General features: G+C 37.6%; 4 protein-coding genes across 4 annotated transcripts in view; all 4 read right to left on the minus strand.

Annotated features, from left to right (window-relative positions):
* Window positions 1-1,361: 1,361 nt before the first annotated feature.
* Window positions 1,362-8,611, minus strand: LOC585888 (calmodulin-alpha). Its single transcript, XM_030998574.1, has 6 exons — window positions 8,472-8,611; window positions 4,380-4,410; window positions 3,838-4,008; window positions 3,395-3,521; window positions 2,654-2,769; window positions 1,362-1,821 (listed from the first exon to the last, which is right to left on the minus strand). Exons 1-6 carry the CDS (start codon window positions 8,472-8,474, stop codon window positions 1,793-1,795), a joined length of 477 nt encoding a protein of 158 aa, XP_030854434.1. The 5' UTR covers window positions 8,475-8,611; the 3' UTR covers window positions 1,362-1,792.
* Window positions 8,612-11,467: 2,856 nt separating this feature from the next.
* On the minus strand, window positions 11,468-23,683 carry LOC585870 (calcium-binding protein SPEC 1A). Its single transcript, XM_785675.5, has 5 exons — window positions 23,536-23,683; window positions 15,728-15,764; window positions 14,708-15,011; window positions 13,866-13,981; window positions 11,468-12,736 (listed from the first exon to the last, which is right to left on the minus strand). The coding sequence occupies exons 1-5, from the start codon at window positions 23,536-23,538 to the stop codon at window positions 12,693-12,695; spliced, it is 504 nt and encodes a 167-aa protein (XP_790768.1). The 5' UTR covers window positions 23,539-23,683; the 3' UTR covers window positions 11,468-12,692.
* Window positions 23,684-35,990: 12,307 nt separating this feature from the next.
* LOC591437 (calmodulin-beta) lies at window positions 35,991-53,233 on the minus strand. The gene is made up of 6 exons (XM_790998.5): window positions 53,024-53,233; window positions 41,617-41,650; window positions 40,807-40,950; window positions 39,445-39,595; window positions 38,672-38,787; window positions 35,991-37,663 (listed from the first exon to the last, which is right to left on the minus strand). Exons 1-6 carry the CDS (start codon window positions 53,024-53,026, stop codon window positions 37,623-37,625), a joined length of 489 nt encoding a protein of 162 aa, XP_796091.1. The 5' UTR covers window positions 53,027-53,233; the 3' UTR covers window positions 35,991-37,622.
* A 15,704-nt stretch (window positions 53,234-68,937) lies between these two features.
* Window positions 68,938-72,089, minus strand: part of LOC115929580 (calcium-binding protein SPEC 1A-like) — a 14,057-nt gene continuing 10,905 nt past the window's right edge. Inside the window, exons 4-6 of the mRNA XM_030999048.1 lie at window positions 72,069-72,089; window positions 71,204-71,319; window positions 68,938-69,935 (exon numbers count right to left, since the gene is read on the minus strand). The exon at window positions 72,069-72,089 is cut by the window's right edge and continues 100 nt beyond it. Of these exons, the coding sequence (XP_030854908.1) occupies window positions 69,886-69,935; window positions 71,204-71,319; window positions 72,069-72,089 (187 nt within the window). The 3' untranslated portion in view covers window positions 68,938-69,885. The remainder of the gene's footprint in view (window positions 69,936-71,203; window positions 71,320-72,068) is intronic.

Raw genomic sequence — 72,089 nt, forward strand, 5'->3', positions numbered from 1 at the left:
TAACCCTCCCCCTTTGGTATTTTTTGTGTGTAAACCCCCCCCCCCCCCCTGAGTCGTTGCGATTTTTTTGGACCAAAAAAAAAAAGTGACCTCTTACCCCCCCCCCCCCCCCCGCTTATTCAGCGGTCGGCTGAGTCGTTGCGATTTTTTTGGGATAAAAAAAAAAGTGTCCTTTTACCCCCCCCCCCCCCCCCTTGAAAAAATCCTGCGTACGCGCCTGATCATCACCATCACCACCAGCATCATCGCCTTTGCCATCACCTTCTTTGTATCATCTATCATCATCGCAAGCATCATCTTTAGAACCATAATCATCATTGTCTTTTCATCACCGTAATAATTAACACTATCTCCAATTTCATCACACTGTCATTGTCATCGTCATCATCATCACCATCATCATCATCATCATCATCGTCGTCGTCGTCATCACTACAAGTATAATCTTGAATCATCTTACAATTATTTTGATACATAATTTATTTAACGCTAATGTGAAGTATGCGAACTAACTATACGTTAACATTGGACAATCAAAATTTTATCTCAAAGACAAAGTTGAGTTCTGGTTTTAAAAAAAAAAATTAAAAATTCTCACAGAATCAAACGAAACTTACACTGAATGTTAAAGATTATAAATAAATGTCATTTGCCAAATAATTCTGGTCGAAAATGTATACTGGCTGAGAAATGAGCATAGAAAGATTAGGAAATCAAGGTTAGTAGCCCCAACATCATTTGTGTAGTCCCATGTACATCTGTCTGTGTACAAGGCTTGTTACTTTACCAAGACTGGGCCAGATTTATTATGATTTTGATGACTCCAGAACTTTGCAGTACACACCAATACTTACATGATACATGATCAACTTTTTCTGATCCATTCCACACCTTTTCTTTCACGATGCAATCGGATGACCAGAACTCAACTTTATCTTTAAGTAGAATATTGCTTCCAATGAGCTTTCAATTATATATTCCAGGAACATCGCAGTATTATTGACATACGAACATTATTATGAATAAGCACTGATTTACCACTTGTACTCCGTAACGTTATTTTTAACCTTTAAGAAGTGTGACACATTCACTTGATAATACAATCTTAGGTTGAATATCTACTGTGTTATCAACATTTTAACGATGTCAACTTATGCGATGGTAATTAATTACTGTTTATAGTCTTATTAGTTAGGCCTTTGAGCGGAATACACTGTATGTTGTATTTGTTTTTTGCAATTCGATTTTTATTTGTATGATTAATAAACATTTTAAAAGATATCATGTTACATAAATGTAGTCCGAAGACTAATGATATCATGTTTACGTAAATATTCATAATTGAATGACACACGCCTTTAAGACTAAAACAACAACAACAACACATTAATGGGTAGCCTAATATAAAACACAATAAACGTAAACATTAAACATCAAAGTCATGAATGTTGTACAAATTGCACAAAAAAATATTCTGGTTTACGAAGCTCTAAAGAGAAACAGAACGGATAAAAATCAAAAGCGTCCTCTTGACAAAAAGCCAATTGAATCGACGAGGTTTTAAGTTGCTATTAACAATTCTTCAATAATTATGACTGTAGACATTATTTGAATATACATGTACATTGATATACCAAGGTGATTGTTTTAATAGTAGTAATATAAAATGGTAGCCACAACATCCTATTCCAATGGAGTCCAGCAGGAAGAAGAAAATTGTGAACTTTTAAGTTGAAATTAGAATCCGTAACGTTCATCATCATCTTTATCACCCTCATCATCACCAAGACTTTCACTTGAAGGTCATCATAGTGACGAATTCTGGATGGAATACAAGGAGAAAAGGTAAAATAATGCGATTAAAGTTGGAAACTCACAGGTAAAATCAAATATGTCCGATTTTGTGCAATATCTTGACATATTGGAAAATCTATCTACACTGTCGTTCATATAGTTGGAATATTTTTTTTTTACCCCAATTCATGGAATTATTTCGACAACGATTTTTTCCTAATAGATCTAGATAATAGTAAACATTCTTAGATTTTGTTGAATAATAATTTGCCAGTGTTTGTTTTGCGTGACTGCTAAAGCATGTGTATGCTACTATGCTTATAAACCAGGGGACTTTCGCCCTTAAGTCATAAATGACGGTAATGAGGATTAATGCCCCACAAAAGGGCACTAATATGGCACATTGACACGGTTTCGATCCTGGGGCCTCACAGTTATGAGGCCATTGCTTTGCCACTGAACCATGACTGTACACAGCGGGGGCTAGGGTAGGGGGCAGTTCCCCAAAATAAAAAAACAAAGAAAATGCAATAAATTTTCAATAATTCATTGAATTTTACCTCGGTCCCCAACATAAAAAATATCCTCTGTACGACCATGCATTATGGCTCGAGGCATGGACACACAAAAGATTTTTTTTCTTATTTTTGAAAATATCAAGCATAGAGATCACAGGTATTTTTATCATTAGTGATTCTGCATCCAATCTACAGTAAATTTATTTATTATTCAGTTACAGAAAGGGAAGAATAGGTATGGTATAGAACAGTTTGAATGTTTAAATTAAATTAGCAACTTGTTCATTTAACGGATACAAGTAATATGTTCCGCTTCTGTTTGTCATCAATTGTATGATTACCTTCATAATCGACCTGGCCGTCACCATCAACGTCGGCTTCCCTGATCATTTCATCGACCTCTTCGATCGTCAAATTTTCACCAATGTTTGTCATCACGTGACGTAGCTCGGCAGCACTGGGATGGCAAGGGAAAAAAGCAAACCAATGACTATCAGTAAACCTTTATATAGTTTTTCTTAATGAATTAATCTATTCCCTAGACTATTTCGCTGTACAAAATATAGGAAAAGGGGTCTTCAATTTGTTTTCCCCGAACTTGAACAGGTGAAAGTTGTGAAATTGAAAAATAAAGATCGCTGTTATTCTCCCAGATCATTGATAGACCCTTGCCGACTTGATGAATACGTTAGCGTCTCTAGATTATTCAAAGATTCTGGACCGGAAGCGCATGACTGTGAACACTTGTTGTACCTCTAGACTACCTGACCATATTGCCAAGCTTAAGTGATAAATCTCTTCACATCATTGTCGAAGGCCCTGGAATCTGGAAAGTTTCTTTATTTTCCTCCAGAATACCCGAATCACACGCGTAACTCACCTCATGAACTTGTTATCACCCTTCCCAAAAGCTTCGGGAGTTTCCCTTCTCACATCTTCACTCCTTTAATATTAGCAGCCCTGCTTTCAAAACTCCCCACATAATAGTGTGATGAATATGTTGGCATCCTTGTCAACGACACAAAAGGCTCCCCCTCTGGCTCTTCAGCTCGGCGAGACTACCCTTTCTCTATCCAACTTGCCTGATATAACCGTTGCCATCCTTGTCGAAGACTCTGAAAGCTTCTCTGATATCTTCTTCGCTGTCTGTATCCTTCATCTTCTTTGCCATCATCGCCAGGAATTCAGGAGAGTCGATTGTTCCGTTACCTAGTCGAGGCCAGACAAACGTAGCGATATTTTACTACTCTTACATAGATAAAGGACAATGGTGTGCTCTTTTCACAAGACAAAGTCACCGAAAATCAACAACTGTGATATCGAGGTTTATGTTTATATTAATGCTGCTCCCGAATCTTCAAGCAAGATCGTTTTTTTTTTTTTAAATGCATTCACCAACAGTTAGTAACAGCAGGACAAAACGATATTGACTAATACTTTTTATTGAATAAGATGATAACAGAAAGGTTGGCGAACCAGGGAAGGGAAGGGCTGAGGAACCCTAAATATCCAAACGATAGGCGACATCTTCCAGATTGACTAAGCAGCTTACCATCAGCATCCACTTCATTGATCATGTCTTGAAGCTCAGCCTCAGTAGGGTTCTGACCAAGTGATCTCATCACAGTACCCAACTCCTTGGTTGTTATGGTGCCATCACCATCCTTGTCAAAAAGGGAGAAAGCCTCTTTGAATTCTATACAAAGAAAAAGACCAGAAACGTGAGAGAAATAGAATCCTAGATTAGTCCTAGTTTAGTCCTAGTTTGCTGACTAAATGTATTGGTTAAAAGAAAAGTGCGTAGGGACAACAAGCACCACTGCGCTCTTGCCTTATTCACCATTTGTCTTTGCCCTTTTTTTTTAATGAAAGATGTATATTATTTCGCCTATTAGTATTGAGATGGCCGATACCAATCGTTACTGTTGTTAGTGCGATTATTCCGGTAGATCACGGCAGAGTGTAAATATGTTATGAAACGTTATGGCTTTTCTTGCCCCACTCTGCCAAACGATGTAATCAAGTCTTTAAATAACAAGCATGTCATATCAGTGTAGTAAACCTTACCTGCTATTTGCTCTTCAGTGAGTTGATCAGCCTGTAAAAATAGAAGGATATACGTTGAAGGTAGACCATCAAGATTCGAGGGGCTAAGACGAAATATCGGTCCACAATTTTGGACCATCAGAAACGCCAATAAAAAAAAAATCATCCGGTGCAATGTTATTTTCATGAATTACACTTGATAGTGATTATGGTACATTTTCATAAAGCCTCGGTACGAAACACACTGAGAGAACGAATAAATTACATCGCAGCAAAATTTGTCTTTAAGGACACTAGACGGTAATCTATATACCAGAAAAAGTATTTCATGCTTTCCAAGCAATTGGAATATATAGCTGGATATGAATTCTAATAAGAGAAGTCCAGCTTGATTATCTTTTTTTTAAATCAACAGCAGAGAGAAGACGGGGAAAGATATTTAACTCGTAATGACAATATTTTTCATATCTTGAATGAATATCAGAATGGGCACTTCTCAGGCTATAGTACATTTTTACATATTCCTACATCTGGCACTCCACAAATTTGCCCAACTTTAACCCCTTGCCGACGGGAACTGGGTGACTCCTGTATTAAAACATATGGGAATACATGAAATCAGTAGTCAGTGGGTTAAGATAAAGTTGAGTTCTGGCCATCCGATTGCATTGTGAAAGAAATCGATCAGAAATAGTTGATCATGTAGCATGTATTGGTGTGTACTGCAAAGTTTTGGAGTCATCAAAATCATAATAAATTTGGCCCAGTCTTGGTAAAGTAACAAGCACTGTACACAGACAGATGTATATGGGACTACACAAAGGGTGTCGGGGTTACTAACCTTGATTTCCTAATCTTTCTATGCTCATTACTCAGCCAGTATACATTTTATACCAAAATTGTTTGGCAATGACATTTATCTGTAGTCTTGAACATTCAGTGTAAGTTTCGTTTGATTCTGTGAGAATTTTTTTTTTTAACCAGAACTCACCTTTATCTTTTAACAGGATTTATAATCCTTGGTCGAGTTGATGAAGTCTATGCATACAACATGCTTGCTCCTTCATGTACCTGATCTGAACTTTAACCCCTCTACATCAATCAATTAGACCAGTGAGACATATTTTGGTAAAGACATGGGCGAATGGGCACAATATTTATTTTTGCCAAACTAGGTTTTCGTATCTCTCGTCCCAACACTACTCTTGGCAATGTCTTCATTAAAAAACTGTCAAACTGTTAACCAATTCGAAACTTGTCTTAAGACACATTTATTCAAAATTGCTTTTAATGATTAACTTACTCTGTTCATATTAATGTGTATTTCATATGTATTGTAATTTGTAGGTTTATTTGCACTTTTTGTTTTTGTTTAATAAGTAATTGTTTATCAGTCTATTTTGTTTGTTATAGCGCTTAGAGACTTAGGTGGTACAAGCGCTTGTAACGTTTTTATATTATTATTATTATTATTCATAAACAGAAGCAGCAAGAGGCTCGATAGTTCACAACTGGAATTTTACATGCACAATCATCCTGCAAAATAAAAACATGGTTTCCATTATTTAAAATCAAAATAAATAAATGAACCATAAAACTCTCAATTCATAGTGTTCAATTTTTATTTTGTTTTACCTTGTAATGTGCGTTCTTGTAGCTGATAGGTTTGTAATGATTTCAAGGCTGACAAACCAAGCCGAATTTTAGAACGATCAATATAAGTGTATGCAAGCAGCAAAAGGAATAAAGTTGATTGTTCATAATTATAACAACCGCAGATGTTAGTTCCACGTCAAATTACTACATTCCTTTACCAAATTCTCATACAGAAGAAAATTGCTGTGCCCCTCACATCCTGATCAACTAATCATAACTAATCATGCAAAACGATTAGGTATGGCTGTATTGCAATCTAAATTATGTCTACCTCATAAGCTTGTGATGATTCCATACCAAACGAATTTAGTGAGCGAGAATATTGGACATAATATTGGCGTGCTTCCAGTGTATTGTGCACCCGTTGAAAGTTAGTTAATTGTGTTAATCAGCTTTCTAATCATGGAAATGTTAAGAACAAATGTGTTTAATCATGTTAAATGTAAATGATGTCATTAATAGACAATACGCAGCAAAAATTGCAAGAAACCAAGAACAACATAAGGAAAGGTTATAGAAGGAAGAAACAAAGAATAACAAAAGGAAAGGTTATAGAAGAAAGAAACAATGAATAAAATAAGGAAAGGTTATAGAAGGAAGACAACAACATAACATAAGAGAAGGTAATGGAAGGAAGAAACAAAGGATAACATAAGAAAAGGTTATAGAAGGAAGAAACAATGAATAACATAAGGCAAGGTTATATAAGGAAGAAACAAAGAATAACAAACGGAAAGGTTTAGAACTTAGAAGGAAAAATCGAAGGATGAAATAAGAAAAGACGGAAAGAGAAAATGATAGAATGATAAAAACAATGAATAACATAAGAAAAGGTTATAGAAGGAAGAAACAAAGGATAGCGTATATATAAAAACAGATAGGTATAGAGAATAATAGAATCATACAAACAAAGATTAACATAAAAGAAGGTGATAGAAGGAACAAACAAAGAAAACCATAAGGTAAGAAAGAAAGAAAAAATGATAGAATGGTAATAACAAACAATAAAATAGGGGAAAAAAGAATAACATATAAGGAAAGACAGAAAGATTATATGAAAGAAAAACAAAGAATAACATGAGGAAAGATAGAAAGGAAAAATGATAGAATAATAAAACAAAGAATAACATAAGATGTGAAGGAAGGAAAAACAAAGACTAACAAAAGAAAATGACAGAAGGCAAAAAAAATGAACATGAAATAGACAGAGAGAAAATATGATAGAATTTAAAAAAAAAAAAAGAATATAATAAGAGATGACAGAAGGAAACGAAGAATAACATTTTAAAAAGATAGACAGAGAAGGTACCATGAAATATATTTTAATTACGCGCGAAAATAACCCGTGCCATCATAGCAACAGGATCCCTTCCTATTGCTATGAAATAATGTGTCTTATGAGGGTAAAGATTATGATGAGTGTGAACATAAACGAACCGTACCCCTGGAGCGGACCATTGGATCGGTCCAGCAAAGTGAGAATGGATTTGGATGCCGTTGCCACAGGCACGAACTTCTTAGAATAGAGACATGTTCACACTGTAGTTTAGTGTAGTTGAATCAATATTAAAGTTAATACCGATTTAACTGTAGCTTAAATTAAGATTAAGTTCATTTGCGTCATATTATTACATGTTTATATATATATATATATATATATATATATATATATATATATAAACATAATATAAACATGTAATAATATCACATATTATGTCATGTTAAGTCTCATGTATACTAACTAGATTGGCTGTATTTACGGGAAAAGACAATACAGGAGATTAATATCAATGATTAATATTAGTTATATTAATCACAGTGTTCAAGTGTTACACGTTATGAAATGTAGATCATACATTCATTATAATTCTATTTCTATTGCTTTACAGCAATACACTCACTGGTATCACTCACTCATTTACGTTCACTCAACGTTCGTTTCACTCATCGCTACATGATATTCATTGTTCTACGTTATACTCTACGTTATCGCTCTTTAATCTTCCTATTCGTTTATATACGACGTGTTTTACGAAGAGTTGATTTCTTGAGAATCTTTACGATCGTATCTACGATATACAGTTTACGGATGTGTAATAAACGAAATCTTTGAACATTTATACCCAAGTATGATTGGACAGTTATTACGGAGTGCGTTCCGATGTTTGCCTAAGTTAACCCTTAGCTGAAGCTTAACTGTGCAAGAAGCTACAAATAGCATGTACTGATACCTCTTGAATCAATTTAGTTCCCTTTTCAGGAACTGTACTGCATAGAGCTGTATATAACAACTCTATGCTTTACCCTGATCTAGGTGCTGAACAGGCGTTGATGAGTATTACCATAGAAGTAGAAATAGAAGTGATGTACGCACCAGGACACAATGACGGCAAACATTTAAATAAATATTGTGATACAAATGCATTTCACTATTGTAATGTCTTATATTTGACTTACCATAATCTCTTTGATTGTGAAGTCAGTTGCGATATGAAAGGTGGAAACTGGTCTGGCTACAAACCCCCCGCTGTATGATTACAGTTGAGCAATGGCGGATAGAATATGTACCGAACACTAATTAGAAGGGACCATGTATGCGACAGTATACTAATTTGATATGCGTTGAAGCATTCCACCGGCCCCCCTTACTCATCCATACTATATTATAATTCATCAATACTAATAATCAATTATGACTATTACGCTCCGACGTCACAACGAGCGGTGAAAAATAACGGATTAAAATCGTTACTAAAACTCTTCCGTGAAAAGCGACCAGTACATCATATTCATTTCATATTTGAAGAATTTGTTTTGTAATAACAAAAATAAAATGAATTAAACGTTTTTGTATAGAGCATAACACATAGGCATAATTGCATATCTCTATGTACTTTACAGAACAGCATACAGAAGGAGTGAAAATGGTGCACCTGGGTTCATAATTGTGAGATCGTACAAAGTGCTGAATAGATATATTTTCAAATAACTTCTAAACTTGCCATATGTTTCAATTATCCTAAGACATTCCGGCAAATTATTCCAAAAAACAGTAGCTGCATATGAAAATGACCTTTCCCCAAAAAGATTTTGTCACATTTTGTGGGACATAAAATAAACAAGTTTTTACTGGAACGCGGCATTCTTTGTGGTTTATAATGTATTAGCAATTCAATGAGATATGTCATGGAGCAAACTGATGGAAACACTGATAAGTTAATAAATGTTCTTTAACAGGACTGGGTAGGTATTTTTATATAGCCAATGTAATTTTCTGAAGTCTGGGGATGTTGATTCATGTTTCTTTGTTCGTGTTACAAGTCGGCTGCTGAGTTTGAATAACTTGTAATCTTTGAATATAATGAGAAGGAAGACCCAAAAGCCAAATATTACATAAATCAAAATGGCACAAAACAAAAGCATGAATTAGGCGTTCAGTGGTAGTCCTGTCCAATTTTTTTTCTTCGAATTTTACCTATTCTGTTCAACCCAAATGATGCTGAACGACATTTTCTTGTGGAAATTTTTTTTCTTCCCCAAACGTGAAGGTATCATCAAGAGTGACCCCTAGATTTATACATATCTTGGTTGCATGAACAAGAGTGCCATCTAAACCAATCAAAATCGATGAAAACACATTAAACAGTTCAATATGTATAGTCAGTAGACAACAAATTATGTCCAAATGTGCCTTTAGACAGAAAAAGAACCGTCCACATGCTTTTATTTTTTACTTCTCTTTTCAACAAATGATTCAACAATACGACAGTGGGATTCTCACCACAGATTTGTGTCAATCAGTTATGATTAAAAGTGAATTGATTATATAATTATGTTCTTCAATAAGAACGCCATGTAGATTCATTTCTCACAATATGTATTCATTTCCACGAGAGTCAAGTTGTCTCATTTGTCCCATAACATATTATGTGTAACTATATATCACTCCACTGAAAGTCTAATGCAAACGAGTATAATCATGATAATGGATAACTTTATCTGCCATTGGACCCATCATTTTCGCATTAAAAAACGCACTATTAGAAATATTAATCATGTAGGATACCCTTTTCACACCAACAACCTGTTCCATGAAAACACAATCCTAAAATTATCAGACTTATTCTATTACAATGTTGGTATAATCATGAATAATTTATCTGCTAATAACCTACCTGAAATATTTTTACAAATAATTCAGAAAAATATATCCCTACATGCTTATCCCACACGTCAGAGCAACGCATATCACCTTCCACATACCCGAACTGTTTTGGCCCAAAAAACGATCATGTTTACAGGACGCAGTTACTGGAATGCCCCCCCCCCACCCCCTTTTATTTGTTTGATTCATTTAGACTGGTCACTATTTATATCCGTCCTCCATTCATTACCACAAACTATTTCACTGGGGCCTACAGCTTTACAAGCTTGCTTTCATGTAGGTCCCATCATATTTCTCTCAGTTAAATCAGTACTCTAATTATCTTTATGTTTAATTATTATGTATCATTGAAAAAACAACTTGTACTTTATTTGAAATGTATATGTAACATGAGAAATATGAAAATAAATGTAATGAAATGAAATATCGTCAAGGGACTCTGACTACCGTTCATCCTGATTCATACACATCGAAATTGTGACTCGTGTACGATTTGTTTCCATATGATACTACTCAAAAAGGATTCCTCCATGGCCACCCTCTCTCTCTCCCTCTCTCTGTCTATCTGTCTGTCTCTCTCTCTCTCTCTCTCTCTCTCTTTCCCTCCCTACTTTTTTCTCTCTCTCTTGCTCTTTCTCTCTCTCTCTCTCTCTCTCTCTCTCACTCTTTCTACCTCTGTCTCTCTCTCTCTGCCGTTTTCCCTCTTTTCCTGTTCGTTACTCTCTCACTCCTATTTTCTTCATCTATATACCATCCTCATCTTGTCATCCTGCCACTGTTCTTATTTGTTTTTGTTTCGTTTTATTTATCCGTCATATTTCTTTGACTCCGTAATCTGTCAAAAATCAGTTATGAATGTATAAAGTTTAAATTATTATTGTGCGAACTTACACCTTAAATAAGCATTACTTCAAAGAAAATTCGTTTTTCATTTCCTGTAACTAAATAATTTTGCATAACAAGACTAAAAAAAGAATTGTCAAAGATATTTCAATGCTAATTTCCTGTTATATCATGTTTATTATTGTGATTATCTTGTCATTGTTCATATTATGTATAAAATGAAATAAATTCGCTCTGCATAGAGTGACTACTACTAATGGATATTAGATAATTTATTTGTGTGAATTTCATATCATAGTTATAATAATATTATATCACAATGCTTGAATCGCAAACCATGAGGTGGACAGTCATAATCATCATCGTCATCATCATCATCATCATCATCATCATCATCATCTCTGTCATTAACATTTTGCCAACGAAGCGAGTAACGTTTGTGATATATTTGTTTAAATACATGATTTATTCTTTACAGCAAAAAAACTACATGAATTAAGGATGTACATTTCCCAACACTACTATGAAAATCCATTTTCAAGACAACAAACAAAATGGAGAGTAGTAATATCAGAGTATTATTTAGTCGATTTATATTTAGTGAACATTGCATGATTATAAATTGCACCATATATAATTGTTTACATACACCCATTTACTCCACTTTACTGTAAGTGATATTGCCGTATAATAATAATAACAATAATAATAATAATAGAAATATCAATTTTGTTAACTCAGGGTAGCAACATCAGTATTAATACTAATCTTCCTACGGGCCCTGCAACATACCCTAGCGATTACCGGGTACCCATTTACACCTGGGTGGAGAGTGGCGAATGTATATTAATGCCTTGCCAAAATAATGACGTAACTTAGTGCCGGGCTCTTAAGCCTTGGATTGGTTTGGTTTGGTTTCATTTTCCGTATAAACAAACACAAAACATAACTATATATACTTATACATCTAATTAATTTAATCTTTGACTGTATTCTCGCAAGTGTTATGTAGTAATTATTGTAACATTGCTTTTTGTTTCACGTGCATTACTGTTAAACAAATATAATTCAGCCTTCGTGCTGCCAATATCAGTATGCTCAATAAACCATTCAATTTAATTCAATGAGTCAAGTGAATGACCCACGACACATCCACATGAAAGACCATTAAAGTAATGTAAGATAAGTGCTTTTACCGCCTATCAAGAATTAAACAAGTTAAATTCCTCTTCTCCCTTGTGTACCATGTCACTTTTCGGACTTTTGGTGTTAGTCGACCTCCATCCTAACCACAATCACGATGACTAATGATACAATTAAAAAACGAATAAACAAAATCATGATGTCAAAGGTATCATAATAATGCGATACCAATAGTTGGCTTTCAGATGAAGAAAAAACGCAACATTTATTCCCGGAAGGAGTACACAAACATTTTTAAGAGCACCCACGGTATTATGAAAAATGTAAAGAAATAAAGTGAAGTGGAATTCGAGCCACTCTTTGAAAAAAAGAGAAATGAAACAAATCAAAAAGTGACGGCTCAAAAAAAAATCACCGGAACATAATGAAATGAAGAGAAGAAAAATGATGCGAGACGATTATATCGCCCTCTCCCACATATTCCTCAAGAAGAATAAAAAGGACAAGTTGTCGATGTTGAAGTAGAATCATTTATCATCTTCAAAAGAAGCCTTTATCGCAAGAATGAATTCTGAAAATTTGAAAAGGAGAAAAAAATATGCAGTGAGTGAAAAGAAATAAGGCAATCTTCAAACGTTGTCTCGCCTGCATCTCACCGTGCGAATAATAACTCAATACACATATGAAAAGTATATAATTTCGAGCTTTCAGAGGTTCAGATTGTAAATTTTGATTCTAGCATGTTAATGTTGCATGGACTTTTTCCCTGGAAAATGAGAGAACACCACTTAAGAATGCTGCTAATACTATCTTAAAACCTAGTGTATTAAAAAAAGACACAGACTAGAAAATATTCAACTGCGCATGATTGAGAATTCTGCCTCTGCCTCTGATTGAATATCCCTCAAGTGCGATGTTTCTCACATGACATAAATGTTGACCTGGCAATCCGAAATCATCTTGAGATTGTGCGTTGTTCATTAGGTCTACTAAAGTACATATCAAGTTTGATAAAATTGTAGTGGATCATCGTTGAGGTATTGCCGTAAGATGGTATTGAACCTCCGACCTCATCATCAAAGTTTTATTCAATTATTGCGTGTACAGTGCTTTTCACGAAAAATTAATTGACCTTTTACATTTGACCTCATTCAGATTTGACCCATTTTCGAACTTGATCTGCCCCTTCAAGAGATGTACCTGGGGTTTGAATTTGGTGATCCTATACGTCGTAGCTATACAAATTTATTGCGAATACAGCATGATTGTAGACGACAACAACTACAACGGCGCCGGATATAGTGACGCCTATAAAAATGTCTCGCTCCGCTACACAGGCGAGACAAAATGACGTCGAATGAGAAATGCTTTTAATATTTTGATGATTATAGGTAAAGTCGAGTACTGGCCATACGATTTAACGGTGAAAAAAAATGTTTGGGACCAATTATGGAAGGTACATTTAGTAGTACATAAGAATCGGTGTATACTCTCAGCTGAACGTGAGGTTTTGAAATTGATGAAAAGGACGAGAAAAGAAGACGCCTCGACCCCTCCCATACCCTTCCTCTGAGCAGCAGCCTTTTTATTTCGTATTTCATTTTACGAGTAATATCGGTGCCCATCCCCATATCATTCCAGTTCCCCTTCAATGGGTTGATTACACTATGCCACTGACATCATCCATTCAATGCACTCACCGTACATGTTGATTTTACCGTCCTTATTAAGGTCGGCTTTGTTGAACAATGCATCGATATCCTCCTTCGTCATCGGTGGATCAGCGGTTGAAAGCGCTTTATGCAACTCGTCAGCACTGCAAGCAAATAATTAGCATAGTTAATAACAACTATTTTGAGTTCACTTTCTCCAAATTTGGATCATTCCATTGAAGTCATTGACTAAATTATCATCGAATATTCTTTCAAATGTAATGAATATTGATCCAGCATAGAGGTGCTAAATCTGATCTCAACCATACCATATAGAAAATAAAATGATGATAGTTGATCTACTTTTGTAAAGGAAAAACAAACACAATAATAGTCCCCATCCGTCCGGACAATCACGACCCGGCAAAGACTACAAAACCATCCGGACAACTAACCCGTTATACAAATTTACTGATACCCGGATATTATTGTCATCCTTAAAAAACTCTTCTATTTGCATGAGGAATATAAAGGGTATATTCACCCAGGTGGTAGATCGTAGTTTTCATTGGAGCTATATTGTCTGGTTGAGAGTTTTAGAGAGAGAAGGAGAGGGGGCGGGGCGGGGGAAGGGAAGGAGAGAGCGGGAGGGGCAAATTCTGGGATTGGCTTTCCTAACACGCTGTTTAACATTCGTCTCAGTTTAGCAAGAATTGATTCCATGATTGTCCACATTTCTCCAACAGCGGAAACTTGGACGGACAATCCATTATATTTTTTTCTTCTTCAAATCTACCTGATAAATCTATTGCCATCCTCATAAAAGATGCGGAAAGCACCCCTTTTTACCCCTTCACTCCTTAAGACTACCCTATCACTGTTCAACTCACCTGAGGACTCTGTCGCCATTCTTGTCAGCGGCGGCGAAAGCTGCATAGTATTGACTCAGTCTAGTAGTATTCGTTGTCTGTTCTGCTACCATCGTCAAAAACTCAGAAAATTCAATAGTCTCCTCCCCTTCGAACTTACGATCAGATTGAAACTTATTGATTATTTCGTCAAGCCCAGAATCCCAATCCCTATCCCTGGTCTGTTTAAGGTAACCACCCACTGTCATTAACGCCTCAATCAAGAACCTACAAGAGATGGTGCCATTTTTATCCGTGTCAAATGTGGAGAATTTTTCCCGGATTCCTACAAAGAGGTAACAAAAAAATAAACAAATAAAGTGCAGATAAATCATGGTGTCAGTAAGACAAAGAAGGTAAGGAACAGGAGAGGTAAGAAGGAAACATCGAGTAATATACATATTACATTGATATAAACTATCAAAAGACTGGCAATTGCTAATAAAAGCAAAGTCGTTCTTCTTGAGAAAGCAAATTACTTCTAATTGACTAGAAATTATTGGATTGAATAAGAATTTGTTTTTTTTCCTTAGGCGTTATTTTTCTTGATTTCTTCAATATTACAATCTTCAAATTGCAAGCAGGCGTGAGGGCTCAGTGGTAGAGCAGGTGTCTCGTAACCGGGAGGTCCCGTGTTCAAAACCGAGTCGATACGCTAGTGCCTTTTGGTAAGGCATTAATCCTTATTACCGAGTCACTCGGAGGGGAGTGAAAGCCGTCGGTCCCCTGGTTGCTTACAGGCACACACATGCTTTCTTAGCAACAAACAATCCAACCAAACTTACCAATATATCTCATGTTAACGAGAATTTTGTTTATCCGAGAAGAACAGCTATTATTTTCACATCTTTAGTGATCTTATTTTTTTTTTATGCTATTCGAGAGCTTATACTTTAATTTCAATACTAGTATCATGTTTAAAATTGTTTTATAATACCTTCTTGTTATAGATTTTGTCTCCCACTTTAAAAATTGAAACATTCGAGCTTTTGTTTTTCGTACCTTTTATTTGATCTTCGGAAAACAATAAGTTAGCTGCCTGTAATGAAAAAGAAATAAACAAAATTTAAAGAACACTATTAGCGATGAGCGATCTACAATGTGAAATGTCGTATTCTTCTTCATTGACTTATTATACATCAACAAAAAAGGGCACTTCCTAGAGAAAAAGAGGTTCACCTACAAAGGGAAACCTCAAAGTGAAAATATACAAATTTTAAACATTGGTAGGCCTTTATACCCCTATGTGATAAGATTAATGAGGATGATTTCTTTTTTGTTTCTCTCTTTACATGGTCCAAGATACTGCTTAAGCATCATACTGTGCAGTTGGGTGTGATGGTCGGAATATTCATTTGCGAGCGAGCAAAATATTGAAGATTTGTTGGGGCGCAGTGCGAAAAATAACATCTTATAAAGAGGCAAAACAATCCTAATCATGAAAAACTGAAAAGATCTTTAATAAGAAACAAACTTCATTAACATTAAATACGAGCGAGCGTAGCAAACGAGCTCCGGGTGAAATTGAAGAAAAAGTTGCTCTAGTGGCTTTAAATTTGGAGCACATTTTATGATGAAAGGAAAAGGGGGCACACATCCAAATTTAAAAGGACGCTTAAGGAAAAGGGGCAATTATCAGAAGGAAAATAGCACGAATTAGAAAGGATAGGGGCAAGCGTCAAAAAAGGGGTGTACTTAAAAGAGATGAAAGGGGTACTTACATTGTATTACAAAGTTAAAGGAGCACCTCTCAAATATTAAAAAGGGCACTTACCGGAAATGAAAAGAGGCACTTTAAATTGTCAAAATAAATCTCAGATTTGAAAAGAGGGAAATATAAGAGGTGAAGGGGTACTTATCAGAGTCGGTAAGGGGTATTTCTGTACCTAAAAAGGGGCACTGACCTACCTGCGATGAATAGAGGCACTTGTGAAAATGGAACGGGGCACTTATTACAAAGGAAAATGGGCACTTGTCGAAAGGAAAGGGGCACCTGTGAGATTTTAATAAAGGCAATTATCAGACGTGTGAGAAGGGGCATTGATGAGAAGGGAAGTGGCTCTTATTAAAAAAGAAAAGGGGCATTTATCAGAAGTAAAAATGGCATTTATCACAAATGAAAAGGGCACTTAGTTAAGTAAAATGGACACCTGTCAGATTTGAATATGGGCAATTACGAGGGGGCACTTATCAGGGGTGGTAAAATGTGGTACGGGCACCTTTTAGAAATAAAAAGGGGCATTTATCTTAAGTAAAAGGGGGCACCTTCCAATGACTTGTTATACCGTATAGAATATAAATTAGTTTAAGTTTCTCAGTGATAAGAAGGCTTAGGCGTAAAAGGATTTACTGCAAGGACGAAATGTGAACAAATTTAGACATGATTGGCATTACATTTTATGGGTTTGTTGGTCTAACATTGAGAGGTTGTTTGTGGTACGTATATTAATTGTTAAATACTAAATAATAAGAAATTATACACTTTTATTGCAAGAATATGGCTAAAAACACTCCATTCAGTTATACACGTGCGCAGAAGACGAACTGTCAGTCAAAATTTTGACCAAACAAAATCAATCTCATGCACATCGTTTATTATATAGTGTCACAGATGGTCGTTACTGTTACATTATATGGACAGATTGGATAGATGTGTAAATCATTGAAATTATAACCAGTATACGCTGCGAAAATGATTCTTCTCCAGCTTCCGGATAACAAGCTGGGAATTTTTGTTGCGTCCTGCTGGACGCAATTACGTCCAGGACGTTCCGCGACATTTTCTTAAATATATTGCTCTACAAAGCAAATCTGCCACAAACTTTAGAAATATGTGAGAGGAAAAGATGTAGAGATCTAATCTTTAGCAAGTCTCATTTGAATGAAATATTGCTTTGGTATTAGTATTGGTATTGGTATTTATTTTCCATATCACAATATTAAAAACAATACAAAGAAAATGCATGTACACAGTAAAATCAATGGTGTGAATGGCTGGATAACCCATTTAGCTTTGTTAGTGTAACAAAACTGTTCTTCCCTGGGGTCTAGGAATTAAGATATCAACAGTAATTATACAACATACAATACAACATAGAATAATATAATTTGAATACATATAAAGCCTGAAACATATTAGAGAAACATAAACACCCCCCCTCCCCCCCCCCCTAATCCCAAGCATGTTCCATTACAGATCACCAGGCACGTAGCCACGGGGGGGGGGGGGGGCACGGGGGGCACGTGCCCCCCAAGAATTTCCAAGATCGGTTGAACTTTTTTAGACCCCTCCCCAGGACGTCGATCGCTTACATGTATGTGCCCCCCCCCCCCCCACCCCAAACATCAAACTATGGCTACGGCCCTGCAGATCAGAGCAAAACTGATTTCTTAAATTTAGATTTTTGCAAAAGGTTTTTAAGCTGTTTGATAGCTTAATAGTTAACGTTAAGTTTTTGACAAGTATTTGAACGTCCACAGTTTCAAACGATAAACACAGCACCAGTATAAAGGCTTCCATCCAATGCTTGCAACCAATCATCGGTGACTTTCAATAAAGATGGTTACAGTCGAATGCTTTTGCCTGAAACCCAATTGCTCGACGCAGAGTATATTGTTTTCCTTTATATACGATTTCAATTGATTGCATACTAGTCTTTCCAGAATTTTTGAGACGGATGGCAAAGTGGATATGGGTCTAAAATTAGAAGGATCATCTTCGTTTCCTGATTTAAATAATGGTATCACTTTAGCAGTTTTAAATTGGTTAGGATAAACACAGTCTAGTAGTGATTTATTAAACAAATATGTTAGAGATGGAATGTAACAGGAGCCGACAACTTCAATAGCTGTGCAGAGATTCCTTCAATTCCACATGAAGATTTATTTTTCAATAGTTTAATATCTTTCAAAAAAAATTCTTCTGATATTACTCCAAAATTAAAAGCAAATACACTATGATACTCTTGATCAAGAACAGATCTATGTGTGATTTGAATTGTAGATGCTAAAAGTTTTCCAAAGTATTCATTAAAATTTTCACTTTTTTCAAACAATTTTTCTTTATCGGTTTGAAAAAATATTTGTGTTACTATTATTACAAGGTAATAATGATTTTAACACCTTCCAGGTGCTACCAGCATTTACTTTGAATTTTAATAATTGTTCAGAGTGATATTTCTTCTTTCTTTTCCTAATTTCAAAAGTAACTTTGTTTCTTAATTTTCTGTATTCTTTCATCTTTTTCTCATCTTTATTTTTCCAAGCTTTTTGTTTTGATTTATCCCTTTCTCTGATCAATTTGAACATATCTGAATTCATCCATGGGGACTTCTTATTCCTAATTGTCTTGCTTCTGATAGGCATATGAAGATTAACAACATTCATAAGAAAACTTTCCCATTTATTGACTGCTTCACTGACACAGGTACAATCAAGGATTTCATGCCATGGCTGAGTACCTAAATCTTCTAAATATGATTCTATATTTATATCAGATAATTTTCGATAATTAATTACTCGGGAGGAGTTTTCATTTTTCGACTTCCATATTAAGTACCTCAAAAAATGATCACTCATTTCAACATGTATAACACCGTGTGTTTTTATTTTCTCTGTTGAGTTTGTTAACATATGATCAATCATCAATGAGTGTCATTGAGTTGGCTGTACTCCTAGTATAGTATGTTTTGTTAATCTGTTGCAGTGAATATAAGTTATGTGTTTCATCCAGACGTTTTAAATCAGAGGACCCTGTTATTTTTAATAAATCACAATTTGTGTCCTCCTTAACAATAGAGTAATTAAAATTATCAATGAATGATAATAAATGGTCATACTGTTGAAATAATTGAACATTGCTATTTGGCGGTGTATACCACGTAAGAAATATTATTGGATTTGGAAATTTTGGTCGAATCAGAAGTGGTATAATTTCTAAGGAATTTGATACGTCACATTTGATAACTTCAAAAGACAACGAACTTTGTATATACACTGCCCCTCCACCACCGTGTCTGTTTCTATCTTTACGAATAAGGTTCAAATGATCGATATTAAGTTCACTGTCGAAAACAGGTTCATCCAAAAGAGTTTCATTTAATGCTAGAATATGAATTTCATTACTCTGTAAAAATGATTTGATTTCATCCATATTACGGAGAAGGCTACGAATATTTAGATGTGCAAATTTGAGGCCTTCTCTTTTCAACAATCAATATATGAAAGATTTGTTGTTTCCATCAAACGTTTTGGATTACAGTCATTCGTATCACCTTGATCATCAATAATTATAAAATCATAGTTAAGATCAGGAAAGGGTAAGTATCTAATAAGACATTTCGAACATTGCCAATTAAAGAAATGTTGGGTTGGATCATCAGACGATTTAATACCGATATCAGTACAACTTATGTGGACCCATTTATTGCAATTTGTACATTGTAATGCCCTCTGGTTATTGTTTACAGTTTTAAAGCAACTAACACAAGGGAACAGCTTTACCATTAACCGATAGATATAATTTTAAAAAACTTGATAATAACTATTAAAATATATATAATTTAACAGTAAATGCAAGAATAAATATAAGATTGAAAACAAGAATGCATCAACACATGCATTTAAAATAGAAATACTACTCAACAAAACTTAAGATACGTCAATAAGAAGCTTGTTTTTGGAAATAAATCGAAATGGTCAGAAGACAGTGTAGTAAATACAGCGGAGTTGATATTCTATGTTAATTGTTTACTCAACTTGAAAGCGTTAATGGGTCACAGTTGTATGACAAGGGTAATAATAATAATAATAATTATGCCAAAAGGGCCTTAACCCGATTTTGGGGGTAATTGAGTTATTAACATCACCTTGTAGATTCCATCATTCTCTTTAAAATGATGTGCTTCACTTGTTGAAATTCGATTTATTTATGAAGATAATTATGAATTTCAAAAGGCCCTTAACGCGTATCTCATCTTTTTCCTTACTCCAGAAGGGCCTCAACCTACACGGCAATTTTTTTTTTTTTTATCAATGACAGATTATTTCGTAATTTCCATTTAATTCAATAAATATCAGTAGAAACACCTTTAAAACATGATTAGTCTACAATAGACACAATGTACTTAGAATAATCACTTAAAGTATATGACATGAATTTAGATCATGAATTCTGAGTGAGATTTAAGTTAGATGTGGATGCATGAAATGCAACTGACTCATGAAATACGCAGATGTCAACGGATGGGACTGTAATGAAAATAAACAACGAAAAAGGTGTCCTAAATGTACGATCTCTAAAAAATAACTTCACCGAAAGCTGCATTATATTAATAAAAATATTCAGATATCAAAAATACCTTTTCTAAAATTGTAATTAATCAGTTTTTATCAGTTTTCGTGATTAAGTAGCCGTAGCAGGGGCTTTCTGGCAAACCGAAGGTGTGGCGAAACAAGAAAATGTCTTTATGCCAGAAGGGCGCTAACTACGCGAGCGTACGATAACCGCAGGTTAAGGCCCTTTTGGCAGAACGCCGCGTGGGTTACGTGGGAGGTTACGGCCCTTTTGGCATTATGCCGCGTAGGTTACGGTCCTTCTGGCATAAATACGCTACTCTCAAGCCATATGCCAAAAAGCCCCTAACATGTTTTTTACACATAGCATGAAAACTTCTGTATATTTTAAAACAAATTTAACACATTTCATGTAAAACTTAATAACTTAACATATTTATCGATATTGACTTCAGAAACAACAAAAACGACCACAAACTTTTGATTATTAGAGAGGCCAAAACTTCAAACGCGATTATCTCGGAATGGCCAAAAGCAGTTAAGGCCCTTTTGGCATGAAGGCCGACGATATGTGAGGGAGATTAGCGACCGAGCGAGAAGATTTGGGCATTGTTATTAGTCTAAACGCTGTACTCTTGGGCCCTCCAGAGCCTAAAGGTGTGCTGCAGTCTTTAGTCAGTATTTGCTATACACTTTTTTTGTGCACTTTTTCAAATTTTCCGGGGGGAAGATCCCCCTAAAAAAAAATGAGGGGGGACGTGCCCCCCCCCCCCCACGGTTCGCCGCCCCCTCGGCCTGTGTATCGTATATTAATCAAAGGGCATTGTGCAATTCTGCCACTGTGCTGTAAGATTACCTTCAGATTAGGAGAAGTGTATTCTTTAAAGAGTATTTCAAATTGAATGGAATGTCACAACTCAGTAAGCATGGCTGAGATTTGTAAAAGTTGTTTTTACAAAGAAGATTCTGGTGAAAAGCAGTGCTTCTTCAAAAAAAAAATTTGCATCAATTTAAATCACAATGATTATTTGTCGCATGATCCTTTCAATAACCTTGTTTTCTTTTTCGTTTACAGGGGGAGAAGAAGGTATGTCACGTTAAGGAATCATAAATATCAGTTGTATATTAAAGTCGTATATAATTATGAATACAGAACAGCCCATTTGTTTATTAGAATGTCATTTGGGAATACCTCTTTAAAAAATACCCGATCTTATAGATTCAATACTTTGCCGATACCACATTTTCTTTAGCCAGAATCAGTATAATGCTTGTCCTAAAAAATAGTTGCGTTATTTTGTAAGGGTTGAGACGCTAAGAAATTGTTTCAAATGTACATTACACAAACCTGAACCATTGCATGATGGTGGTTCTCTCTCCCTCTCTCTATTTCTTTTAATCATGCATTATCAATTACTACATAGAAAGCAACAACAAAGAAGTTTTATAAATCGAGCGCTTGCGCGATCTGTTCAAGCATGTCATGTACAAATGGCGCTTCACCCCCTTCCCCCCCCCCCCCCCCCAAAAAAAAAAAAAAAAAAACTGGAGTTTATATCGATCTCAGGGACTCTCCGTTTTTGAAAGGATAAAAAATCATCACATCATTTTTTTTAAAGTCAAACAAACAAATTCGGGAAATTATCAGGCCTGAGTAGACGACAATATAGCAGCACCGGATGGATTGGAAAGGAAAATCTAAGATAAATCTTACACGATAATGGAGGAAAAAACTTTTTAATTACGGTCCGATAAGCATATTTTGATATCTATTTGTAACACTGGGAGGTCACTAATTGGCATGGGGCCAGGGGCCAGAGCCCCCGGAAGCTCAGGGGTTTTAGGCGTTTAATTACAGTCAAATGAGCATATTTTGATACCTTATTTGTGACACTAACAGGACACTAATTGGCGTGGGCTCCGCCCCCAAAAGCATGTAGGCCTCTAAATATTAAAGCATATTTCCTGCCTGACTGTAAATTTGGTAATTTGTCGTTTACCAACATAATGCATTAAAAAAAGTTTAATTTACTAAAAAGCGAGGAAAAATCCCGGAAAATTATGTCATTTCAGCATCGTTTGTAAATCACTGGTATTGAATTAGAAATAAACCACGTTAGAGTATTAATTTGGAGGGGGCAATTGTTCCCCCTCCTCCATCAGTACGCCAGTGCATGCATGCTCCGGCCTGGTCAAGTGACACGAACGCGCGTAATTAAGAGTCCGGGGGTGAAAACAATTCATATTTATGAAGCTTGAGGTACTGCATGTTTTGTTTTTTAGGGGCTGAATAGGGGGACATGCATGGCCCGCTTGTGCCCCCCCCCCCTGGCTACGCCTATGACAGTATGTGAATAGAATGACCAGGGTTTCGGGGCAGAAATATGCCTGAAAGGTATTTGATATCAGGTGTATTAATACACAATGTACCTCCAAATTATTTAAGAACTATAAACGACAGCAACACATTTCAGGAAGGTAAATCAAATTAAATCATAATTATTTTAACAACTTACCATCTTTAGAAATTGGGATAGATCCGGCAAAATTGAAGATAGAAGCAAATTTCTCTGGATCTCAGGTAGCTATACCTCTCTTCTGGTCGACTTGCTTTCAAGGAGTGGCAAGGGTGGAGTGCTGACAAAGAATACAATTCAGCGAAGAGTGAAAACTCCCGAAATAAAACACTTGACCACATGCTAGGAATGTTGGTGTTGATTTTAGTTTTAGCGGCGAGTAAGCATGTAGTTCCATGGTATAAGTCTGTAGTAAATATTTACGCCAAAGAATGTGTGTGTGTGTGTAATGTGTGGATATGATTATTTACGTCTAGGGACCGACCTTTAACGTCACCATCCAAAAGACGTGACTCAGTTTCGAACCTGCATCCTCGGCTGCATCTGTTTGTAACTTCCATTGTTAGCTAGATTTCAGGCACACGCCACTCATTGTTGTTGTTGTTGTTATTTTAGTTCTATTGACTTGTATCATTCATTTATCATTCATTTATGAATAGTTACTCCCCGTTGTAGCTGTAACATTTATCAAGACTTTTCCTTATTATTTCCTCTTTTTTTGCTCGTTTAGTTTTAGTAAATAATCGTCATATATTCCGGTCTAACAATAACGGTAAAGATGCCAACAAAAAGTTTGTGGGAAGTGCAAAAATAGTTCGCCACGTAATCATGGTAATACTCAGAACATCTTTCCAGGGCTTTCAGAAGCATGGTTAGTGTACTTTTTAATGTTAAGGACGTTAACTTGATGAATTAGATCTAAAAAGTTACCTGCATTTTTATGTTAAAAACATTTTTGAGAGAACAATGAGAAAAGGTTGAGGACAATTAGGAAGAGAGAGAGAGGGGGAAGAGGTGGTAGAGGAAAGACGTAGAGTAAATTAGTGGAATATAGATGCACTCAAAAAGACAAATAAATATTCCCTATGATCAATCATAGATTGGAGACAGATCACTGTTGCGCATTGCGACATATCATTACGCCACTGGTGAATGAACTGATTTTCTGAATGGATAGATCTATTAATCAAAGTTGGTGAAGCATAATATAAAGCTAATCTAGAAAATCTTCTCTCTCGGATCGGTCCACCAAAGTAAGTAAACACCCATTAAGTAGGGTCTAACCAGGGAGGTGAAAGAAAGGAGTGGAAACTCTTGTAATTCATTTAAACGCATTCGTCAGTTCTAAAGCGTAACAATGGGATGTGTAACATTTCAGTTTGCTTTGAAGTTCCATGCTCCGAACGGCGCTTCCACTGCGGGAAATTTCGGAGGCCAGGCACCCCCCCCCCCCCCCCCACTCAGTGTTATTTAGGGTACGCATATGTGTGTTCCCAGCCCCCCCCCCCCCCCCCTTTCAGCAAAAGTCTGGTGTGTAAAGTCAGTACGGGTCGACCTTTTCCTTTGTAATACGAGTCTTTTTCAGGCACCCCCCCCCCCCCCCACTCAGTGTTATTTAGGGTACGCATATGTGTGTTCCCAGGGCCCCCCCCCCCCCCTTTCAGCAAAAGTCTGGTGTGTAAAGTCAGTACGGGTCGACCTTTTTCCTTTGTAACACGAGCCTTTTTCAGCACCGTCTCTCCCCCCCCCCCCCCCCCCCCCCTTTCAGCAAAAGTCCGGTGTGTAAAGTCAATACGGGTAGACCTTTTTCTTTTGTTACGAGCCGGAGAGTTTGGGAACACGCATGGTATCCCTCCGTTCACGGAGTGGGTGGGGGGGGGTACCAGTTTCACATTTACAACATATTAAATTACCGGCTAAACGTCAGTGTAAATTATAAACTTTGTATGGCGATTGTATTGTGAATAGTGAAACAAACAATTTTTCAAATTTAGTACTCCGCCCTTCCCTATAATTTGTGTGCCAGGGTTGGTAAAAGAAAAATTAAATCCTGACAAAAACACAATACACTGCGCTAATTTGTGCACGTTTTAATGTCCCGTTATTTTAATCCATGATTTAAAATCTTCGATAAGACCAAGTTTGCTAATGCGTGTTTTTGCGTGTTTGTTGTTGTTGTATTTTTAGCAGTTGGAAAAAAGGATGAAATTACACAAGATTGTGTTCGCTTGTTCTACTCATTACACATTCGACAACTGATGAGAAATCATTGAAAGGGACAGCTAACAGTTGCTGGGATACCATTTTCTGATGTAGGGATTTTAAATCTAAAATTTCATGCGCTCTTTTATTTCACCACCTGGTCAACAATGTTGCAGATTAGCGCATAACTTTCGGCGGCTTGGAGCATGGGGTCAAAGAAAAGAGGCTTGATTCCACTCCTTTCTTTCACCTCTATGGTCTAATTGCACATGCATTGTGATCTCTCGTGAAACTAAAGTTTCCAACCATGTTCACTGTTTTACCCAAATCTGGCAAAAATGGATTTATACTTTCCATTTTGAAAACAATGATGCTCAGTGAAGTGTGTAGGCTATAGATTAATGCAATCAATGTATAGTCAAATTTTGAAAGCATATTACTTCTACTTTATGAAAAGCAAGGAATCATATTTTATACAGCTCATAATATAGTCTGTTCACAATATCCGTTTGTTTTCTGGGTTATTTCTTTATGGAACGCACTAAATATCAGCTCCAGCATGACACGCGAGTTGAAGTATTCTTCCTCTCTCTCTCTCTTTTTTCTCTCTCTCTCTTTCTCTCTCTCTTCTTTATTTCTATCTATCTACACATTTACAGAATTTAGGAAAATACCAACCTTTTTAACAAAGTAGATGAAACCCAGTATCAACAGGTTGGTTTTCCCTTTGTTAGCACATTATCTAGAAATAAAACTTACCGAATTTACAAAAGTAGAATTATAATATCTTTATCACAAGAGAGGGAAGAATGAGAGTTACAACACTTAAAGGAAACCAAAACCTTTATACTAAGTTACTTTTATTGTAAAGTTTAATATATTTGAATAAAATCAGTGAAAATTTGAACAAAATCGGGAAAGGAATAAGGAAGTTAAAGCTTTTTGAAATGAATAGTCACTAGAGGGCGATGTTCAATTTGATGCGTCATTTGTGGACAACTCTCCATGCCTTTTGCACTTCAAATTTCATGTTTTTCCTTCTTTCTTGTTTATTGAGATAATCGACTCCCCTGAAAGCAAGGTATAGAATGCAAAATGATATTCTACTTCAAATGTTATGAAGTCGGATCAAGAACACAAATAAATACGAAGAAAACGAAAGAATTGTGAAATTTGAAGTACAACAGGCATGGAAAGTTGTCCACAAAATGACGCATCAAATTGAATATCGCCCTCTAGTGACTAGTCATTTCAAAAAAGCTTTAACTTCCTTATTCCTTGCCCGATTTTGTTCAGATGTTCACTGATTTTATTCAAATATCTTAAACTTTACAATAAAAGTAAGTTAGTATGAAGTTTTTGGTTCCCTTCAAATTTAGAAAGTGAGAACAAAAGAAATGGGTTAACCGTTAAGAAACGATACACTGGTATTGCCTTCGTGCTTTATACCTATTAATTGATCGCAAAAAAGAATAGCACTGTTTTTTCTATATAAATGCACATAGTTGTCACATAAATTGTTCTATTCCCTTCAATGAATTCTCTATGTGGAAAGACTTGTTTTTACAAGCGCAAACCATAACTTGAGAAAGGGCATGAGGAAATCACTCTTACTAGGTATTACACACCAAAAATAAGTACAACAAACACATGTTATTTGATGATTGCAAATGGTCAAGCTTCATGAAAGCTTCAAAAAACAAAAAACAGAATTGAAATCGGTCAATGCGTTGTGATTTTATACCATTTCTTTGATATCGCAAAATTACCGAAAAACCTGCCAGAAATGGTCAAATTGGCAAAATTGGCAAAAATGGCAAAATTCGACAAAGTTGACAACTTAATTCATCATTTTCTTGGGCGCAAATAATAAATTAAATTATCAGACACTAAAATATCATCTTTGTGGTAAAAAATACAAAAAAGAAAATTCATATATCTATTACCGTTTTGAAAACAGAAGCAAACAAAATAAGTCATTTTTTGCCATTTTGGGGAATCTGCAGATGTGAAAAAGTTGTGAAAATAACTAAGTCCGTCGAATTAATATGCGCATAATGTAATCAAATCAAAACCGAACATGATACATCAATGAAACCTATGTATATCAGACAGGTATGGATTTTTTTTTTTTTTTTTTGAAAAAAAAAAATGAATATTCATCAATTATGCAAATTAGGTCATTTCAGCTAATTATGTATATAGGAAAGTCAAACTGTTTATTTTGTCGGCATTTTTTAAAAATCATATATTTTATAGATCATATTTACACCAAATATTAACATTAAATTCCAAATATTTTTGCAATGCCAATAAAATATGGCGATGGAAATTACTTGGATCACCGTTACAGCTATTTCCTCATTATGTTTCACAAATTATTTAGAAAAACCGAACAAATGATTAGAATTTGCAGACTTTCAGCTACATCACAGTTTCTTTTTAAAAATGTCAGATTTGAGGATTTATGACGATTTTCCGAGAAACCATTCAATTCAACAGGCCATAACATTCCACAGACACTGAATTAAAAAAAAAAAAGTTCGGTGATCCTAATACAGTTGTGGCTACCTTGAGTGTAAATAACAAATTGATTTAAAGAGTGAAACATATGAGGATATTGTATTTTTGTAGGGGAGTTTTATACATTGAAGTGCATTTTCACCACGCAGAATAACAGTCAATGGGCGATCAGCGGGCCACGTCACACATGGCTGAAAAGACAATATTCTAATTAATAATTTAACATATTTCCCACATGCCTATAACAATGAAATAAAAATGTAAAAATATTGTTCAGTTTTTTTTTAATAAATTTACGAAAATTGCTATTTCTACCAACTGACTGCTGTTGTGCCTGCATGGGACAGACTGTGTGCACAGGCAGTGTGATCACCCTACTCTTACCTTGGAAAGTAATGGAAAATTCATGATCATAGGTGAAGAGTGCCGGAATGGAATATCAGACTCGGTTTTATTCGTATAATTATTATCATTGATTAAACTTAGAAGGTTGGCGCAGGTAAAGCGCTGGATGCCGTTCAAGTATTTAAGAATATGGTTCATGCCTGTCGCCATTTATTATTATCATTTATATTATTTTTTTTCTTCATCATCATCATTATAGAAATCAACATCATTATCAAAATCACCATCATCATTCATATTATCAGTTATCCATAATTAGGCCAATCTACCAAAACGGAAAAAATGAAGATAAAATAAATAAAATGCACATCTCATTATTTAGTTACAACTCGCCTTCGTGTAAAAAGAGCCCCCCCCCCCCCACCCCTTCTCTCTCATCCCATAGCTTCTGTTAAGGGGATTTTGTTTTCAGGCCGCAAATGCCTTCAAAGTGCATGGTTATTGCTCTTATTCTTATCTATGACATTTTTAGTGCCCTTTTAGAACCTAAAATTGCTATGAAGGTAATTTTAGACCCCAAAATGTGTGAAATTTAGCCAATACGAGCATACCAATTCAGCTCCACTTTTAAAAAAACACGGTGACCGTTAATTAATTATTTAATTAAAAATAACAATACATGGGCCGGCTAGTTGTGCGTATAGTACAAGCAACACGAAAATGCCAACACAAAAGCCAACATCGGCTTTGGCTGAAACACGACGTAAAAAACGTTATTTCGTTTTTTCAACGGTTTTTTCAATTTTTTCGAAATATCTAATATAGGATTTCCCGGCCAAATTCGCGTGTTTGTCATTCGAAATCATTTACTTTGCATTTAATTTAGCGCAGATCAGCTGTGCCATGCCAATTATCATTCAATTTTCCAGTTTTTGTATTTAATTAAGGATATTGGTCAAAAGGTTTCATAGATCTGTCATTCAATTTAGAAACTGCTCAACTTGCCAAAGCGTAATTTGTATCATTCAAATTAACACTTGTCATTCGTATTCGTAATATTTTTATTCAAGTTAGGCATGTTAGGGGGAAGAATTGCAACAAACTTTTACAGTTTTTAAATAATGCAGTTAAAATGCATGATTTGCCATTGGGGTCTAAGCCGTTATTCCATTTATTTATTTTCAGGACAATGCAGATGGGTGTAGTCAGACATAAAGTAAAGAAGGGGCGAAATCAAGGGATATGGCATTTCTGCAGGGACATGTTCATATACCCAGGAAAGGTGGGGCCCCCTCAATCGCCCCCCCCCTTTTTTTTTTACTACAGACTCGGAATTTTACAAAAGTAATTCACATCGTCTCTTATACCCAGCACACCCCTCTGTTTTTCTTAAAGAGTTTCATAGTTTACTTGCCCGCCAGCAGATCGATGGCTAAAGACATGGCTTAATAATGAATCATGTTCAAATTGTTGACTCTAGTCCCTACCCCAGTCACAATATTGTACCCTTCTTCCATAATGAAATTATGATGAAACTATGATAAATTTATGATGAAACATAAGACAAACAACTTCCTTACATGATCATTTACAAATATACTGAGACCATCAGGTCCATAGATGCAAGTCGTTTTTTTCTTCTTAACAATCAAACTTAACTGCTGATGAATATCAGATAAATCTAATAAGTATAAGTGTATAAATGCAAGAAAATTAAATATGGTGAAATACACATGAAAAAACAATCTTGAAAGAGAAAGAATGAGCTATAAAAAGTGTGTAATAAACGAGAAATGTATATTGACCATCAATTTAAGTGCACAAAGTGCTAATTTGAATGCTACAAATGAATTAGAATGCTAGAAGTACACCGTCGCGTTGTCAGAAAATCGTGTTGCGCCAAATCGAATGACCAAATAGCGAAAGAAGCCACATTGTTCATTAATTTGAATGAAACATACGTAGATTCTAACGAAAATTCCATCGATTTGAAAACTAGAAAAAGGAATATAAACCCGAGATATACCTGACTGCACTAAAACCGTCGAATTTGAACGCAAGACAAATTAATTTGAATGACAAACTCGCGAATTTGGCCGGGAAATCCTATATTTGTGGTGGTACACAAGTATTAGAAATCGTTATATTTCAGCTGTCTCTGAACCGATTTTGATCAAACAAAGATGATTTTGTCATTTAAATATTATGTTTTTTCAAATTTGACACTCAGTTTTTCATTAACTCACAAAAAAAAATTATTTTGTGTAGTGCCCTCTGCAACAGAACTCAACTATCCCTTTAACCAAGTACATCTCAGATTCTCAGTTATACCATGGGTTATAGCGTGAAATCAATATGCATGGTATAATTCCCAATCATTATATTACGGGCGAAAACAAGGGCATGGCAGGCAAGGATACAACCTTTCCCTGGATATTGAATAGCCGTGTCTGGCCTAAGCACACCGAAGCTCTTCTACTTGCACCGAAAACACATAGTAAAATAGTACTCTCACAAAAAGCATAGGCCTACATCGCAATAATTCTTCACGCGTGGACAGTATCACTATCAGCCTAAATTGTTTTGCAATAAGTTACTAACGAAATGATCACCGGTGCATTGCTCTTAATGAATGGACGTGTTGTGTGAATACAATTTCATCCAAAGATCTCACAAAATATACATAAATACATGTAAAGAATCGAAGTGCATTTCGAATGAAATAAGCCATACTGTAATATGCTAAATGATCCTAAGTTGCAACGGACGCTTATTAATATGGAAACTTAAACGTTGCAAGTCTTAGATCTTTCAAATAATAGATCAGTGTCATTATCTGTGATCTCAAATAGTCGAATAACCGAATAACAGTAGTAATTGCATATTCACATACAAGGGAAGGATTTTGGCCTATAGGCAGGGTCTTAATCACTTTCGAGGATGTTTTAATAGCCTGAGTAGGATTGGGTGTGTTTTCTTGCCATCGTTTGTTCATTCAGATTACATCAATAATTTCCAATAAACACCAAAATCGATATTGCCTCGCCGAGGGCATATCACCTTTGCGCATTGCAGCATATCGTTCCGCCTCCAACCTTTCAACGAAAAAGCAAAATGACTTTATGAAGGGTGGACGATGTGACTGATTCAAAATTATCATAATGAGGATTTTTTTTTTAAAGGTGAAATTCAAAGAAAATCACAAATATGTCAACTAATGTATCACTAGAAACTGGTAAGATAACAGATGGCCATAGTACCAGTTATAGGTCAACTACATATCGGGTGATTTATAAAAAAATACAAATACAACCACCTCCATAGCAGCTGGGATATACGAGAGATTCGCCGGAAAAATAACGATGTTTTAATGACGTCACTATATGGACCAACACTGCCCAAGCAGACGACATCTCATAGAGAATGTACATAATTGCAAAGCTATTATTTCTCAAATTATAATGAGTTTAGTGTATATAAATGTAATGGCGTGCCAAACCATTCAAAAAGGGATATGACCCGATTCTGATAACTAAAATCTTTTGCTTGTAAATACACAGGATAGGGGTTAATTAACAATCAAAGAAACCAGACTTTCAAATTGAAGACCCCCGGAATGATATTAAGAACGGCATTTGTTCCCTCTTGAAACGCCGAACATACCCCTGTGTGTGCAGCTGAATATACAATGGCGTCTTATTTTGTTTACAAGCTACAGATTCCTTTATTTTTGTATCGCTGCATTATTTTGTCTTCAAAATAAAACCATGCGCGGGGTTTAGAGTGAGGCAATAGAATATACATTTAGCCTGACGGTAGTGAAGTAGAGACAGAACTCAAGAGAAGATGAAAATGTGTGAGATGTCATGGGGCATCGTCTGCTTGTGCAAGTCATGTCCATACTGTGATCTCACACATCTCAGCAGCGTTCGGAGAGCTCTTCAGGTGCTATGCCGGGGCTGTATTTAAGCGTTTTGTAATTTATAATAATCATTACCTCGAATGTTTCCAAGCATTGAATTTTGATAACCTTGTCGAATCAAAGTTTCAACTTTGCAATAATGACAATAAAGTTAGTTTTTTAAATCAATGAATATCTACTTTAAGAAGTGGGGCGGGCACCCACAACATTAGGATGTTAATACACCTAGCTATGGATACATGCTTTAGCGCCAGTCTGTACTAAGATACCCCCCCCCCCCCCCCCGCCGGATACCCCTCATCTCGATCTGACACGACTTATCGTAGAATTGAACATAAGAACATTTTCTCAAGAAACTAGACGATGAACTTGTACTTAAAGAGAAGGTTGAGTTCTGGGAAGAGGTGAAAAATAATTTGTGAGCGTTATCATTCTTATTATGCAAGTGTGGAAGAACATCAGATAAGACATGTTCCCTGAAAAGCATGGCTCTTCAAATGCCTTCATATTCTAAATATGTCATGTAACATCGTAAAAGTCCGGGTAGGATTTTTACCCCATGTGTTCGTGTAGTCCCATATACATCTTTCTGTGTACAGTGTTTGTAACTTTACCAAGACTTGGCCAAATTTCTTATCATTTTGATGATTCCAGAACCTTGCAATACACACAAATTCTTACATGCTTTTCTGGTCGATTCCACACCGTTTCTTTCACAATGCAATCGCATGACCAGAACTCAACTTCATCTTTAATATTTATAAGTTTTAAATGAACTCATTAAAATTAACACATTGCCCTGTCTCCATAGCAGAGTGCAGACACCATTTGTGAATAGTTGATGAAAGGGAAAATAGAAATTTGGGAGTCCAGTCGTAAATTATAAGCTGTAAAGCTTTTGTTCGATCTGCAAATACAGATAAAAATAACGATGCCAGATTTAATCATTCGTGTTACACAAGATACAATACTAAATATCTGAATAAACCAAGTAGGCCTAACTGTATCTATAAAGATTCATTTAAACACATTTTGCTTTTTTTCCCCTGTCTTTTGCTGTTGTTGTTGGTATGTTTTTAGTGCATGCCAACCAACTTTCAATTACACTGTAATATATGAATATTCTTTTTCTGTATTTGTGATTATGTTATATTTATGTTACCATGTCAAATTGTTTAGGACTGTTAATTTTGATGTATCACTCATAGGCCTTTTTAGGCCTGCCGTCTGATGACGGGTGTGATTTTTTAATAAAGAAATAAACTAAACTAAACTAAACTATAAACTGTCAATCCTGTCCTCGAATTCAATGTAACCAATGGCTACAACTGAACCTTTTGCATTTCCTAATATGCACTACTTTGATAAACTTCATATTTTGAGTTTCTCAAACTGACTTGACTTTCCTTAAAACAGTTTACTGCCAATTAGCATGAACAAAAATAACTGCAAATATCTCTATCTTGCATCCATACACAAGCTTGATTGTTCACATATATCTGCATAGGATAAATTCGTTCTAAAAACCTCAGTACTAGATTGTCACTTTAAATGTATTGTATGACCTTCCACTGACTTTGACAGGCGCTTAATTTGCACATTTCTGCTCGCCTATTTTTCCAGTAATAATCTAGAGATTGAACTTTATATACAAAATACATCTGGAATTAACTGTAATTCACACCTGCACTAAAGCCTTTTGAGTTCCATTATTAACTCTTCAAATTAATAAACACTTTCTTTCAATTCTTACTCAAAATACCATGCCAGAGGTACACAGCTTTACCTTTTCAGCAAGTCAAATTTAGGTCTATAGTGTCTTGCAAGCTAAATCAAATTCTACAGACCAACTTTTGTTACCCAAATAAGCTGCATAAAATCCAAGATATTATTCACGATATAAAAAAAAACATCCTTTATCTTTAGGACATCTATAAATGAACTCTGTTTACTTTATAAATGCGTAAACATGACTTGTGTGACTTTTAATGTAATTCTGTTTCGACTATTATTTAACTGGAAAAACACATCGGACTTAAAGTACGTCTCATGGGCGCGGACATTTTGGAATCAATGCCACACGTGTACTGAGTTTAGTACAGTTCTTTAGAGTCCAACTTGAATTTATCTTATTTTCCGTTTTATGAGTTCATATTCCAGTTTCTATTAATCTGAACACTCACTTCTGTGGAGGGACAAAACTTCGTCGGGAATACCGGTACGGTAACTGACGGGTTTACTGGTAAACTAGACTTGACTAGAATTATGACGGCTTATTGCTATGACCCTAGAACAACATGGCAAAAGTGACAAACTTGACCTATGGTATAGCTTTAAAGTCCAAAAAAGAGAATATTTAAATTAAGTAAAAGATCTTTGCTCCGGGAAACAATAATATACTTTAAAAATGAGGACAACTAGGCAATTACAGCGTTACAGTAATTTGTATCGCACTGCGGATCATAATAATCATTAATTCCACCCCATGCACCTCTTCCGAATTCTTCTCTCTATCTACCTTCTCTCTCTCTCTCTGTGCTCTTCCATTCAATTCCCTCTATCCGTCTCTCTGACTTTCTCTTCTCTCCCCATAATCACATTATCATCATCACTATCACAATCACCTCATCGTCATCGTTTTCTTATTGTTACAGTTATTGCGATCACCATAATTGTCACCATCATCTTTATCATCATCATCTTCATCATCTTCACCAACATCATTATCATCATCAACTTCACCATCATCATCATATTCACCGTCATCATCCTTATCATCATTAACTTTACCATCATCATCACCACCATTATTATCTTCACCACCACCATCATCATCATCATCATCACCTTCACCATCTTCATCATCATCCTTATCATCATCACATTCACCATCATCATCATATTCACCATCTTCATCATCATCATCATCACCACCATTATCAGCTTCACCACCATCATCATCAATATTATCATCACCTTCACCATCTTCATCATCATCATCATCATCATCATCACAACCATTATCATTTTCACCACCATCATCATCATCATTATCATCACATTCACCATCTTCATCATCATCACCACCATTATCATCTTCACCACCATCATCATCATCATCACCTTCACCATCTTCGTCATCATCGTTATCATCATCAAATTCACCATCATCATCATATTCACGATCTTCATCATCATCATCATCATCATCATCACCATCATCATCATCATCACCACCATTATCAGCTTCAGCACCATCATCATCAATATTATCATCACCTTCACCATCTTCATCATCATCATCATCATCACCGACACCATTATCATTTTCACCACCATCATCATCATCATCATCAGCTTCACCATCTTCATCATCATCACCACCATTATCATCTTCCCCACCATCATCACCTTCACCATCTTCATCATCATCATTATCATCATCATCTTCACCACCATCATCATCTTCATCATTATCATCATCACCTTCACCATCATCATCATAATATTCATCATCATCATTTCCATCATCATCATCTTCACCATCATCATCATAATCATCATCAGCATCATCTTTACTATGACCATTGCTGCAATAAACATCATAAAAAGGCTACAAGTATTTGCTTCATTAGCATTCGTCCAATTTAATCGATAAAATTAGTTGCACCTCCATTATGCAAACAAGTATAATCATGATAATCGTTAACTTAATCTGTCGTTGGGCCCATCATAATCGTCAAAGGCAATGAATGGGCTCTGGCGGAGATCCCAATGCACCGGTAGGACTGCCGTTCATCCCGATTCTACTTACAATAGATATTAGATATGTAAATATTCATATTATATTTCTAATAATATATCACAGTGCTTGAATCGCGAACCATGAGGTGGACAGTCATAATCATCACCATCATCTTCAACATCATCACCATCTCTTTTATTACCATTTTGTCAACAAAGCGAGTAACGTTGGTGATATGTATATTTTTTTAATTCATGATTAATTTTTTACAGCAAATAAATTACATGAGTTAAGGGTGTACATTTCCAGAAACTACTCTAACTTTATTTTTTAAAGACAACATACAAACTGGACGATAGTAATATCAGAGTGTTATTGTGAACATTGCATGATTATAAATTGCACCATATATATACTTGTTTACAAGTCATATACCCATGTTCTCAACTTTACTGTAAGTGATATTGACATACAATAATAATAATAATAACAATAATAATAATAATAGAAATATCAATTTTGTTACACTCAGGGTAGCAACATCAGTATTAATACTAATCTTCCTACGGGCCCTGCATTTATCATTACCCAGTAATTGCCAGGTACCCATTAACACCTGGGTGGAGAGTGGCAAATGTGGATTAATGCCTTGTCAAAGGACGTTAGTGCCGGGCTCTCAACCCTTGGAGTGGTTTGGTTTGGTTTGGTTTCAATATAAACAAACACAATACATAATTATACATACTTATACATCTTATTAATTTAATCATTGACTGTATTCTCGCAAATGTTATGTAGTAATTATTTTAACATTGCTTTTTGTTTCATGTGCTTTACTGTAAAACAAATGTAATTCAGCCTTCGTGCTGCCATTGTCAGTATGCTCAATAAACCATTCAATTTAATTCAATGAGTCAAGTGAATGACCCACGACACCTCCACATCAATGCCATTAAAGTAATGTAAGATAAGTGCTTTTACCGCCTATCAAGATTTAAAAAAATTAAATTCCTCTTCTCCCTTGTGTACCATGGCCCTTTTCGGACTTGGGTATTCTTTGGTGTTAGTCGACCTCCATCCTAACCACAATCACGATGACTATGATAAAAAATAAAAAACGAATAAACAAAATCATGATGTCAAAGGTATCATGACAATGCAATACCAATAGTTGGCTTTCAGAAGAAGAAAAAACGCATCATTTATTCCAGGAAGGAGTACACAAACATTGATGTCAAAGGTATCGTAATAATGCGATACCAATAGCTAGCTTCCAGATGAGGAAAAACGCAACATTTATTCCTGGAAGGATTACACAAACATTATAAAGACACCCTTGGTTATAATGATAAAAATGTAAAGAAAAAAAGTGGAGTGAATTTCGAACCACTCTTTGAAAAAAGACAAACGATACAAAGCAAAAAGTGACGGCTAACAAAAAAGAGACCTCGAGAAGAAAAAAAATGGACAAGTTGTAGATGTTGAAGCAGAAGATAGCGCTCATCATCTTCATCGAGTAGATAATTCAGGATAAATCATCTTTGCGAATTCTGAATAGTAGAAAAGGAGAAACAAATATGCAGTGAATGAAAAGAAATAAGGCAATCTTCAAACGTTGTCTCACCTGCGTCTCACGATGCGAATGGTCCGCAATACACATAATTATGAAAAGTATCTCATTTCTAGCTTTCAGGAGTTCATGATGTAAATTTTGATTCTGACAGTTAACGCAAAGCTATAATGGCAATGTTGCATAGACTTTATCCCTCAAGAGCAATGTTTTCTCAAATGATGTAACTGTTGATCTGGCGATCCGAAATCATCTTGAGATTGTGCGTTGTTCATAAGGGCTACTAGGGTACATAACAGGTTGGATGAAATTGTAGTGGATCATCGTTGAGGTATTGCCGTAAGATGGTCTTGATTCTTCGACCTCATCATCGAAGCTTTAGTCCGTTATAGCGTGTACAGTGCTTTTCATGGAAAATTGATTGACCTCGGTCTGATCTGACCCATTTTCGAACTTGATCTGCCCCCTTCAAGAGATGTACCTGGGGTTTGAATTTGGTGATCCTACCTCGTAGCTATAAAAATGTATTGCGAATACAGCATAATTGTAGACGACAACAACTACAACGACGCCGGATATAGTGACGCCTTTGTCTAGCTCTGCTACTCAGGCGAGACAAAAATGACGTCGAATGAAAACTGCTTTTAATATTTTGATGATTACAGGTGAAGTCGAGTACTGGTCATACGATTCAACGGTGATTTTTTATTTTATTTGGGACCAATTATGGAAGGTGCATTTAGTAGTACATAAGAATCGGTGTATACTGTCAGCTGAATGTGAGGTTTTGAAACGGGGGGGGGGGGGGGGAAGGGACGAGACAAGAAGACTCCTGAACCCCCTCCCATACTCTTCCTCTGAGCAGCAGCCTTTCAAATTCGTGTTTCATTTTACGAGTAAGATCGGTGCCCATCCCCATATCACTCCAGTTCCCCTTCAATGGGTTGATTACACTATGCCACTGACATCATCCATTCAATGCACTCACCGGTTATGCTGACATAACCGTCATCATTTAAGTCGGCTTTGTAGATCATTTCCTCGATTTTCTCCTTCGCCATCAGTGGATCAATGGTTGACATCGCTTGACGCAGCTCGTCAGGACTGCAAGCAAATAATTTACAAATAACAATTATTTGAGTTCACTTTCTCCAAATTTGGATCATTCCATTGAAGTCATTGACTAAATTATCATCAAATATTATTTAAATGTAATGAATATTGATCCAGCATAGAGGTGCTAAATCTGATATCGACCATACCATATAGAAAATAAAATTATGATAGTTGATCTACTCTTGTACAAGCATAACAAGCACAATAATCATCCCCATCCGTCCGGGCAATCACGACCCAGCAAAGACTACAAACACAAACATTTCCGGACAACTAACTCGTTATACAAATTAACTAGTCCCCGGATAATTATAATTGTCATCCTGGTTGATAGTTTTAGAGAAAGAGAGAGAGAGGGGGCAGGGGCGGGGGGAGTGAGGGAGGGAGGGAGCAGGAGGGGTATGTTCAGGGATTGGCTATCCTAACACACAGTTTAACATTTGCCTTTAGCAAGAAATTCATCCCATAATCGTCCACATTAAAATAATGTTCTCCAACAGCGGAAAATAGGACGGACAATCTATTGGATGTTTTTCTTCTTCAAATTTACCTGATAAATCTATTGCCATCCTCATAAAAGACTCGGAAATCAGCCCCTTCTTACCCCTTCACTCCTTAAGACTACCCTACCACTGTTCAACTCACCTGAGGAATCTGTCGCCATTCTTGTCCAACTTTCTGAAAGCTTTACGAATTCTTTCTCTTTCCCCTTTCATTTTTTCTTTTTCTTCTTCTTTCCGATTTCTTCTTTCTAATATTATCGCCACAAACTCAGAAAATTCAATAGTTCCGTTACCTAGCAGGATAAAGAAAAATAGGTTTCTTAATTCACACACAAAAGTCCTTTTCGAACAGTGATTCATCTTGCATTCTTACGAAGATTATATCCGATAATTCACTTAAATGAGTTGAGATATCTTAAGGTGAAAAAAGTAAACGCTTTTATGTAAACTTTGATGAAATGAAGAGAGAGCAATTTCTGAGCTCTTTTCGTTAAAAAAAGATCAGTATGATTTGTGTGATACTGAATTGTGTATAGTACGAACAATTATGACCAATAAAAGTTTTGAAACAAAAACACTAGAGTTTAATTTTAAAGTTTTGCATAATATTATGTTCTTTAATTAAAGCCTTCTCCAGAATGTACGTTAGGCTGCAAAAATTTAGAAACTTTAGAACATGCACAATGACAATATCGCTTTGTTCAGACGTTTTGGAATGAAACCCACGTTTTGTTGTCTATGTTTGACTAATCTTTTCTGGATGAAAAACACAGTCATGGTAGGACATTTAGAAACGCACACACAGTATATTAATTGATCACATTTTAATAATGGCAAAACGGTGTAATTACCTGTACATAAACAAAACAAAACAAGCCAAGCATTGATTGTCTTAAAATAAAAGGATGCTTTTTACTTCGCATAAAGAAGAACAATGTATTGCAAATCGAAAAGGCAAGCTCTCATGTAATCATAGAAAATAGAATTGTGTACCAACATTTTTTTATTTTGATTAGTTTTACCTTTCACTGTAATTATTATTGACCTGATGACCTCTTTTGTAATACGTCATAAACAGACTTTCAAGCTAGCTATTAATTTATATTTATATATATTTGACATCAATTATGCATAAGATTTACAGTACTCTTGAGTCCATGGAATATGTTTTGTGAACTGAAAAGTATCAATAAAATATCTTTGAAATGTTTTTTAAAATCACTTAAAGATATCCCCTTTTCAGACAAATTTCTGGCTGCTTTCTGTAGTGTGACGAACTCTAACACGGAAAGAACAGCCAGCACCCCCCAATTGACTTTTTTAAATCACATAATTCATTGTTAACATGTTAAACTTCTTACGGATTTAACAAACCATGTTAAACAAAATATGTTTTATGGTTCAGGTCATAGATTATTAAACTTCAATTTGCATCTTGTGATCAGTTTCATGATTTTCATCATCTCTTTCGTTGTCATTTTTTAAGTCTCGACTATGAACTCACGATTAGTATCAGCTTCATTTATTCTTTGGGCAAGCTCATCCGTAGTAAGGTAATTACCCGCTGCTTTCATCGCATCGTCCAACTCCTTAGTAGTAATGGTGCCATCGTTATTCTTGTCATAGACGGAAAAACGTTCCCTGAATACTACAAAGAGATATTACGAAAGTATTTTTAAAAAGTGCAGATATGGTGTCAGTAAGACAGGGGAGGAAAATGAGCAATATTGCTAATAAAAGCAAAGTCGTTCCTCTTGAAAGCAAATAACTTCTACATGACTAAAAATTATTGGATTGATTAAGAATTTGTTTTCATCATTAGGCGTTATTTCCCTTCATTTCTTCAATATTGCAATCTTCAAATTGCAAGCAGGCGTGACGGCTCAGTGGTAGAGCATTGGTCTTAAAGCCGGGAGGTCCCGTGATCGAAACCAAGTATATGCGCTAGTGCGTTCTGGTAAGTCATTAATCCTCATTACCAAGTCCCTCGGAGAGGATTGAAAGCCGTCGGTCATCTGGTTGATTACTTACAAGCACACGCATGCTTTCTAAGCAGGCAGGTAAAACAAACAAACTAACCAACCAACCAACCAACCAATATCCTCTAATGTGAACGATAATTTTGTTTTATCCGAGAAGACCAGCTGTTATTTTCACATCTTTAATGATCTTATTTCCTTTTGATGCTCTTTGAGAGCTTACACATTACTGTATACAACTTTCATGTTTAACATGGTTTTATAATAACCTCTTGTTATGTAATTTTGGTCTCCCACTTTAAAAATTAAAACATTCGGACTCTTGTTTTTCGTACCTTTTATGTCTTCGGTAGACAATGATTGGGCTGCCTGTAATGAAAAAAAGAGATAAATGAGATTAAAAGAACATTTTTATCGATGAATTACATTGTGAAATGCCGTATTTTGCTTTATTGACTTAGTATACACCAACAAAAAAGAGCAGAACAAAAGGGTCACTCACAATGGAAAACCTCGCATCGAAATATACCAATTTTATACATGGTTGGCCCTCATACCCCTACATTGTGATTAGATTAGAGAAATGTGTGGATGTAATAGTCTGAATATTTAATTGCGAGCGAGCGAAGCAAAAATATTATAAAAAGGAAAAAACAATCCTAATCATGAAAGATTGAAAAGATCTTTGATTAGAAACAAAATGTATTAACATAAAATGCGAGCGATCTTTGGGTGAAATTTAAGAAGTGTTGCTCTTAGTCGCTTTCCTCCTCATAACTGCAGATTATTGTTAGCATCTTTTGTATTTAATGATTTGCCATTAAATCGTTTTTTGACTGTTGTATCTATTGAATATATCTACATGTGTTGTTACCTTGTATATGCCTTACTTTGTAAATTCTTTTCATATTATGCAGCTAATTGTGGAAATAAAACCTATATATAAAATATAAAAAGTAAATAAAATTAGGAGCACAATTTATTAGTGAAAGGAAAAGGGGGCACATATCAAAAGTTAAAAGGACACTTATCAGAAAAGAAATGAGCACATGTCAAGGTAAAAATCGGAATTATTAAAGGGAAAATGGGTCCTAATCGCAACTGATACGGGGCACTCACCAGAAATTTAAAAAGGCATTTATTACAAAGGAAAAGGGGCAATTATCAGAAGGAAAATGGCACTAAATGAGAAAGGATGGGTGCAATTGTCAGAGATAAAAAAGGGGGAAAAGGAGCACCTCTCAAATTTTAATGAGGGCACTCACCGGAGATGAAAAGAGGCACTTTAAACTGTCAAAACAAAAGGGACACCTCTAAAGATTTGAAAAGAAGAGGTGAAGGGGCACTTATCAGAGGTGGTTAGAGCATTTCTTGTACCTGAAAAGGGGCACTCAACTGAGATGATTAAAGGCACTTGTGAGAATGGAAACGGGCACTTAATACAAAGGAAAATGGGCACTTGTCGAAAGAAAAGGGGCACCTGTGAGATCTTAATAGAGGCATTTATCAGACATGTGAGAAGGGGCATTGATGAGAAAGGGAAGTGGCTCTTATTATAAAACGAAAAGGGGCACTTATCAGAAGTAAAAAGGGCAATTAACACAAACGAAAAGGACACTTATTGAAGTAAAATGTGCACCACTCAGATTTGAATAGGGGGAATTATGAGGGGGCACTTATCAGAGGTGGTAAAATGTGGAACTGGTACCTTTTAGGAATAAAAAAGGGCACTTATCTGAAGTAAAAAGGGACATCTTCCTATATAAAAAGGGGCACCTGAGGGATACCTGAAAAAGTGGGGAGAGGGGCGCTCTGACCCCCCCCCCCCCCCCAACGACTCCACCCCCTCTGGGCTAAATTCTATAGCTTAAAAGTTTTTCCCTCCCAATTAAAAAGATGTATTGATTAGAGTCTCGAACTATCTAGACTTGCTCGTTCTCTCTCTCTCTCTCTCTCTTCTCTTCTCTTCTCTTCCTCCCTTAGATTGTTCAAAGCCAGAGAAAGGTGTGTAGTCTTTGAATTATACTTTCAGACTTAAGTCAACAAATATTTATCAAAAATTAAGTCGTTAAGCTTAGAGAGTAGGTTAAACCCATCTAAGCCTCACAATTCTAGAACGGCCTTTTCCGCATTGCTTCCGTCATCTACTACGGAACTTCGTAGTTTAACCCCAGATATTCCCATTAGATCCTAGACATAACCGGGTTACTTTGTGATCTAGTCATACAGGTCCTAACTACGGAGGCCCTCCCCCTTTTTTGTACCGTGATGCCGTCTTAGAGACCTTTCGATAGGGGACGATAGAGCACATAGGACGGAGAATTTAGTCGACCTTGACGGTCTTCGCACAATAATCCTATCCTCATTATTTTGTAGACCATTTCGATTTCTGAGGACAAGGACGCGAAGGCCTGTGACCCCCTTTTCACGTTACTCCATTGGGCATCTCGTTCCAATTGTATTTCTTTGTTTTTTCCGCTAAACTTCTCTTTGTTATCTTTGTTATCCTATCTTCTATCCTTGTCTCTTCTGTCTTTCCTTATGTTATTCTTTGTTTTTATCTTTCTATCGTTTTCTCTTCTATCTTTCCAGATGATTGTTATCTTTTGTTTTATCCTTATACCATGTTCCCTTCTATCTTTTCTTATGCTTATCATTTCTTTCATTATTCTATCAATTCCTCTTCTATCTTATTTCTTTACGTTATTAATAATAATAATATGAATATTCATGTAGCGCCGGTATTCACCAGGCTCTGATGCTCGTGGCGCTTTACACATTATTACCCTGATTAGCCGAGCTGCAAAAGAAACTAGCGCTCAAGCATATCAGGTACCCATTTACACGTGTGTGGAGAGTGGCAAATGTAGATCAATGTCTTGCCAAACATTTGTTTCATCCTTTCATATTTTCCTTTATCATCCCATTATTTTTTTATTTTTTTACCGATTACCTTAGATATTCCCTTTCTGTTATTTCTCATGTACACGACACACCACTCCGTCCCGTTTGCGGACGTTATTTCAGCCGAGAACCATTCTGAAAATCAACAGGACGGTACGATTTTGCGCATGCGGACCAAGACTCATGGCTCAACCGTCGCTAGAATTCTCTGGGATCAGGGTCTTTTTAACTAAGGCTTTATGCAATGATTCCTCGAGCACACCCCCCCCCCCCCCTCTCTTGTTTTGAAAAAAGCATGTTAAAGAGAAGTAGAAATAAAGAGAGAACAAAAGAAAGAACGAAAGAACGAAAAAAAGAACGATAGAACAAAGACGTTAAATCTGTAATGGTTAAATTGTAAAAAATCATATCGTTGGGACGGAAAAATTGAAGTGGAACGCATATCAAAGGGATGGAAGGTACAGGCCCATGGCCCTGGGAAGCGGGGGTGCTGACCCCCGGAATTTTTCCAGGCGGGGGGGGGGGGGCACAGCACCCCCTGCACATTTTTGTGGTATGATATATTCAGGGATATGTGAGTTAAACTCACATATCCCTGATATATTCAATGTATATCTGTTACGAGTGGTTTCCTCTACCCGTTGTCCCTGGGTCCTTTGTTCCACAACAACAGATTACACAACACAAAGTGGTTAGATTTCAAGGGCTGATCTTCATTATTGAGCTTCGTTCTTCAACTCCAAATACTAGACTAACTCGTCCTGAGGACGGTCCTTACAATGTATCTAGATTCGGTCGATACACCCATCACACTCCCCCTCATAAATTAGCACTTATACCAGTAGGAGAAGTGCTCTAAAAACATTTCTTTTTCAATGTTGTTTCAGCAACTGCTGTAAGAATACAAAAACCTGAAAGTATTTATAAGTATGAGGTCTTTGTAGATTTAGAAATCTGATAAACAAGTCAGCTTGTAAAACTATACAGTACCAGCATGCAAATGGTATCACAGCGTTGTCTAGTGGTTTCTGTTCATACAATAAAATTGAGTATGAACAGCTATAAGTAAAAATATTAACCATTCTTTTATCATCCTGCTCTATCATCTTCATCGCTGACTTTTGCATATATCAGAAGTCATTTGTACTTAACATTAAACAAAATACGATTCAAATCGCAGAGAAGTTCACCTTAAATGACCTATCAATATTAATATGTCTTCATGCTTCTTCGCAAGTTTGAATCTACACATATTTCTTTGCATAAAAATAATACTAAACAAACTTCAGCAACATTAAACCTGTCTGAAAGATAATATAATATAGCCTTCACGTCAATTGTAAAAACATGTTACTATTAATCTGAAGTTTTGCATTGTAGTGTAAAACCATATCATCTGTGTTGGTTGAGTATTGAATATTTTCAAGAATAACTTTGATTACTTTATATCCATAACCAAAAATATGGTAAAACACCAAAATACTTTTTGTTGTTCCAGAATTCTTTCTTTCAATATTTATCCTGCCTTGGATAAAACATACAAATCAATTTACTTTTTCTGTTTTCATATACATGAACAGACAAAATGATAACTTACTAGTCTATCTAGCTCCTTGTGTTTGTACCAAAAGGGTTATAACACACTAATATTATCATGCATGTTCAAATTCGTCAACGAATAAGATAAGCATATCACATACATATAACACTGGCTTACAGACATCTGGAAAGCAAACATAAGAAAAACACATTTTTCTTTGAGTCCAATAAACAGTTTCAATGAGTCCATTCAGTCTATGTTCACAATGCTTTGTGATTGTTAAAGAAACCATCAAAGTTAAAAGTTCTGGTTTCCTTTCTCACATAGAATTCCAATGAATTCACCAATGTAGCAATGTTCAACTGTTCAAGAATGATGCTTCACTGTAAGTGTTCAACTGTTCAACAAATATGGTTCACACAAGGGTTGTTTACTTTTCCATGTGAATATATCAATTAGTTGCTCACTTCTGTCCAAATATCACACACGAGATAAAGCGTCCGCAATAACATTGTCCTTTCCTGGCACATGTAGAATGTCCAAGTTGTATTCTTGGAGCAGCAAACTCCATCGCGTCAGTCTTTGGTTCTTGTTTTTCATTCTGTTGAGGAATGTCAGGGGGTTATGATCAGTTAGTACCCTGACTGGATGTTGAGATCCACTGACATACACGTCAAAATGTTCAAGTGCAAGTATCAAAGCCAATGTTTCTTTTTCGACAGTAGAATAGTTCTTCTGACTTGCACTGAATTTCTTTGAGAAGAATGATATGGGTCTGTCGATACCTTCAGCGTCTGCTTGAGTAAGAACTGCACCAGCACCCACATCACTCGCGTCCACCATCATGCTGAACGGCTGGTTGAAATCCGGAGCCATCAGTACCGGATTGGTAGATAAGAGGGCTTTCGCCTGGTTGAAAGCACTCTCGCAGTCGTCAGACCATACAAACGTCACCTGCTTGCGCAGCAGATTGGTTAGGGGAGTTACAACATCGGAGAAGTTATGGCAGAATCTTCTATAATAGCCTGCCATGCCCAGGAACCGCATCAATTCCTTCCGGTTGGTTGGAATCGGGAAAGCCAGGATGGAATCGACCTTCGCCGAGATTGGCCGTACTTGACCCGAACCAACAACATGCCCAAGGAAAAGGACAGTTGCCCCTGCAAACTCGCTCTTTGCCAAGTTGACTGTCATTTTAGCAATGGACAACCTTTCAAACAACTCTCTGATTCTCTGTACGTGCTCATCCCACTCTTCACTATACACGATTATGTCATCTATGTATGCTTCGCAACCTGCCATATTCGCTACAAGATTATTCACAAGTCTTTGGAATGTCGCAGGCGCATTTTTCATGCCAAAAGGCATCACTGTGTATTGGAAAAGGCCTTGCGGAGTAGAAAACGCAGAGATCTCTTGTGCTCTTTTTGTCAAAGGGATTTGCCAGTATCCCTTTAAGAGATCAAATTTGCTCACATACTTTGCTTTGCCTATACGGTCTATGCAATCATCTATTCGCGGAATCGGAAAAGAATCTGTCTTCGTGCACGCGTTTACTTTTCTGTAATCCGTACAGAAACGATTAGATTTATCCGGTTTTGGAACGAGGATGCAAGGAGAAGACCATGCACTACTACTTGGCTCGACAATGCCGTTCTGTAGCATGTATTCGATTTCCTTTTCAAGATTTTTCAGTTTTGTCGGGTTTGCACGATATGGTGCCTGTTTGATTGGGGTTGTATCTCCCACATCAACATCATGCTCAACAACATCAGTTCGAGAGGGAACATCAGCAAATAACTGTGGATATTCACTTAACAGCTCTTTCACGTCGCTCCTCTCCTTCACAGATAAGTGTGTTAGTTTGTTATCGATGTGTGCTAGAACCTCTGAATTTTTCAATTTCACACATGGGTTCTCTCTCTCAATCTTGCACACTTCTTTCTCAACTTCACACTTTGAGTCACATTCAACAGCACTCAACACTGGTTGTGCTTTACTCTCGTCATTTCTTCGGATATATGGCTTAAGCATATTCACATGACACACACGTCTCTTCTTCTGCCTATCTGGAGTATTGACAACGTAGTCGACATCACCAACTCTCTTAGCAATAGTGTACGGCCCAGAAAATCTAGCCTGCAGAGAATGACCAACTATCGGCAGTAAGACCAAGACTTCATCTCCTACCTCGAAATTCCTCTCTTTGGATTTCCTGTCATACCATGACTTCATCTTCTCCTGAGAATCTGACAAATTCTGTCTGGCAACCTCCCACGCCTTATGCATTCTCTCACGGAAAGTACTCACATACTCCAACACATTTGTTTGTGCATCATCACACAACAGTCTCTCTTTCAGCAACTTCAATGGTCCACGTACTGAGTGACCGTATACCAACTCAAAAGAACTGAAACCAAGCGACTCTTGAACAGCATCCCGCACAGCAAACAATAACAAGGGAACTCCCTCATCCCATTGTTTCTCTGACTCCATACAATAAGTTTTCAACATATTCTTCAAAGTCTGGTGGAATCTCTCCAGTGCTCCCTGGGACTCTGGGTGGTATGCACTCGAAACTACATGTTTTACGCCCAGTTCCTTCAACACCTGATTGAACACCCTAGACATGAAATTTGATCCTTGATCAGATTGTACAGTTGTTGGTAGCCCTACAGTAGTGAAAAATTTCACTAACGCCTTTGTCACATTATTCGCTGTAATGCGCCGCAGTGGTATCGCTTCGGTATATCTCGTCGCAGCGCACATTATCGTCAATAAGTATTCATTACCTGCCTTTGTCTTTGGCAGAGGACCTACACAATCTACTATGATCCTAGAAAATGGCTCATCGAACGCCGGTATTGGCTTCAATGGTGCTGCCGGTATTTTCTGATTCGGTTTACCTACAACTTGACATGCATGGCAACTTCTGCAAAAATTTGCAACATCTTTTTGCACACCTGGCCAAAAGAAATGAGAAAGAATTTTCTCCTGGGTTTTGTGAACCCCTAAGTGACCTGCAAGTGGAGCTTCATGAGCAAGGCTAATTATGTCCTGCCTGTATGTAGAAGGGACTACAATTTGGTGGACTTCTTTCCACACCTCATCTGCAGGGACATCTGCTGGCCTCCACTTTCTCATTAGCACACCTGCTTTCTTGTAATAACAAACAGGCACAGTCAATGCCTCCTCCTCAGAAACAGCTCTCTCATTCAAAGAAATCAACTGAGGATCTGTCTGTTGCTCCTTTAGCAACTTACTCTTTTTCAAAGATAGTGGTTCAGATGTTTCACTATTTCCTACACTACGATCCTTTCTCGCACTCTCATCCACATTGGAATCAGACTCATCTTCAACCAAACGACAAAAGAAAGAATCTCCCAAGTCAACATCTACGTCATTGGACTTCTTCTCCGACTCAACTTTCTTTGCCATTGAACGAGTTACAGCACATGCTGGGAACACAACAGGAAATTCTGCAACCAACTCATCTGTCTCAGAACTTTCACAAGGACTAGAACTTACTACTGGACATGATACGACTCTGTCACCAGCGAGATCATTACCTAATATGATAGATACCTCTTCCACAGGAAGTGATGGTCTAACTGCCATCTTCACCATACCAGAAACAAGGTCTGACTTCAAGTCTACCACATGAAGGGGTGCTTCCACAAAGCCGTCTCCAATGCCTTTGAGCAAAACACTAGCACCAACAGAAGAACTATCACAAAAGGGCAACGCACTTTCCAAAATCAAGGACTGAGAAGCACCAGTATCCCGCAAGACTTTCACTTTTCTTGCTACATCACTCTCTGCTACAGATACATATCCTACAGACACAAACGGTTCATACTCTTTCTGAATTTTTTCCATGTTCGCTGGTACAATTCTACTTTGTGAGTTTGATGTAGTTTGTACGAATGCATTAGGATGTGCACTAGATTCCTGTTTCTTAGCCTGAAGTGAAGGACACTTTGACTTTATGTGCCCATACTGTTTGCAAGCATAGCACATTCTTTCCCCTGTTACCTGTCCTTGCTGGGACTGCGGTTTTATTTCATCCTTTTCTTGTGATGAACTAGTTTTTTGGCTTTTGCCCCAGTTTCCATTTTTCTTAGGTTCTACGCTCATTTTGTTAGAGATTTTGTGCGTGAGCACGTAATCATCCGCGATTCTTGCTGCTTCATCCAGCGAATCGACGCGCTGCTCCTCGAGATGTATACGAACATCCAGTCGCACGCTGCGCTTGAATTCCTCAAGTAGAAGAATTTCACGCAATTTATCATAATCATGATCTACATGGAGAGATGAGCTCCATCTGTCAAACAATTGCTCTTTTTGTTTTGAAAACTCCATATGAGTTTGCGATTCTTCCTTTCGCGCTTTGCGAAATCGCTGCCTGTACGCTTCAGGTACAAGTTCGTAAGCTTTTAGCACGCTCGATTTTACTTTATCGTAATCCGACACATCGGCCATCGACATTGCTAAGTAGGCATCCCTAGCCTTACCGCTAAACTTACTCTGAATCAGGTGAGCCCACATTTCCCTAGGCCACCCCATGCTTTGAGCTAATTTCTCAAAGTGTGGAAAATACTTTTCCACTCCTTCCTCTTCGAACGGAGGGACCATTCTGACATGCTTTGCTACGTCAAAATGTCTATCAGCATTTCTGCTCTCTTTTCTGTTTACGGCAACAAGTTTCTCCCTCTCCAACTCTACTCTCGCCCTCTCTAATTCTAGCTCCTTTATCCTCACTTCATCCGAAACTGAAGACCTAGCCTGAGAATTTAATTCAGGAGACCGAGACCTAGACCCTGGAGGAGTCACACTGATACTGTCCGCCGCCTCTAAAGACAAAACCTCTTCAGAAACCAGAAACTCGACAATCCTGTTCAAAATGTCCGACTTCAGCATGTAACGTTTAATGCCAACAACCTCATAATGAGCTGCTACATCTAATAATTCAACTTTAGTCAACGAGCTTAATCGCTCCGCAGACGGATCCCTAACAAACTCTCCCAACGAGAACTCGCTAGCCATCATGCAAAAAACCTAGTCTCCTAAATTACCTAGAAAGAACTAGAGCCTGGCTGTTATAATCCCCAGCCAACCTTAAAACACCTAGATTCTACAATATCCGAGAAATCTAGACAACCTGACTGTTATAACTCTCAGTCAAACCCTGCAAATCCATGCAGAAACATGAGAAGACAACAATGTTTTTCTCATCACACACACCACGAATGCTCGAACCTGAAACGACTACCACCGTACCCCAGCGGTGCCCGACGATATCATCTTAACGAACCGACATCGACAACACACACACAGTACACACCGACCAGTCCGCTCATAAGGAACGTGTATGTAACTCGTCGCACGCAATGTAATGCAACATGCCAGCGCTAATATGATCACAAAAATCACCTGAAAATCATACTTTTCACTTTATATACCTGGCCGAGCCCCCATTTGTTACGAGTGGTTTCCTCTACCCGTTGTCCCTGGGTCCTTTGTTCCACAACAACAGATTACACAACACAAAGTGGTTAGATTTCAAGGGCTGATCTTCATTATTGAGCTTCGTTCTTCAACTCCAAATACTAGACTAACTCGTCCTGAGGACGGTCCTTACAATGTATCTAGATTCGGTCGATACACCCATCACAATAATTATCATTATGCTTCGTTTACAAAATTGTCACACAGCCGTCAGCCACACATGAAGATTAGAAAGACAAAAATTATAACGTTTCTTTCACAAAATCCTATAAAATGTATCACTCGAAGAGATTTTTTTTTTTTTTTTTAATAATAAAAAAAAAATAAAAATAATAATAATAATAATAATAAAATTGTGCTAATTGGTGACCCAAAATGATAGACCTTAACCCCCCCCCCCAATACTGATGGACCAAATTTCCAAATTTTGGGACACAAAAAAAAAAATATGTCCTCTTACAGAATTTAAAGAATACACTTATCGTAATCTGAAAGTGATCTCACAGCGCAGTGGCAGAATTGCATGGCTGAGATTTGTTAAAGTCGTGTTTACAAAGAAGATTCTGGTGAAAAGCATTGCTTATTCAAAAAAATCTTTGCATCAATTTGAATCAACAAGATTATTTGTCGCATGATCCTTTCATTAAATAACCTTGTTATCTTTTTCGTTTACAGGGGGAGAAGAAGCTATGTCACGTTAAGAAATCATAAAGATCAGTTATATTGTGCGTATATACATTATGAATACAGAACAAAATGTTGATTATTAAAATGTCATTTTGAAATACCTCTATTAAAAAAATTAAAAAATGAATTTGCCGATACCACATTGTCTTTAGCCCGTATCAGTATTAGTATGAGCCAATATTAAGTTATTATTCTTTATTCAGTTCAGTATAATACTTTTCCTCAAAAATAGTTTCGCTTTTTTTTTTTACGGTTGAGACACTAAGAAAATGGTTTCAAAATGTACATTACACAAACCCTGAACCATTGCATAATGATGGTGGTGCTCTCTCTCTCTCTCTCTCTCTCTCTCTATTTATTTTAATCATGCATTATCAACTACATAGAAAGCAGCAACAAAAAACTTAGGGTTATCTGGGATAGGTGAAAGTGAGAGTTAAAAGAAAGTCATGTAAAAATCGCGCTTCACTTCCCCCCCCCCCAAAAAAAAAAAATATATATATATATATATATAATTTAATATGATAACAATAATAAATAAATAAATTTAAAAAAAATAAAAAAATAAAGAAATGGAAAAAACTGGATTTATATCGATGTCAAGGACTATCCGTTTTGGGAAGGAAAAAAATAATTACTGAAATTTTGAAAATTCAACAACAAAAAAATCGGGAAATTATCAGGCTTGCAGTGGGTAGACGGCAATATATAGCAGGAACTTTCTGCAGAAAGCACCGGATAGATTGGAAAGGAAAATCCAAGATAAATCATACACGATGATGGAGAAAACAATTTTTTAGTGAAATTCCCAAACTTGTAAGCAAAGTATATTATTTTGAAAAAACGTGAATTAAATCATGTAGTCATTGTAAGTAAAGTCAACCCTACAATAGTATTCTAATTTGATTTGTGCTAAGGTCTGTTTCACTAGTGCATGCAGCAATGATTATTGCCCAAAGTACCAGTGTTTCGAGAGAGAAATATGCCAAAATGGAATTTAATAAACGTGTGTATTAATACCTCCAAATCATCTAAGAACTGTAGACGACAGCAACATTTCAGAAAGTAAACAAAATTAAATCATGATTATTTAAACAACTTACCATCTTTAGAAATTGGGATAGATCCGGCGAAATTGAAGATAGAAAGTAAGATTTCTCTGGAACTCAGGTACCTATACCTCTCTTCTGGTCGACTTGCTTTTAAGGAGTGGCAAGGGTGGAGTGCTGACAAAGAGTACTATTCAGCGAAGAGTGATAACTCCCGACATAAAGCACGTGACCATAATTATGCTAGGAATGGTGTTGTTGTTATTTAAGTTTTAACGACGAGCATAATCCGTAGTGAATTTTTACGCCGAAGAAAGAAATCAAGGCTATAGTATTTATCAAGACGTTTTTTCTTCTTCTTTTTGTTGTAATTGTTGATTTTTAGCTTTAAAGATCAGTATTAAATCGTTTTCTATGCCGAATGGGATGGGTTGCTCAATCTGAGGGCTCTTATGTGTTCATTAAGAGTTCTGCCAGTTTCCCCAACATATGAATTGTTACAATCTGTGCACGTAATCTTGTACACAATACCTGTCTTTTCCTCTCTTGGGGTTTCGTCTTTTGGGTGGACAATTATGGATTAAGAGGATTAAGCCATCACTTAACAGGGACTCTGTGCACCTATTGTCACCGAAAAGACAATTAAATATAACCTGTGATCAATATAGACTGGAGACAGATTATACTGTTGCGCATTGCGACATTATAGATGCGAACCGGTGAATGAAACTGATTTTCTGAATAGATAGAGCTATTAATCAAAGTTTGGTGAAGCATCAAGCCAATCTAGAAAATCTTCTCTCAAAAGATTGAAGAAAGAAAGTAAAATTTCTCTGGATCTCAAGTACCGATACCTCTCTTCTGGTCGACTGGCTTTTAAGGAGTGGCAAGTGTGGAGTGCTGACAAAGAGTCTTATTCAGAAAAGATCGATAACTCCCGAAATAAAGCACGTGACCATATGCTAGGAATGTTGTTGTTGATTTTAGTTTTAACGACGAGTAAGCATGTACTTCCATGGTATAAGCATGGAGATATATATATATATATATCTCCATGGTATAAGTCTGTAGTAAATATTTACGCCAAAGAATGTGTGTGTGTGTGTGTAATCGGGTTTTTACAGACGTGTATCAAGCAGTCTCAGATATGATTATTTACGTCTAGGGACCGACCTCTAACGTCACCATCCAAAAGACGTGACTCAGTTTCGAACCTGCGTCCTCGTCGGCATCTGTTTGTAACTTCCATTGTTAGCTGGATTTCAGGCACACGCCACTCATTGTTGTTGTTGTTATTTTAGTTCTATTGACTTGTATCATTCATTTATGAATAGTTACTCCCCGTTGTAGCTGTAGCATTTATCAAGACTTTTCCTTATTATTTCCTCTTTCTTTTGCTCGTTTAGTTTTAGTAAATAATCGTGATATATTCCGGTCTAATAATAACGATAAAGATGCCAACAAAAAATTTGTGGGAAGTGCAAAAATAGTTCGCCACGTAATCATGGTAATACTCAGGGCATCTTTCCAGGGCTTTCAGAAGCATGGTTAGTGTACTTTTTAATATAATATTAAAGGGCGTTAACTTGATGAATTAGATCTAACAAGTTACCTGCATTTGTATGTTAAAAACATTTTTGAGAGAACAATGAGAAAAGGATGAGGAAATTTAGGAAGAGAGAGAGAGGGGAGAAGAGGTGCATGGTAGAGGAAAGACGGAGAGTAAATTAGTGGAATATAAATGTACACAAAAAGACAATTAAATATTCCCTATGATCAATCACAGACTGGAGACAGATCACTGTTGCGCATTGCGACATATCATTACGCCACTGGTGAATGAAACTGATTTTCTGAATGGATAGATCTATTAATCAAAGTTGGTGAAGCATAATATAAAGCCAATCTAGAAAATCTTCTCTCTCAGATCGGTCCATCAAAGTTAGTAAACACCAATGAAGTAGGGTCTAACCAGGGAGGTGAAAGAAAGGAGTGGAAACTCTTGTAATTCATTCAAACGCATTCGTGAGTTCTAAAGCGTAACAATGGGATGTGTAACATTCCACTTTGCTTTGAACTTCCATGCTCCGAACCGCGCTTCCACTGCTAGTGGAGGCTGTTAGGGATATTTTGGTGCAGATTCTTCTAAAAGCACCAAATTTGGCCCAGAGGCTGATTATACCATACTATTACGATTTCCGCCGGACGCCAAGAAGGGCGCACTCTGGGACTGCCATATTGGGCAAATCCAAAATGGCCGCCATCTGAATTAAAGGTCAAGCGTAGTTCCAAAAGAAAGCGCTTGTATGATAATAGTTTATATATTCATAGGGTTTTGGGGGACAGAGAATCTGATTATGATGTTCTTTCATTAATTGTAGGTCTCCTTGGGGCTGCCTTACTGGTAATATTGGTCAAATCCAAAATGGCCGCCATCTGAGTTACAGGTCAAGTGTAGTTATGAAAGGAAATGTGCTAGTATGATAAAAGGTTATATATTTGTAGGGTTTTCTGGGTCAGAGAATCTGATTATGATGTTCTTTCATCGATTTGAGGTCTCATTGGGGCTGCCATACTGGTCATATTGGCCAAAAAAAAATGGCCGCCATCCGAGTTAAAGGTCAAGCGTAGTTTCACTAAAGGAAAAGGACCAATATGATAAAAGTTGATGAATTCATGTGGTTTCCGGGGTCGGATAATCTGATTATGATGTTCTTTTAACAATAAGCGAGTTCGTAATTACACACTCCGCATGCGCCAAAATCGGGAACGAACTTTTACAAAGGTCACATGAACACAAAGAGAGCTGAGAGAGGAACTGTAATTCGTTTGGCCTTTCCTTTGTGAATGATCACATCTGACACCAGGGGCGTCGCCAAAGGGGGGTGTGGGGGGTGCGACACCCCCCACCCGTCAGGATATTGTCGGTAAAATTGCGCTGCCGTCGGGAAAAAAAAAGAAAAGGGGGAGGGAAAAAAAGAGAGGGAAAAAAAGAGAGGGAAAGGAAAAGAAAAGAAGAAAAAAAGGAAAAGAAAAGAAAGAAAGGAAAAGAAAGGAAAGAAAGGAAAAGAAAGGAAAGAAAAGAGAAAAAAGAAAGAGAAAAAAAGAAAAAGAGGAAGGAGAGGAAAGAAAGGAAAAGAAAGAAAAGAAAGAAAAGGAAAAAAAAAGAAGAAAAAAAAAGCGGGGGATGAAAGAGAGGGGAGGTAAGAGCCTGAGAGAGGAGGAGTGGGAGTAAAAGAGAGAGGGGGTTGTTGGGTGGAGTCGTCTCGTCGAGGGAGCAAGAAAGACACGTGTAAATATGTTGCTATGTCGGGTCAGCTGTGTCGGTATTCTTGCCCGATCCTCGTGTACTATATCAATGCAGAAGTTTGAAGTCGGTGAGATGTATATTGTCGGTCGGCCAACAAGTTTTTTTTCCCTACGAACTGTGACTTTTTATCCGCTGTGACGACTTCGAGAGTGACTACAACTACAATACTGGTATTTTCTCGAAGTTTCACTTTCCCATAATATCAGCTTAAGAAATCAGAGGTTTAAAATTGTCGGGGAAATAGATTCAAATAAGGATTAAGAGTCAACAACGGTACGACGAATCGTCTTCGTTTCTCTATATTTTGATGAAACGCCGAAAATTCCGCGCTTCGCGCGAGAGGGGAAAACTTCATTTAGACAAGTCGAGGACGGTACACGAATCGTCTTCTTTCTCTAATAATTTAATGAAACGTCAAAACTTCCTCCCGCGCTTCGCGCGGAAGGGGGAGAACTGAATTCTGATTCTCGGAACAGTACAACGAATCGTTTGCTTTCTCTCATAATTTAAGAAAACGTCAAAGCTTCCGCGCTTCGCGCAGGAGAAGGGAAACTGAATTCAGACCAATTAGGAGTCGCGAACGGTGCAACGAATCGTCTACTTTCTCTAATAACTGAAGGAAACGTCAAAACTTCCGCGCTTCGCGCTAAAGGGGTAAACTGAATTCAGACAATTAGGGCTAAAAATCGAAAACGGTACAACGAATCGTCTTCTTTCTCTAATAATTTAAGTAAACGTCAAAACTTCCGCGCTTCGCGCGGGAAAAGGGAAAATGAATTCAGACCAATTAGGAGTCGCAAACGGTACAACGAATCGTCTGCTTTCTCTAATAATTTAAGGAAACGTCAAAACTTCCGCGCTTTGCGCGGGACGGGGAGAACTGAGTTCAGATAAGGATTAAGAGTCGAAAACGGTACAACGAATCGTTTGCTTTCTCTCATAATTTAAGGTAACGTCAAAGCTTCCGCGCAGAAACACGAAGTTGTAAACCACCCAGAGACGCCTAATAAATTGCGTTACTGATTAATTAATTATTTCATTACAAATCTTTATTCTCAGTTTTCTTAAGTAGATTATAACTGATTTTCTTTTAAAATTAAAGATATTTATGGCGTATGTATTCAATACTGAATGAACGCCATTAAACTATTACCAACAACAACAACTTCCGCGCTTCGCGCGGGAGAAGGGAAACTGAATTCAGACCATTTAGGAGTCGCGAACGGTACAACGAATCGTCTGCTTTCTCTAATAATTTAAGGAACGTCAAAACTTCCGCGCTTCGCGCTAAAGGGGGAAACTTAATTCAGACAATTAGGGCTTATTAAGAGTCGAGAACAGTACAACGAATCGTTTGCTTTTTCTCATAATTTAAGGAAACGTCAAAGCTTCCGCGTTTCGCACGGGAGGGGGAGAACTGAATTCAGATAAGGATTAAGAGTCGAGAACAGTACAACGACTCGTTTGCTTTCTCTCATAATTTAAGGAAACGTCAAAGCTTCCGCGTTTCGCACGGGAGGGGGAGAACTGAATTCACATAAGGATTAAGAATCGAAAACAGTACACCGAATCGTCTGCTTCATGAAACGTCAAAACTTCCTCGCTTCGCGCGGGAGAAGGGAAACTGAATTCAGACCAATTAGGAGTCACGAACGGTACAACGAATCGTCTGCTTTCTCTAATAATTTAAGGAAACGTCGAAACTTCCGCGCTTCGCGCGGGACGGGGAGAACTGAATTCAGATAAGGGATAAGAGTCGAAAACGGTACAACGAATCGTCTTCTTTCTCTAATAAGTTAAGGAAACGTCAAAACTTCCTCGCTTTGCGCGGGAGAAGGGAAACTGAATTCAGACCAATTAGGAGTCACGAACGGTACAACGAATCGTCTGCTTTCTCTAATAATTTAAGGAAACGTCGAAACTTCCGCGCTTCGCGCGGGACGGGGAGAACTGGATTCAGATAAGGATTAAGAGTCGGAAAAAATGCTTTCTCTCATAATTAAAGGTAACGTCAAAACTTCCTCGCTTCGCGCGGGAGAAGGGAAACTGAATTCAGACCAATTAGGGCTTATTAAGAGTCGAGAACAGTACAACGACTCGTTTGCTTTCTCTCATAATTTAAGGAAACGTCAAAGCTTCCGCGTTTCGCACGGGAGGGGGAGAACTGAATTCACATAAGGATTAAGAATCGAGAACAGTACACCGAATCGTCTGCTTAATGAAACGTCAAAACTTCCTGGCTTCGCGCGGGAGAAGGGAAACTGAATTCAGACCAATTAGGAGTCACGAACGGTACAACGAATCGACTGCCTTCTCTAATAATTTAAGGAAACGTCGAAACTTCCGCGCTTCGCGCGGGACGGGGAGAACTGAATTCAGATAAGGGTTAAGAGTCGAAAACGGTACAACGAATCGTCTTCTTTCTCTAATAAGTTAAGGAAACGTCAAAACTTCCTCGCTTTGCGCGGGAGAAGGGAAACTGAATTCAGACCAATTAGGAGTCACGAACGGTACAACGAATCGTCTGCTTTCTCTAATAATTTAAGGAAACGTCAAAACTTCCGCGCTTTGCGCTAAAGGGGGAAACTGAATTCAGACAATTAGGGCTTATTAAGAGTCGAGACTAGTACAACGACTCGTTTGCTTTCTCTCATAATTTAAGGAAACGTCAAAGCTTCCGCGTTTCACACGGGAGGGGGAGAACTGAATTCAGATAAGGGTTAAGAGTCGAGAGCAGTACAACGAATCGTCTTCTTTCTATAATAATTTAATGAAACGCCAAAACTTCCGCGTTTCGCGCGGGAGGGGGAGAACTGAATTCACATAAGGGTTAAGAGTCGAAAACGGTACAACGAATCGTCTTCTTTCTCTAATAAGTTAAGGAAACGTCAAAACTTCCTCGCTTCGCGCGGGAGAAGGGAAACTGAATTCAGACCAATTAGGAGTCGCGAACGGTACAACGAATCGTCTGCTTTCTCTAATAATTTAAGAAAACGTCAAAACTTCCGCGCTTCGCGCTAAAGGGGGAAACTGAAAACAGACAATTAGGGCTTATTAAGAGTCGAGACCAGTACAACGACTCGTTTGCTTTCTCTCATAATTTAAGGAAACGTCAAAGCTTCCGCGTTTCGCACGGGAGGGGGAGAACTGAATTCAGATAAGGGTTAAGAGTCGAAAACGGTACAACGAATCGTCTTCTTTCTCTAATAAGTTAAGGAAATGTCAAAACTTCCTCGCTTCGCGCGGGAGAAGGGAAACTGAATTCAGACCAATTAGGGCTTATTAAGAGTCGAGAACAGTACAACGACTCGTTTGCTTTCTCTCATAATTTAAGGAAACGTCAAAGCTTCCGCGTTTCGCACGGGTGGGGGAGAACTGAATTCACATAAGGATTAAGAATCGAGAACAGTACACCGAATCGTCTGCTTAATGAAACGTCAAAACTTCCTCGCTTCGCGCGGGAGAAGGGAAACTGAATTTAGACCAATTAGGAGTCACGAACGGTACAACGAATCGTCTGCCTTCTCTAATAATTTAAGGAAACGTCGAAACTTCCGCGCTTCGCACGGGACGGGGAGAACTGAATTCAGATAAGGGTTAAGAGTCGAAAACGGTACAACGAATCGTCTTCTTTCTCTAATAAGTTAAGGAAACGTCAAAACTTCCTCGCTTTGCGCGGGAGAAGGGAAACTGAATTCAGACCAATTAGGAGTCACGAACGGTACAACGAATCGTCTGCTTTCTCTAATAATTTAAGGAAACGTCGAAACTTCCGCGCTTCGCGCGGGACGGGGAGAACTGAATTCAGATAAGGATTAAGAGTCGGAGAAAATGCTTTCTCTCATAATAAAAGGTAACGTCAAAACGTCCGCGCTTCGCGCGGGAGAAGGGAAACTGAATTCAGACCAATTAGGAGTTGCGAACGGTACAACGAATCGTCTGCTTTCTCTAATAATTTCAGAAAACGTCAAAACTTCCGCGCTACGCGCGGGAGAAGGGAAACTAAATTCAGACCAATTAGGAGTCGCGAACGGTACAACGAATCGTCTGCTTTCTCTAATAATTTAAGAAAACGTCAAAACTTCCGCGCTTCGCGCTAAAGGGGGAAACTGAATTCAGACAATTAGGGCTTATTAAGAGTCGAGACCAGTACAACGACTTGTTTGCTTTCTCTCATAATTTAAGGAAACGTCAAAGCTTCCGCGTTTCGCACGGGAGGGGGAGAACTGAATTCAGATAAGGGTTAAGAGTCGAGAGCAGTACAACGAATCGTCTTCTTTCTATAATAATTTAATGAAACGCCAAAACTTCCGCGTTTCGCGCGGGAGGGGGAGAACTGAATTCAGATAAGGGTTAAGAGTCGAAAACGGTACAACGAATCGTCTTCTTTCTCTGATAAGTTAAGGAAACGCCAAAACTTCCTCGCTTCGCGCGGGAGAAGGGAAACTGAATTCAGACCAATTAGGAGTCGCGAACGGTACAACGAATCGTCTGCTTTCTCTAATAATTTAAGGAAACGTCGAAACTTCCGCGCTTTGCGCGGGACGGGGAGAACTAAATTCAGATAAGGATTAAGAGTCGAAAAAAATACTTTCTCTCATAATTAAAGGTAATTCAAAGCTTCCGCGTTTCGCACGGGAGGGGGAGAACTGAATTCAGATAAGGGTTAAGAGTCGAGAGCAGTACAACGAATCGTCTTCTTTCTATAATAATTTAATGAAACGCCAAAACTTCCGCGCTTCGCGCGGGAGGGGGAGAACTGAATTCACATAAGGATTAAGAATCGAGAACAGTACACCGAATCGTCTGCTTAATGAAACGTCAAAACTTCCTCGCTTCGCGCGGGAGAAGGGAAACTGAATTCAGACCAATTAGGAGTCACGAACGGTACAACGAATCGACTGCCTTCTCTAATAATTTAAGGAAACGTCGAAACTTCCGCGCTTCGCGCGGGACGGGGAGAACTGAATTCAGATAAGGGTTAAGAGTCGAAAACGGTACAACGAATCGTCTTCTTTCTCTAATAAGTTAAGGAAACGTCAAAACTTCCTCGCTTTGCGCGGGAGAAGGGAAACTGAATTCAGACCAATTAGGAGTCACGAACGGTACAACGAATCGTCTGCTTTCTCTAATAATTTAAGGAAACGTCAAAACTTCCGCGCTTTGCGCTAAAGGGGGAAACTGAATTCAGACAATTAGGGCTTATTAAGAGTCGAGACCAGTACAACGACTCGTTTGCTTTCTCTCATAATTTAAGGAAACGTCAAAGCTTCCGCGTTTCGCACGGGAGGGGGAGAACTGAATTCAGATAAGGGTTAAGAGTCGAGAGCAGTACAACGAATCGTCTTCTTTCTATAATAATTTAATGAAACGCCAAAACTTCCGCGTTTCGCGCGGGAGGGGGAGAACTGAATTCACATAAGGGTTAAGAGTCGAAAACGGTACAACGAATCGTCTTCTTTCTCTAATAAGTTAAGGAAACGTCAAAACTTCCTCGCTTCGCGCGGGAGAAGGGAAACTGAATTCAGACCAATTAGGAGTCGCGAACGGTACAACGAATCGTCTGCTTTCTCTAATAATTTAAGAAAACGTCAAAACTTCCGCGCTTCGCGCTAAAGGGGGAAACTGAAAACAGACAATTAGGGCTTATTAAGAGTCGAGACCAGTACAACGACTCGTTTGCTTTCTCTCATAATTTAAGGAAACGTCAAAGCTTCCGCGTTTCGCACGGGAGGGGGAGAACTGAATTCAGATAAGGGTTAAGAGTCGAAAACGGTACAACGAATCGTCTTCTTTCTCTAATAAGTTAAGGAAATGTCAAAACTTCCTCGCTTCGCGCGGGAGAAGGGAAACTGAATTCAGACCAATTAGGGCTTATTAAGAGTCGAGAACAGTACAACGACTCGTTTGCTTTCTCTCATAATTTAAGGAAACGTCAAAGCTTCCGCGTTTCGCACGGGTGGGGGAGAACTGAATTCACATAAGGATTAAGAATCGAGAACAGTACACCGAATCGTCTGCTTAATGAAACGTCAAAACTTCCTCGCTTCGCGCGGGAGAAGGGAAACTGAATTTAGACCAATTAGGAGTCACGAACGGTACAACGAATCGTCTGCCTTCTCTAATAATTTAAGGAAACGTCGAAACTTCCGCGCTTCGCACGGGACGGGGAGAACTGAATTCAGATAAGGGTTAAGAGTCGAAAACGGTACAACGAATCGTCTTCTTTCTCTAATAAGTTAAGGAAACGTCAAAACTTCCTCGCTTTGCGCGGGAGAAGGGAAACTGAATTCAGACCAATTAGGAGTCACGAACGGTACAACGAATCGTCTGCTTTCTCTAATAATTTAAGGAAACGTCGAAACTTCCGCGCTTCGCGCGGGACGGGGAGAACTGAATTCAGATAAGGATTAAGAGTCGGAGAAAATGCTTTCTCTCATAATAAAAGGTAACGTCAAAACGTCCGCGCTTCGCGCGGGAGAAGGGAAACTAAATTCAGACCAATTAGGAGTCGCGAACGGTACAACGAATCGTCTGCTTTCTCTAATAATTTAAGAAAACGTCAAAACTTCCGCGCTTCGCGCTAAAGGGGGAAACTGAATTCAGACAATTAGGGCTTATTAAGAGTTGAGACCAGTACAACGACTTGTTTGCTTTCTCTCATAATTTAAGGAAACGTCAAAGCTTCCGCGTTTCGCACGGGAGGGGGAGAACTGAATTCAGATAAGGGTTAAGAGTCGAGAGCAGTACAACGAATCGTCTTCTTTCTATAATAATTTAATGAAACGCCAAAACTTCCGCGTTTCGCGCGGGAGGGGGAGAACTGAATTCAGATAAGGGTTAAGAGTCGAAAACGGTACAACGAATCGTCTTCTTTCTCTGATAAGTTAAGGAAACGCCAAAACTTCCTCGCTTCGCGCGGGAGAAGGGAAACTGAATTCAGACCAATTAGGAGTCGCGAACGGTACAACGAATCGTCTGCTTTCTCTAATAATTTAAGGAAACGTCGAAACTTCCGCGCTTTGCGCGGGACGGGGAGAACTAAATTCAGATAAGGATTAAGAGTCGAAAAAAATACTTTCTCTCATAATTAAAGGTAATTCAAAGCTTCCGCGCTTCGCCCGGAAGAAGGGAAACTGAATTCAGACCAATTAGGAGTCGCGAACGGTACAACGAATCGTCTGCTTTCTCTAATAATTTAAGAAAATGTCAAAACTTCCGCGCTTCGCGCTAAAGGGGGAAACTGAATTCAGACAATTAGGGCTTATTAAGAGTCGAGAACAGTACAACGACTCGTTTGCTTTCTCTCATAATTTAAGGAAACGTCAAAGCTTCCGCGTTTCGCACGGGAGGGGGAGAACTGAATTCAGATAAGGGTTAAGAGTCGAGAGCAGTACAACGAATCGTCTTCTTTCTATAATAATTTAATGAAACGCCAAAACTTCCGCGCGAACTGAATTCAGATAAGGATTAAGAATCGAGAACAGTACACCGAATCGTCTGCTTAATGAAACGTCAAAACTTCCTTGCTTCGCGCGGGAGAAGGGAAACTGAATTCAGACCAATTAGGAGACACGAACGGTACAACGAATCGTCTGCTTTCTCTAATAATTTAAGGAAACGTCGAAACTTCCGCGCTTCGCGCGGGTAAGGGAGAACTGAATTTAGATAAGGGTTAAGAGTCGAAAACGGTACAACGAATCGTCTTCTTTCTCTAATAAGTTAAGGAAACGTCAAAACTTCCTCGCTTTGCGCGGGAGAAGGGAAACTGAATTCAGACCAATTAGGAGTCACGAACGGTACAACGAATCGTCTGCTTTCTCTAATAATTTAAGGAAACGTCGAAACTTCCGCGCTTCGCGCGGGACGGGGAGAACTGAATTCAGATAAGGATTAAGAGTCGGAAAAAATGCTTTCTCTCATAATTAAAGGTAACGTCAAAGCTTCCGCGCTTCGCGCGGGAGAAGGGAAACTGAATTCAGACCAATTAGGAGTCGCGAACGGTACAACGACTCGTCTGCTTTCTCTAATAATTTAAGAAAACGTCAAAACTTCCGCGCTTCGCGCTAAAGGGGGAGACTGAATTCAGACAATTAGGGCTTATTAAGAGTCGAGAACAGTACAACGACTCGTTTGCTTTCTTTCATAATTTAAGGAAACGTCAAAGCTTCCGCGTTTCGCACGGGAGGGGGAGAACTGAATTCATATAAGGGTTAAGAGTCGAGAGCAGTACAACGAATCGTCTTCTTTCTATAATAATTTAATGAAACGCCAAAACTTCCGCGCTTCGCGCGGGAGGGGGAGAACTGAATTCAGATAAGGATTAAGAATCGAGAACAGTACACCGAATCGTCTGCTTAATGAAACGTCAAAGCTTCCGTGCTTTGCGCGGGAGGAAAACTGAATTCAGACAAGGATTTACAGTCGAGAACGGTACAGCAAATCGTCTTCTTTTTCTAATAATGTAATGAAACTTCGCGCGGGAGGGGGGGGGGGAAACTTCATTCAGGCAAGGATTAACAGTCGAGAATGGTACAATAAATCGTCTTCTTTTCCTAATAATTTAAGGAAACGTCTAAGCTTCCGCGCTTCCCGCGATAGGCCTATCACCCAAATCCCCCTAATGAGCGCGCTTCGCGCGCTCTTTAAGTGATTCGCTTGCTCACTACCGCTCCTCCATAAAATAAGATCTTAGCTCCGCGCCTGCATTAAAATATATAGCTATGATGCTGACTAAGTTGACGAAATAATTCATATATTTATATCATCGAGGAAAATGACCATTTGCGCAATCGCAAGTACTATAGAAAGTCCATAGGGAAACAATTCAGCCTTCGGGCCCGGGTTTATAGGGTTAAATTTGCAAATATTGGGACATTTAATTGTGTCGGTAATTGGTGGCTAGTTTTGTCGGTAATCGTTGGCCTCTACACCCCTCCACTGAAAAAGGTCTAGCGACGCCCCTGCTGACACATCAGTCACCGAAAATCATTTCTGAATGTCGGAATTGGTTCTTTATAGTAAACTTTACTTGGAAGCTGGTCATCGGTAAAGTATTATCGGCATTATCGTGATCCAAATCCCCAGGGACTCGACCTTTATGTCTAGACGTTGCATAATGCAATTCGTATTGGTATTTTATTCCATCTCAGAGTGATTACAAACGTTATTTTTTAAGGATAATAAAGATAAAGCTGTCCGGGTTTTTAAAGATAATGCTTCAAAAAAAAATCAAACAAGCTGTTTATTTCTTTATTCATGGTCTGTTTTTATTGTTTATCTGCCAATCCTCGAAAACGAATTTATTATGCATTTCACAGAGGAAGTTTGCATAGGATAACTATATATATATATATATAGATATATATATATATAAATGATTTATTAGGCTTGTTTTGCTTTCTAATGGATCCGTACAATATGGCACAGCTTTATGGGCCTGGAAGAGCCCCTACCGGGGGTTCCGGGGCGGAGCCCCAGGATGCTCTCGAGTTTATTTGACTTTCAAGAGAAAGTGTCTCTAAGATATAAAGAGAGGTTATTTCTTAAATGAAGTGAAAGGACTCTTGAAAATAAAATAGCCCTTTCATTTCATTTTATAAATAAACTCTAATCCATCCCTTGATATTTAAATTGCACTGCTCTTACTGTGTGCTTTGTTCACACTCTCCCTGATCTAAGGTGCTTTCTCTATTATTTTGATCATCAACAGACTGAAGCAAAAATGCTAGGCCACGAACTTTTCGAAGCGTGACCAGATTCAAAGCATGCTTAAATGGGGGCATTGATGTATGTACAAAAAACAAGATTGAGATCCCATGCAACGCTTCGAAATGTAAAGAAGAATGAGAAAAATAAAGTTGAGATTCGACCTTTATGTCTAGACGTTGCTTAATGCATTTCGTATTGGTATTATCTCCCATCTGAGAGTGATTATAGACGTTATTTATATGAATAATAAAGATAAAGCTGTCCGGGTCTTTGAATATAATGCTTCAAAACAAATCGACCAAGCTGTTTATTTCTTTATTCATGGTCTGTTTCTACTGTTTATCTATTTTCATTGCCAACCCTCGAAAACGAATTTATTATGCATTTCACAGAGGAAGTTTGCATAGGAGAACTATATATATATATATATATATATATATATGTATATATATGTATGTATACAGGGGCGTAAATCCGTACCGAGGAGTGGGGGATGATCGGCGATAGCCATCACATACTAGCACGAGCACACGCCCACACTAATTTACGCAAGCGCGCGCGATCGCGCACGCACAAACACACCACACACACACACGCACGCACACACACACGCACACACGCACACACACACGCAAACGAACAAACAACAAACACACACATACCCAAACACATGTACATAAATGTATACATGCATACATACATGCACGCACATGCCAAATTTGACAACCATAAAGTAAAAGAATTGGACATACTGACATATAGCGAACCTCACGTCGTATTATGAATAGCGACCCTCTTCTCCTATTATGAATAGCGACCCCCTACTCCTATTATGAATAGCGAACCTCTTCTCCTATTATGAATAGCGACCCTCGCGTCATATTATGAATAGCGACCCTCTTCTCCTATTATGAATAGCGACCTTCTTCTCCTTTTATGAATAGCGACCCCCTACTCCTATTATGAATAGCGACCCTCTACTCGTATTATGAATAGCGACCCCCTTCTCCTATTATGAATAGCGAACCTCATTTCGTATTATGAATAGCGACCCTCTACTCCTATTATGAATAGCGACCCTCTTCTCCTATTATGAATAGCAACCCTCATTTCGTATTATGAATAGCGACCCTCTTTCTGTGTTATGAATACCGACCCTTTTGTAATATTATGAATAGGGACCCTTATGAATAACGAACTCGATTTCGTATTATGAATAGCGACCCTCTTCTAATATTATGAATACCGACCCTCTTCTTTGATTATGAATAGCGGTCCTTATGAATAATTACCCTTTTCTCCAATTGTGAAAAGCGGACCTTATGAATAGCGGTCCTTATGAATAGTTGACCTTATGAATAGCGGACCTTATGAATAGCGACATTGAACCCACTTTTGTTACCCAAATAAGCTGCATCAAATCCAAGATATTATTCACGATTAAAAAAAACATGCTTTATCTTTAGGACATCTATAAATGAACTCTGTTTACTTTATAAATACGTAAACATAATATGTGCCTTTTACTGTAATTCTGTTTCGACTATTATTGAACTGGAAAAACACATCGGACTTAAAGTACGTCTCATGGGCGCGGACATTTTGGAATCAATGCCACACGTGTACATTAAATGAGTTCAGTACAGTTCTTTAGAGTCCAACTTGAATCTGTCTTATTTTCCGTTTTATGAGTTCATATGCCAGTTTCTATTAATCTGAACACTCTATTCTGTGGAGGGACAAAACTTCGTCGGGAATACAGGTACGGTAACTGACGGGTTAACTGGTAAACTAGACTTGACTAGAATTATGACGGCTTATTGCTATGACCCCAGAACAACATGGCAACAGTGAAAAACTTGACCTATGGTAGCTTTAAAGTCCAAAAAAGAGAATATTTAAATTAAGTAAAAGATCTTTGCTCCGGGAAACAATAATATGCTTTAAAAATGAGGACAACTAGGCAATTACAGCGTTACAGTTGCATCGCACTGCGGATCATAATATTTTATTAATTCCACCCCATGCACCTCTTCCGAATTCTTCTCACTATCTACCTTCTCTCTCCCTCTCTGTGCTCTTCCATTCAAATCCCTCTATCCGTCTCTCTGACTCTCTCTTCTCTCCCCATAATCACATTATCATCATCACTATCACAATCACCTCATCGTCATCGTTTTCTTATTGTTACAGTTATTGCGATCACCATAATTGTCACCATCATCTTTATCATCATCATCTTCATCATCTTCACCAACATCATTATCATCATCAACTTCACCATCATCATCATATTCACCCTCATCATCATCCATATCATCATCAACTTTATACCATCATCATCATCACCACCATTATCATCTTCACCGCCACCATAATCATCATCATCATCACCTTCACCATCTTCATCATCATCACCACCATTATCATCACCACCACCATTATCATTTTCACCACCATCATCATCATCATTATCATCACCTTCACGTTTTTCATCATCATCGTTATCATCATCACATTCACCATCATCATCACCTTCACCATCTTCATCATCATCATCATCATCATCATCATCACCCCAACATTATCATTTTCACCACCATCATCATCATCATTATCATCACTTCAACATCTTCATTATCATCACCACCATTATCATCTTCACCACCATCATCACCTTCACCATCTTCATCATCATCATTATCATCATCAACTTTACTATCATCATCATATTCACCACCATCATCATCAATATTATCATCACCTTCACCTTCTTCATCATCATCATCATCACCACCACCATTATCATTTTCACCACCATCATCATCATCATTATCTTCACCATCATCATCATCATCATCATCTTCACCATCATCATCATAATCATCATCAACATCATCTTCACTATGACCATTGCTGCAATAAACATCATAAAAGGCTACAAGTATTTGTTCCTTAGAATTCTTCCAATTTAATCGATGAAATTGATTGCACCCCCATCATGCCTATTTAACCGAGATCAACATAATATTATTATATATTATCCGTATAAACAAACGTAATACATACACATGAACATAACAAATAATAATAATTACTTAAAATAAGACGGATGAATAGCTCTCTTTAGGGCCATTAATTATTAATGGCTCTGATTTTCCTAAAGGTCTAGATGGAGAGGTTGTTTTGTCATAATGACTGATCTTATTAATTTAATCTTTGAATGTATACTCGCAAGTGTTGTTTAAAATTTCTTTTTGTTTCATGTGCTTTACTGTAAAACGAATGTTAATCAGCCTTCGTGCTGCCATTTTCAGTATGCTCAATAAACCATTCAATTTAATTCAATGAGTCAAGTGAATGACCCACGACACCTTCACATGAATGCCATTAAAGTAATGTAAGATAAGTGCTTTTACCGCCTATCAAGAATTAAGAAAGTTACAATATTTCTCTTCTCCCTTGTATACCATGGCACTTTTTGGACATTGATATTCTTTGGTGTTAGTCGACCTACTTCTTACCACAGTCACGATGACTATAATAAAAAACTAATAAACAAAATCATGATGTCAAAGGTATCATAATAATGCGGTACCAATAGTTGGCTTTCAGATGAGGAAAAACGCAACATTTATTCCTGGAAGGAGTACACAAACATTTTTAAGAGCACCCACGGTATTATGAAAAATGTAAAGAAATAAAGTGAAGTGGAATTCGAGCCACTCTTTGAAAAAAGAGAAATGAAACAAATCAAAAAGTGACGGCTCAAAAAAAAATCACCGGAACATAATGAAATCAAGAGAAGAAAAATGATGCGAGACGATTATATCGCCCTCTCCCACATATTCCTCAATAAGAATAAAAGGGACAAGTTGTCGATGTTGAAGTAGAATCATTCATCATCTCCACTGAAAAAAGAAGCCTTTATCGCACGCTTGAATTCTGACAATTTAAAAAGGAGAAAAAATATGCAGTGAATGAAAAAAAATAAGGCAATCTTCAAACATTGTCTCGCCTGCGTCTCACCGTGCGAATAATAACTCAATACACATATGAAAAGTATATAATTTCGAGCTTTCAGAGGTTCAGATTGTAAATTTTGATTCTAGCATGTTAATGTTGCATAGATTTTATCCCTGGAAAATGAGAGAACACCACTTAAGAATGCTGCTAATACTATCTTAAAACCTAGTGTATTAAAAAAAGACACAGACTAGACAATATTCAACTGCGCACGACTGAGAATTATGCCTCTGCCTCTGATTGAATATCCCTCAAATGTTGACCTGGCGATCCGAAATCAATTTGAGATTGTGCGTTGTTCATAAGGTCTACTTAGGTACATATAAAGTTTGATAAAATTGTAGTGGATCATCGTTGAGGTATTGCCGTAAGATGGTAGTGAACCTCCGACCTCATCATCAAAGTTTTATTCAATTATTGCGTGTACAGTGCTTTCATGGAAAATTGATTGACCTTTTGACCATTTGACCTCGGTCTGATTTGACCCATTTTCAAACTTGATCTGCCCCCTTCAAGAGATGTACCTGGGGTTTGAATTTGGTGATCCTACCAGGCACGTAGCCACGAGGGGGGGGGGGGGCACGTGCCCCCAATTTGTTTTCTTCCAAGATCGGTTGAACTTATTTAGACCCATTTTTTTTTACCTCGATCGATTACATGTATGTGCCCCCCCCCCCCCAAACATCAAACTCTGGCTACGTGCCTGATCCTACCTCGAAGCTATACAAATTTATTGCGAATATAGCATGATTGTAGACGACAACAACACGAATGACGCCAGATATAGTGACGCCTATTATGTCTCGCTCCGCTACGCAGGTGAGACAAAAATTACGTCGAATGAGAACTGCTTTTAATAGTTTGATGATTACAGGTGAAGTCGAGTACTGGTCATACGATTCAACGGTGACAAAAAAATATTTGGGACCAATATTATGGAAGGTTCATTTAGTAGTACGTAAGAATCGGTGTATACTCTCAGCTGACTGTGAGGTTTTGAAACTGGGGGAAAGGGACGAGACAAGAAGACTCCTGAACCCCCTCCCATACTCTTCCTCTGAGCAGCAGCCTTTCAAATTCGTGTTTCATTTTACGAGTAAGATCGGTGCCCATCCCCATATCACTCCAGTTCCCTTCAATGGGTTGATTACACTATGCCACTGACATCATCCATTCAATGCACTCACCTTTTAAGTCGACTTTACCGTCATCATTTAAGTCGGTTTTCTTGATCACTGTCTTGATATCCTCCTCCGTCATCGGTGGATCAACGGTTAACATCGCTTGACGCAGCTCGTCAGGACTGCAAGCAAATAATTAACAAATAACAATTATTTGAGTTCACTTTCTCCAAATTTGGTCATTCCATTGAAGTCATTGACTAAATTATCATCAAATATTATTTCGAATGTAATGAATATTGATCCAGCATAGAGGTGCTAAATCTGATCTCGACCATACCATATAGAAAATAAAATTAAGATGGTTGATCTACTCTTGTACAAGCATAACAAGCACAATAATCATCCCCATCCGTCCGGGCAATCACGACCTGGCAAAGACAACAAACACAAACATTTTCGGACAGCTAACTCGTTATACAAATTAACTAGTCCCCGGATAATTGTCATCTCTAAAACAAATATTCTGTTTGCACTATCCTAATGAGGTATATTCTACCAGGTGGTAGATCGTAGTTTTCCTTGGAACTGTTATTGCCTGGTTGATAGTTTTAGAGAAAGAGAGGGGCAGGGGCGGGGGGGGGGGGGGGAGGGAGATGGAGGGAGGGAGCAGGAGGGGTATGTTCAGGGATTGGCTATCCTAACACAGTTTAATATTTGCCTTTAGGAAGAAATTCATCCCATAATCGTCCCCATTAAAATAATGTTCTCCAACAGCGGAAAGTTGGACGGACAATCTATTGGATTTTTTTCTTCTTCAAATTTACCTGATAAATTTTAATGCCATCCTCACACAAGACAAAAAAGCACCCCTTTGTATCCCTTTACTCCTTGAGACTATACCATATCACGCTATCGCTGTCTAACTTACCAAAGGAATCCATTGTTATCC

This window comes from Strongylocentrotus purpuratus, unplaced genomic scaffold (genome assembly GCF_000002235.5).
Source record: "Strongylocentrotus purpuratus isolate Spur 01 unplaced genomic scaffold, Spur_5.0 spur5_scaffold_5, whole genome shotgun sequence".
Taxonomy (NCBI): domain Eukaryota; kingdom Metazoa; phylum Echinodermata; class Echinoidea; order Camarodonta; family Strongylocentrotidae; genus Strongylocentrotus; species Strongylocentrotus purpuratus.

Coding starts and splice junctions, on each gene's coding strand:
- LOC585888 (XM_030998574.1), bottom strand. Junction 4,009..4,379: donor CACTGAAGAGCAAATAGCAG/GTAAGGTTTACT, acceptor TTCTTTGTATAG/AATTCAAAGAGGCTTTCTCC. Junction 1,822..2,653: donor CGGCCAGGTCGATTATGAAG/GTAATCATACAA, acceptor TATTCCATCCAG/AATTCGTCACTATGATGACC.
- LOC591437 (XM_790998.5), bottom strand. Junction 39,596..40,806: donor AAATGAAGCTGATACTAATC/GTGAGTTCATAG, acceptor TTATCCTGCTAG/GTAACGGAACTATTGAATTT. Junction 38,788..39,444: donor AATGGCGACAGATTCCTCAG/GTGAGTTGAACA, acceptor ATTTGCTTGCAG/TCCTGACGAGCTGCGTCAAG.
- LOC585870 (XM_785675.5), bottom strand. Junction 15,012..15,727: donor TTCCGAAGATCAAATAAAAG/GTACGAAAAACA, acceptor ACCTCTTTGTAG/GAATCCGGGAAAAATTCTCC. Junction 13,982..14,707: donor AATGGCGACAGAGTCCTCAG/GTGAGTTGAACA, acceptor ATTTGCTTGCAG/TGCTGACGAGTTGCATAAAG.